The sequence below is a fragment of the Dipodomys spectabilis genome, unplaced genomic scaffold (assembly GCF_019054845.1).
Source record: "Dipodomys spectabilis isolate Male_0828 unplaced genomic scaffold, ASM1905484v1 ptg000388l, whole genome shotgun sequence".
In the NCBI taxonomy this organism is placed as follows: Eukaryota; Metazoa; Chordata; class Mammalia; order Rodentia; family Heteromyidae; genus Dipodomys; species Dipodomys spectabilis.
The window spans coordinates 1,940,821-2,012,909 of NW_024871065.1; the positions used below are offsets into that span (position 1 = coordinate 1,940,821).

Consider the following 72,089-nt stretch of genomic DNA (forward strand, 5'->3'; position numbering starts at 1 on the left):
ACCTTCCCAGCCTCTGGCCCAGCATTTCTATGCTTGTATGCAACAGTAGATAAAGCAGGGAGTACAACAAATACTTGGAGAATCACTTCTCAAAATCTACTCACAATATGGAAAACATTGAACCATGTAAAACAATAAATGTGTTCAAAGGAAGAAAACTTTACTACATTTTATGGCAGGGACGAACTTTAAGTAAAATAAGCTAAATAAAACACACCAGTCATAAAGGAACAGCCATGGTATAATTTCCCTTACTGAGCTTCCAAGGATCAACAAACTTGTAGAGCCCAAATGTAGGATGATTCCAGAGACTGGGATAGAGAGGAACAGGAGCTGCCTATTCAATGATTAAACAGCTTCACGGATGGAAGATGAAAAGTGTTGTAGATGGATGGATGGAATGGCCTCACAACAGTGTGGCCCAGGGTTTTATCAATGAACTGTACACATAAGAATGGCTAATGTAACCACACACAGTCTGAAACACAACTAGTCTCCCTGGACTTGGGAAATTCAAGAAAGATTAGTTGCCAGCCTAGGCTACATAAGAAGATGAAGAGCTTGCTGGAGGTGTGTGGGGGAGTGTAGTGGAGGAGATGGGAGGGCTGGGATGGTAGGGGAAAAGCAAAGGAGGAGGCAACAATGCTTAATAAGAAATGTACTCATTACCTTGCTCATGTAAGTGTAACCCCTCTGTATGGGATTTTCACAATATATAAACTTATTTAACAAAAAAGAGTTTGCTGCACTACATAGCAAGACCTGTCATCAAAAGGAACATGGAAAAATCAAATTTTGGATTCTGTGAAGACATATGGGTAACAAACATAGCTATTTTACCTACTAAAATAACAAACAAACTGAAAGTGTTTGAACACATGCTAAAACAGAAAATAGTTAGAAATACACACTACAAATAGCATTAATAACAAACATACATGGACAAAAAATACAAATTATTATAATCTGTGCATCTTGCTTGTAGTTTTTGCAGATGTTTTCACTGTTGCTCAAATGTGTCACATATTACTGAATCATTTCTCCCACTAGATTCCAAAGGATACATTGCCACACATACTATTTAGTAGTTAATCCTGAGATTAAAGTTTACTACTTAGCAAATGTATGTCAGATTTTGCCATTAGTGATATTTCAAATATGAAAACCATAGTCACTCTATTGTTTATTTTCACAACCAGCTTCTATCTTATACTGTCAGTGAATGCAAACATTCAAACAGAGCGAGAAGAAAAAAGAAAACTGCAGGAACCACATCAAATGAGGCTAAATCAGAGAAAGATAATAGAATCTGGAAACAAATTATTTTTTGTTTAGCAACAATTTTCCTGTATATTGAGTAAGAAAAATGTCAATTCTAAGAGCCATGTCACCAAAAGAAAACTGAGCAGTAAGAAAAACTATTTCCCAGATAAACCATTTCAAGAAAAGAAAAATTAAGAGACAAATGGAGGAAAGAGAAGCTGAGAGAATGAAAGAGAAAAAGAGAGAGAGAAATAGACAATGAGAGAGAAAGAGAGAAATAAAGCTAGTGAAGCCACATGGTGGTGCCTCATGCCTGTAATCCTAGCTACTAAGGAGGCTGAGATCTGAGCATAGAGGTTCAAAGCCAGACCAGGCAGGACCATCTGTGAGACTCTTATATCCAATTAACCACTAGAAAACTGGAAGTGGTGTTGTGGCACCAGCGGTAGAGTACTAGCCTTGAGCTTAAGTATAGTGCCTAGGCCCAGGGTTCCAGACCTACAACTGAAAAGAAAGAAACAAGGAAAGAAGGAAAGAAAAAAGAAAGAAAGGAAGGAAGGAAGGAAGGAAGGAAAGAAGGAAGGAAGGAAGGAAGGAAGGAAGGAAGGAAGGAAGGAAGGAAGGAAGGAAGGAAGGAAGGAAGGAAGGAAGGAAGGAAGGAAGGAAGAAAGGAAGAAAGAAAAAGAAAGAAAGAAAGAAAGAAAGAAAGAAAGAAAGAAAGAAAGAAAGAAAGAAAGAAAGAAAGAAAGAAAGAAAGAAAGAAAGAAAGAAAGAAAGAAAGAAAGAAAGAAAGAAAGAAAGAAAGAAAGAAAGAAAGAAAGAAAGAAAGAAAGAAAGAAAGAAAGAAAGAAAGAAAGAAAGAAAGAAAGAAAGAAAGAAAGGATGGTAAAGGGAGAAACAAAGAAGAAGCAACAATGCTTGATAAGAAATGTACTCACTATCTTGCCCATGTAATTGTAACCTCTCTGTATGGCATTTTCACAATAAAAAAAATGTAATGCAAAAGAAAGTAAGAAAGCTAATGAGCTTGAAAAAGAATGAATTGGGAAAATAGGTAAGAGAAGTCCTATGAGAGCACCATAGAGAAAAACAGAGATTTCTATAAATACCATCAAACTCAGCCTAAGTTTCAAGTAAAAAAAAGACCACAAAGCAGTCCAAGAGTATTTACAGAGATTAATTGAAGTACTTATAGCTCACTCAGTCCTGTAGAATACTTGAAGTTATATTGGACCACACTATTTCAGCAAATCCAGTAAAATTTCATTAGGATAGTTTAATATTACATATGAGGATGTGACGTCTGAGCAGTTGCTAGCCATCCTTCACCTTGTATGAGAAGTCACCTCCTAGGTGTCACTGAATCACATAACAAATGGGAAAACTTTTTCTCACATTAAAAAACTAGCAACAAACTGAAGCATATCTGCCCTATAACTTAGAATGTCAGATTTTATAATCTGCTAAATCTCCAAGCCATCTTTAGCTTTTTTAGAAATATGTTCCGAAGCTGAATTCTTTTTTTCTCTTCTTCAATCTTGGACACCCATAGGTTCATAAAATGGAATGTCAATCAAAGTGAAAAATAAAAAAATCTCACTAGAGATCCTTTCATTCTTTCTTGCTGTTGACAATGAATAAAGATTCTGGAACCATGGCTAGGAGCGAAGGCAAATAAGGGAGTCAGAAAAGAACCTGTTTGATTTTACCCTAGATGTTCCTGCTCAAAACATGACATGTGGGCTGGAAAAGCATAAAGCCTTCATATGGGAGAAGAATCATTCCTGTCTCAAGTAGAGCATTAAAGTCTCCACTACAGAGAAATCCACGGTCCATTAGAACGTAAATCGACAGTATGAAAGCAATTCATATCTAGGTTAATATACATATAGATCACATAAGAACTAACGCTCCTACAAAATATTGTTGAAAAATTGAACCCAAAAAAGGAAAACATGCCACCTGTTCAGTAAAAGTAATTTTCACTGAAATACACTTAGGGATATATAAACTAATTTTCTATTAATGTAAAGATATCTTAGGACTGCATTCAGCATTTGTACTCTACCTCATTAATTTACATATTCAAACACATGTATGTTATGAACAGTATTTTCACACAAATTTATAGAGATAAAATGTATACAACACATATTTTTGTTTTATAATATTTCAATAATGGTTGTCAAATGGCACATTTCCCTTTATCCAAATACTTAGCATACCCTTGTACAATGACTTTCAATTTGAGTTTGAACCTGCTTTGGTCAAAGGGACATCAGTAATGATGATATAAACACAGATTGAGAAGTCCCTCACTTTCCTAAGTAGTCATATTAAGAACTGTGTCCATTCTGCTGGAGATACAGGGCCTCATAAAGATGCAACATAAAATACTGGTCAGGGGAGTGACAAAATCCCAATCAACCACCCCCAGCCAAGGCACCAGAAGATTAAAATCTTATGTGTTACCACACAATATTAACAGAAAATACACCCCAAAATGTAGATCCATCAAAATTAAAACCAACAAATTATATCCCTATGTGCTTTTGCTTGTACTTGTTGGTTGATTACACAGGATATTCTATTATCGAGAGGACTGGTGTAGTTTTTACAATTACCTAGAATGGTAACTGTTAATATAAAATACATAACCTTTACACTGACATATACAAAAAGAGAAAATCTATTCTATATACATCATTGAGGTTGTTTTTGCTCAGAAAGACAATATGAATCCTTTAAAAGCAATACTTGCACATTACTACTGGGTTTTTCTGTAACAAGAATGTTTTCTTACTTTGAAAAATGTAAAAGAATTTATTATAGACTAAGTGTTCACATTCACAATACTTAAGATCAAGAGCGTTACCGATTTCAAGGTGGGGGCATTTTCTGTGTGCTTTGGGATTTGGACTGTCCTCATACACATTAGTGACTGAACATCCTGCCTTAAAAATTTCAAGTTTCTATTTCATATTATTTCATTATAATATAATCTGAATTTAAGAAAGAGCATTGTAACTGGGCTATCATGTCTAATAGCTGTAATCTTAGGTATTCAGAAGGCTGAGATCTGAGGAAAGTTAGTATTATCCTCACCTTTAGTCCTCAGCTCCACCCAGACCTGAGCTCCTCCCAGACCTAGAGTTCCCTCCATATAGCTGGCCACTCCCTCTCTCATCTCAGACTCACCCGAGCTTTTACTTAACTCACTTCCTTATGACTCTTGTCTTTATCACCAAAGAAAGTGGAAGTGCAGCTATGGCTCAAGTGGTAGAGCAATGTTAGCCTTGAGAAGAAATGATTTAGGAAAGTGTTGCTGGGCACTGGTGTCTCAGGCCTCTAATCCTACCTTCTCTGCAGACTGAGATCTGAGGATCATGGTTCAAAGCCAGAGTGGGCAAGAAAAGTTTGGGAGACTCATCTCCAATAAACCACTCAGAAAACCCGAATTGGTGAGGTGGCTCAAGTAGTAGAGCACTACCCTTGAGCTGAAGAGCTCATGGACAGTGTTCAGGCCCAGAGTTCAAGACCAAGCCCAATTAAAAAACGTAAAGTGCCTAGTCTCTGAGTTCAAGCTGTAAGACTTGTTGTATCCTGTTTGGTTTCTCTGATGCAAAATGAGTTATCTTCCAGGTGAGACTTCCCACATTTATTACATTCCTAAGGTTTCTCACGTGTGTGAATCCTCACATGTGAGTGGAGGTGTTAATTCAGAGTGAAGGACTTACCCATTTCTTACATTCATAAGGTTTCTCTACTGTGTGTTTTCTCTGATGCAAAGTAAGCTGTGATTACAATCTGATGGGACTTCCACATTTGTTACATTCATAAGGTTTCTCTCCAGTGTGAATTCTCTTATGTGTGTTGCAATCTGAATTCCAGGAGAAGGACTTTCAACATTTGTTACATTCATAAGGTTTCTCACCTGTGTGAATTCTATTATGGCTGGAAAGCTGTGACCTCTGCTTAAAGGATTTTCCACATTTGTTGCAATCACAAAGTTTCTCTCCTCTATGTGTTCTCTGATGAAAAGAAAGTTCTGCCTTCCAGTTGAAAGACTTTCTACATTCGTGATACTCCTATGTATGTTCTCTGATGAACATGAAGGTTTAACTTAGTGGTTGAAAGACTTTCCACATTTGTTACATTCATGAGGTTTCTCTCCTGTGTGCTATCTGATGCAAAGTAAGTTCTACATTTCTTGCATTCATAACGTTTCTCTTCTGTGTGAATTCTGTTGTGCCTGCTGAGAACTGACTTCTACGTGGAAATTTTCCTACATTCCTCATACATATAGGGTTTCTCTACTGTGGGTGCTTATGGTAGGAATGTCACTTCTGTTTTCTCAGACATAGATTTTGGACAGTGCTTATGCTCATCAAGCTTCTTCTGTGGATACATGCCCTGAGGTATTGTTAGGTGTATTTCCTTACTGAAAGATTTTGCACATTCAGTAAAAGTATAAGGATTCTCTCCTTTGTACATTTTTTGATGTGAACTGACTGTGGACCTTAAGTGGACTGATTTTGCACATACAATACATTCAGGTGTTTTCCTCCCTCCCTCAAGTATTTCTTGGGCAAGGACATCAGAATTACCATACTCTTCTCTATATTCATTATGCTTACTGGAGTGTCCTCCAATACTGTCTAAAAAATATGGTCTCTTATTGTACTACCTTCTCTTCTCTACCATATTCAAATGTTGCAGCTCATTTGGACTTTCATAATTTTGCATAAAAATGCTCAGAATAACTGTGGGGTTCTTCAACTTCAGTAGACACCCCGGGCATGCATCTCATCAGGTTCATTGAAATCCTCAGTTCTCATCCTTCAGGGTTCCCATTAGTCCTCGTCTGCTCTGCCTTACATTTTGAGCTCAAAATTAAATGTGTTCCTAATCACACTCTTCCCTCAACTGTATCATTAGTTGTGACTGCTATTTTACACAGAGATTCATCCTGGAAAGACTTAATCACAACATCTATGTTTTTGGACCTCTAAAATGAGTCATAAGAAAAAATACAAAAACTTAATTGATATCCAAAAACTCTTTATTGTGAAGGTAGCACATTATCTTTTAAAATTTAAGATTTTAAAATATCAAAGTAGGAATGGATTTATGAGAACTGTATGCCTTTCTCCCTAAGATTTTATGAAAGTAATACTGATATTTTACAATTGAAAATAATATTTTTCTGTGTTTAAGTTTTTCTTTCTTAGTCAATTCACACTTTAAAAAATGCAGATTATGGGTATTTTCAGGAAAGGTAATTAATTAATAACACATCTCCATCTGCAGACTGTTACAAGAAATTATCCTGCTTCAAGACAATAAGAAAGATGTCAACGTGAAAATACACCTGAAAATTGCAAATGTTTAGGTAATATAAAGGAATGTATAGAACATATATTTTATGTAAGTTGTCTAAAATGATTTGTGAAGGGAGAACACAGCACCATATTCATGATTCATAAAGCATGAAGATTCAATATATAAATATATAGGTGTAATTAAACCAAAGTATGCAGATTAGTAATATGGATCAATTAATACTGAACTTGCTGACGAATTTGAGGACCTGTGTTCAAAGAATACCAACAAAAAATTAAAAAGTGTAATTGATTCAGATTTTAAATGGAATTATCTCATTGAAAAGTAACTATAGAGGGGGGACCAAGATGGCGACGGGGCAGTAGGGAAACGCCACAGCTCTCTCCAACCAAAAAGAGAGTTCGAGTTCCAACCTTTAATCTCCCCAAGAGACTGACAACAACAAAAAGACGAACACTCAGAGAAAAACCAGAGGTGGAAAATAACAAAAAAAAGAAAGAGAGGAAAAGAAGAATTTCAGAACAGAGAAGAGCGAAGACCCCTCCCCCAACCTTTACTGGCCGCGCGGCAGTGCGCCAAGCCGCCGGCCAGCCGGCCGGGCGGGGGCTGCCGGAGCCACAGAGACACAGGGGGCTGCTTGCAGATCACCAGGTACCGGATTGCAGAACAGCGGATCGCCAGGAACAGAGAAACCTACCAGCCGGAGTCTCCAGGAGGATCCCACCCCACCCATCACTCTCCACCGGAGCGGAGAGGCTCCATCCCGCCAAAGCTGCCCGGCACCAGCAGCGCCACAAAGGGACCTGTCCGCAGACCACCCGCCCAATCGCGATCGCAACGACCCGGCTGGGGGCCGCCCAACCCAGCGCGCAACCACCCCAACTGAACTCGGACTGCAACAACAACTGACGGACTGCAACAACAACTGACGACCTACAGGGTGAGTACCCATCAGGGGACAGGGAATCCATCAAGGGAGACCAGAGCTGGAGGGAATCCCCAGACCCTGACCTAGACTCCCTACCCCAACACCCGGACCACAGGACCCACTAAAACTGGGAACTGTTCGAGAGCTCCACCAGCCGGTGGAGCACACTCTGCTGGCCAGGCCAGAGCAAGAGCGCCCCTGGAAGGGAGCTTAAATGCTCAAGCCAGGAACAGTGCCCCTGGGTCAAGACTACCAACAGTAGAAGAAATTTGAACTGTGTCCTCCAGGCTGCATAACCAAGGTGGATACACATTAGCACAGGCCTAACGAGCGCGCTCCAGGCTGGGGCCGGAACCAGGCCAGGGGACCGGCGCCTGAACAAAGCAAAAAGGGTCAGAAGTGGGGCTGTGGCTCAAATGGTAGGGTGCCAGCCCTGAGCTGAAGAGCTGAGGGACAGCACCCAAACCTAGAGTTCAAGCCCACAACCAGCCCAAAACAAACAAACAAAAACACATCAGGAGCCCATAGCAGACTCCAGTATTTGGGAGAGTGCATCCAGAGCATCTGATCTTCCCAAGAGCACCCGCAGGAGCAAACACAAGCAGTCTAGGCTGCTCAACCCTTCCAAAGGCGGGAATTGCTACAGCAGAGAGCTGAGAATCCTAAGTGAATAGCAGCTGGAAATAGGCTCCCAACAGAATCCAGATCAGGCACAGACTCTCTCTACCAATACAGAATCAGCAACCAAGCAAAGACAGACACACCAAAACAAGATTGAAGAGCAGTCTCCTGAGCCCCCATGCGAAAATCACAGAGAAAAATCACAAGGTTTACCACTACCCAGGACAGCAAGCTCACCTCAAAAGCCAGCAGCCACGCAGGGGAGAGCCCCAGTGGGAGCAAAGCAGGAATGGAAGACAAAAACTACATCCAAGGGTTGCTGGAGGCAATGACTCAAGAAATAAAGCGAGAAATGGATCAGAAATTGAAAGAGCACAAGGATGAACTATCAAAAGATATACAGGATATCAAACAAAAATTGGATGCAAAAATAGAAGCTGCACAAACCTCAGTAAGAAGTGAGATAAACGCCAAATTAGAGGTAATGCATACTGATCTCACCTCATTGAGAGGTGAGATCAGTACTCTGAGAACCAACATTGAATCCATAAAGGGATCCATTTCCTCCATGCAAACCACAATAGAAGCCACGGTCAACAGAGTGAATGAAATGGAAGGTAGAGTGTCAGATACAGAAGACAGAATACACCAACTGGACCAAAAAGTGACAGATATGGAAAAATCACTCAAATTAAACCAAAGGGAAATTCAAGAGCAAGCAGATAATGCTAAAAAATTTAACCTTCGCATAATCGGAGTGGACGAAGGTGAGGAATTCCAGAGCAAGGGAATGCAACACCTATTTAACAAGATAGTCAATGAAAATTTTCCCCACCTCAAAAACGACCATCTTAACTACATCACAAAAGCTTATCGAACACCCAACAAGCAAGATCCCAGGAGAAACACCTCTAGGCACATAATAGTAACAATGATGGATCTGAATAATAAGGAAACAATCCTGCATGCAGCAAAAATGAAGAAGGAGCTATACTACAACGGGAAAAAAATTAGAATCACTGCAGATCTCTCCACACAAACAATGAATGCAAGAAAAGCCTGGGAAAGCACCATACGAGCCCTGAGAGCCAATAACTGCCAACCCAGACTGATGTACCCGGCAAAGCTAGCATTCACATTCGATGGAGAACTGAAAACTTTTAATAGCAAAGAAAAACTAAATGAATACATAAACATTAAGCCAGCATTACAAAGAATTCCAAGAGGGGGGACACAACCTGAAGAAAGCAACCAGGAACTGGGACCTGCCCCAAACAGGCATTACTCAAAGTCTAACTGAGCAAGCACAGGAGGAAAGGAAAGAAGAAAAACTTAGGAAAACGGAATGGCAGGGACCACAATGCATCTCTCTATACTTTCTCTTAATATAAATGGGCTGAATTCGCCAATTAAAAGAAAACGAACTGAGGACTGGATCAGAAAACAAGACCCATCCATCTGTTGCCTTCAGGAGACCCACCTCTCAGCCAAACATACAAACAAACTCAGAGTGAAGGGGTGGAAAAGGATCTACCAATCAAATTCCCCCAATAAGAAAGCAGGTGTAGCTATCCTGATATCTGACAAAATAAACTTTTCATTAAAATCAGTACAGAAAGACAAGGACGGACACTACATATTAATAAAGGGAACAATCCAAGAGGAGGATATAACCATCATCAACTTATATGCCCCAAATATTGGTGCACCCAGATATGTTAAACAAATGCTCTCAAACTTACAGAATAAAATAGATCCCAATACAATAATACTAGGAGACTTTAACACGCCACTCTCACCAAAGGACAGGTCTACCAACCAGAGGATTGGCAAAGAAGCTACCGAATTAAGTGAGGCCATACTTCAAGCGGAATTAACTGACATCTACCGAGTATTTCACCCTAAAACAACACAGTACACATTCTTCTCAGCAGCTCATGGAACTTTCTCCAAAATAGACTATATCATAGTTCATTCAAGGAACTTAAGCAAATACAAAGGGATCGACATAATCCCCTGTATCCTATCTGACCACAATGGAATCAAGCTAGCTCTCAATAACAAAGCATACCGCAGAAATTTCTCTAATACATGGAAATTGAACAGCACACTCCTTAACAAGGCCTGGGTAACAGAAGAGATCAGAGAAGAAATAAAGCATTTCCTAGAACTCAATGAAAATGAAAACACCTCACAAAGAAACTTGTGGGACACAGCAAAAGCAGTCCTGAGGGGCAAATTTATTGCCCTCAGTGCCCACATCAAGAGAATGGAGACAGACCAAGTAAATAATCTCATGTTGCAACTAAAACAGCTAGAAAAACAAGAAAAAATGGGACCTAAAGCTACTAGACGAAGCCAGATAACCAAATTGAGAGCAGAGATTAACCAATTAGAAAATCAGAAAACCATAACCAAAATAAACCAAACAAAAAGCTGGTTCTTTGAAAAAATAAACAAAATTGATGGCCCGTTGGCAAGATTAATTAAAAAAAGAAGAGAGGAAACCCATATTAATAGGATTAGGGATGCCACGGGAAACATCACAACACGTACCCAAGATATCCAAACAATTCTAACAGACTACTTTCAAAAGCTATACTCTCTAAAGGAAGAAAATCTGGCGGAAATGGATGCATTTTTAGAGAAATACAAGTTACCCAAACTGAGCAAAGAAGAAGTTAACCAATTAAATAAGCCAATATCCTATAATGAGATACAGGAAGCTATCAAAAGTCTTCCAACAAAAGAAGCCCAGGACCAGATGGATTCACAGCAGAATTCTATAAGACCTTTAAAGAAGAACTAATACCCATACTCCTCAAGCTCTTCAGAGAAACAGAGAAGGAGGGAGCTATCCCAAACTCATTCTACGAAGCCAATATCACACTCATCCCCAAACCAGGCAAAGACCCAACCAAAAAGGAGAATTACAGGCCAATCTCCTTGATGAACACAGATGCAAAGATCCTTAACAAGATTCTAGCTAACAGAATCCAGAAACACATAAAAAAAATAATACACTATGATCAGGTAGGCTTCATCCCAGAGACACAGGGATGGTTTAACATATGTAAGTCAATAAATGTAATCCAGCATATCAACAGAGCCAAGGTCAAGAATCACATGATTATCGGCACAGATGCAGAAAAGGCCTTTGATAAAATTCAACATTCATTCATGCTAAAAGCTCTGGAGAAAATAGGAATAGAAGGAACATTTCTAAAAACAATAAAAGCCATTTATGACAGACCAATAGCCAATATTATACTTAATGGGGAAAAGCTACAACCAATCCTCCTAAAAACAGGAACAAGGCAAGGATGTCCACTGTCTCCACTCCTCTTCAACATAGTCCTAGAACCCCTAGCCAGGGCAATAAGGCAAGAAAAAGACATTAAAGGGATCCGCATAGGGAAAGAAGAAGTGAAACTATCCCTTTTTGCAGACATGATACTATACCTCCACGATCCCAAAAACTCCATCCCCAAACTTTTAGAAATCATAAGTCACTTCGGCAAAATAGCAGGATACAAAATAAACCCACAAAAATCAGTTGCCTTCCTATACACTGATAAAGCACAGGAAGAGAGGGAAATAAAGGGAGCAACCCCATTCACAATAACCTCCCAAAAAATAAAATATTTAGGAATTAACCTAACCAAAGATGTAAAAGAACTATTTAATGAGAACTATAAAAAGTTAAAGAAAGAAATTGCAGAAGACACTAGGAAATGGAAAGACCTCCCATGCTCCTGGATAGGCCGACTTAATATAGTAAAGATGGTGATACTTCCAAAACTAATATACAAATTCAATGCAATTCCTATTAAAATCCCAATGACGTACATCACTGAAATACAGAAAACAGTCCAAAATTTATATGGAACAACAAAAGACCTAGAATAGCCAAAACAATTCTAGGGGATAAAGACAATATGGGAGGGCTATCCATGCCGAACTTCAAACTCTACTACAGAGCTATAATCACAAAGACAGCATGGTACTGGCACAAAAACAGACCCGAAGACCAATGGAACAGAATAGAAGATCCAGATATAAATCCACAGGCCTACAGCCAGCTGATATTCGACAAAGGACCCAAAGACATACAATGGAAGAAACACAGCCTCTTCAACCGCTGGTGCTGGGAAAACTGGGCAGCCACATGCAGAAAACTAAAAGTGGACCCCAGCCTGTCACCATGCACCAACATCAACTCAAAATGGATTAAAGACCTTAACATTAAACCTGAATCTCTGAAACTACTGCAGGACAGAGTAGGAGAGACACTTGAACTAATAGGCACAGGAAGGAACTTCCTGAACAGAGTCCCAGGGTCACAATAAGTTGGAGAGAGACTCGACAAATGGGACTACCTTAAAATAAAAAGCTTCTGCACAGCTAAATCTATCGCAACTAAGCTAGAAAGACAACCAACTAATTGGGAAAAAATATTTACCAGGAATATATCAGACAAGGGGTTAACATCCTGTATATACAGGGAACTCAAGAAACTAATCCCTCCCAAACCTAACAAACCAATTACTAAATGGGCAAGGGAACTAAAGAGGGACTTCTCAAATGAAGAAATAAAAATGGCAAAGAAACACATGAGGAAATGTTCATCATCCCTGGTGGTGAAGGAAATGCAAATAAAGACAACCCTGAGATACCACCTTACCCCAGTCAGAATGTCCCACATCCACAAATCAGCCAACGACAAATGCTGGAGGGGATGTGGAGAAAGAGGAACCCTATTACACTGCTGGTGGGAATGTACACTTATACAACCACTTTGGAAAGCAGTCTGGAGGGTCCTTAGAAAGCTAAAGATTGACCTCCCTTACGACCCAGTCATACCACTTCTAGGCATCTACCCTGAACAACAGGAACCAATATACAAGGACACATGCACCTCCATGTTTATTGCAGCACTGTTCGCAATAGCTAGGATATGGAAACAACCTAGGTGCCCCACCACAGATGAATGGATCCAAAAATTGTGGTATCTATACACAATGGAATATTATGCAGCCATTAGAAATGACAAAATAATGGCATTTGCAGGGAAATGGATGGAGCTAGAAGGAATCATGTTGAGCGAGGTAAGCCAAGAACGAAGAGACAAACGGTACATGGTCTCCCTCATAAGTGGATGCTAAATCCAAAAGGTTAGGTGATACGACAAAACTAACAGGATTTAAGAAACAAAGAACTCCTGCTCATCTGGTTGAACCACTACTAAATATCCTCATGCTGCTGATCACAAATATGGTATATAACATGTGAACACTGTTATATATTACAGACTGTGGTAGACAATTTGCTCCAGGGAAGTTAGAATGAACTTGTGACTTTGAAATTATGTAATCATTTAATCACAATCAAAAAAAAAAAAAAAAAAGAACCTCGGGGAAGGGAGGGAGGGAGGGGATGGTAGGGGGAAAACAATGGAGGGGGTAACAATGTTCAAGAGGAAGTGTACTCGTAACCTCACTCATGTAACTGTAACCCTCTGTATAGTAGCTTTACAATAAAAAAAAAAAAGAAAAGTAACTATATTATATGATGTCATAGGTGAGTAATGTGAGAATACTGTAAACTACTAGAGTACCTCGTAATAATGAACTGCAGTACCTCCAGCAACTTAATTACCTATGTCTGTCGTAAGAAAAATCAGACTGGGAAATTTACTTTCTTGCAGTTCTATAGTATAGCAACAATTATGATACATGTTTTACGTCTTTAGAAGTTCTGTGCTTCAGCCTAAGGATGGTCTTTATTCTGTACATAAAATTTGTGGTTACTTCTTTATTAAAGAAACAGTCAGACTACCAGATTAGGGTATAGCTACTGCATAACAGCATTTTTTTTTCTTTTCATCAGTCACAGGGCTTGATCTCTGGGCCTGGGCTCTGTCCCTCAGCTCTTCAGCTCAAGGCTAGTACTCTACCACTTGAGCCACAGCACCAATTCCAGCTTGTTCTGTTTATGTGGTGCTGAGGAACCAAACCCAGGGCCTCATGCATGCAAGGCAAGCACTCTACCACTGAGCCACCTTCCCAGCCCCTGTAGTAGCATTTTCATAGGAGTATATTATGCCTTGCATATTTGTTTGTTTCACAGATTCAACAAACCATAGATCCAAAATATTTGAAAAAGTATGACACCTATAGTCTTCATGTAGTCTTTGCAAAAACTGGCATTATCCTATGAACAATGCAGTATAACAACTATTTAGAAGGATTTAAAATGTAATAGGCATCAGAGGTGATTTACAGTGTATAGAAGATTGCCAGGAATTGTATTACAGGTGATTTTCACTGTATAGAAGGCTGTGTGCAGATTACATGAAAGCAAACTAAGAAATAAGTATCAGAGGAGACAAACACAATAAATAGCAAAGTAATTACTAAAATGAAACCATATTTATATTGTAATATAAAAATAGTAAATATATCAGGTACTGTCTGATTTGAACTGAAGAAAATATACTCAAAAAACTCAATAAGCCATCCAAAGAAATATACATTAATTATCAAGAAATCAAAATAACTCAATATAATGATACCTGAAGCAAAAATGAATAATGAAAATACAGATACTGATAATATGAGAAGAAATAAACATCAGCACAAAGTGTGTTAAGTGTGTTACCACAGATACAGAGCACTGATAATAACATGTATCATCAATCTGTATAATAAAAAATTTACTCTGAAAAGTCTACAAAGACATGGTTAAAAGGCCAAAGAATGATAATTTCTTTAATCTCTCATTATGATTGGAGAACGAATACTCCTCTTTTTATTTTTTTGTCGGCCATGGTGCTTGAACTCAGGGATTGGGTGCTATACCTCTGCTCTTGACCTCAAGGCAAATGATCTACCTCTTGAGCCACAGCACCACATCTGGTTCTCTAGTGCTTTATTGGGGATAAGGATCTCATGGACTTTCCTACCAGGGCTGGCTTTGAACCGAGATCCTCATATCTCAGCCTCTTGAGTAGCTAGGATTACAGGTGTGAGCCACCAACGCCTGGTGTCTAATACTCCTCTTAATGACTGAACAACCAGAAAAATGGTCACCACAAACACACATGTGGAAGGCATTATCTTTACCTAAAGGCTGTTTAATAATCACTATGCTGTTATATTTACCAAGACAGACACACTGAGAATAGATCTGAAGACAAATTGTCTAGAAATCAGTATGAGAAAGAAAGCTATGTTATAAACACAATAAAATCCAACAATATGTTTCTAATAATCTATCAGTAAAACAAACAGATGGGAACTAGAATGGATCTGTAACAAATGTATGCTATTAGTATGATTTATAGAATATTAAAGGGAGTCACTGTCTTACTTCAGTTGTGAAATAAAAACAAGTGCTTTCAATTATGTATGGAGTATTCATGTGAAAATCTTCTGGAGGGTGTGGCAGAGCCATAGAATTTGAGGGAAATAGGGTGATGAAAATACAGTATACAACTCAGGAGTAGAGATAGGAGGGAGGGAGTGGCAGAGAGTGAAGGAATGGAAGACACTGTATGAAGAAACAGTATTTATTAATCTCTATGCATCACCTCCATAATAATATTAAATTACATTAATAAAACAATATTTCCAGCATAAATGATTTGCTTGGTGATCAAAATCTACCACAGTAAGAAGAACAGTTACAATTATTAGAGATATAATACAACAACACTTAATTTGAAAGATAAACTATTTCAGTTTAGGTTGAATATTAATTCCACATAAACCAGTAACAATAATCCTTTCATTGTAGTATCCAATTAAGTGTGAATGTTAAATGTTGAGGTAAGTCAAAACAAAACAAGCACTTCTGGCTCAAAACTGTCATTTTAGCCTAGCTACTAAGGAGGAAACTGAGGTCTGTAAGCCAGCCTAGAAAAACAATTCAAATTAAGCAGCTAATAAACAAGTTAGAGGTAAGGCTAAAGTGATTGTGCCAACAGTGAGTGAGGAAGCTGACTGTCTGTGAGACCTGGAGTTCACGCTCCAATAGTAGCTCAAGAAAGCCATGGAGTGTGGCTTTCTTGTGGTGGAGTGTGAGGTATGTGTTTCTAAGTTAGAAGCCTAATTGTAGTGATACTAGCAAGTCTCATCTCAGACATATAGAGAAAACAAAATGAGTGGAGGAGGGAGAGAAGGGAAGCCAAAGGTCAGGGAAAAGAAGGAAGAAGAGGAGACAAGAGAGTAGTGGAGAGAAGGGAACAAAAGGGAAAGGGAAAGGAGAAGAAGACAGGAGATGAAGAAAGCCTTATGGCATTAGATTTAACAGTAAATCCTTAAATAAGACACCAAAAATGACTCATGCAAAAAATAAACAAACAAATGCCAGACTCTGGTGACTGATACCTGTAATCCTAACTACTCAGGAGAGTGAGATCTGAGGATCATGGTTCAAAGCCAGCCTGGCAGAAAAACCTATGAAACTCATCTCTAATGAAGCACCAGAACACCAGAAGTTGTGCAATGGCCCAAGTAGTAGAGTGCTAGTCTTGAACTGAAGAGCTGAGGGACAAGCTCATACCCAGAGTTCAAGCCCCATGACTGATAATAAATCAATAACTGAACAAAAATTAAAAAATAAATACCATACCAAACCAGATTAAGTGCATACAATGAAAACCTTTTATACTGAAAAGAACCATCAACAAAGAAGCAAAAGCATGGTAGGAGAAAATATTTGCATATTCTTCAAATAGATTACTAACAAATATGGATTTGAAAATATAAAGAAAATGCTCCATGTAACCCCCACACCATAAAATCTAATTTTAAAATGGGAAAAAGATTAAAGAGACTTTTCTAAAAAGGACATACACAAATAGCTGATTAAAATATGAAAGTAGCATATACAGCCTTTATTGTATTGAGGAATGTTCCATGGATTCCTAATTTTTCCAAAACCTTCATCATAAAGGGGTGTTGGATCTTGTCGAATGCTTTTTCTGCGTCTATTGAGATAACCATGTTGTTCTTATTCTTGCTCCTGTTGATGTGATGAATAATATTAATTGATTTGAGTATATTGAACCAGCTTTGCATCCCTGAAATGAATCCTGCTTGATCGTGGTGTATGATTTTTTGGATGAATTGTTGAAGTCGGTTGGCCAAAATTTTGTTGAGAAGTTTTGCATCAATATTCATCAAAGAAATGGGTCTATAGTTCTCTTTCTTTGATGAGTCCCTGCCTGGTTTTGGGATGAGGGTTATGATGGCTTCATAGAATGTATTCGGTAGTGAGCTTTCTCTTTCAATTTCATTGAAGAGTTGGAGGAGAATTGCTGTGAGCTCTGCTTTGAAGGCCTTGTAAAAATCCGCTGTAAAACCATCTGGTCCTGGACTTTTCTTAGCTGGGAGGTCTCTTATTGCTCTTTCTATTTCAATGCTTGATATGGGCCTGTTAAGATAGTTTAACTCATCTTGGTTTAGTTTTGGCATGTCAATATTTGCTAGGAAGAGGTCCATTTCTGTCAGGTTCTCAAACTTATTAGCATAATGTTTTGAGAAGTATTCCCTTATAATGTTCTGAATCTTGGTTGTTTCCGTGGTGGTGTTTCCATTCTCATCTCTGAGTTTATTAATTTGGGTGTGTTCTCTTCTTTTTCTGATAAGATTTGCTAAGGGTCTGTCAATTTTGTTAAGTTTTTCGAAGAACCAACTCTTTGTTTTGTTGATTCTTTCTATAGTTTTTTTGGATTCTAATTCATTTAATTCTGATTTAATTTTTATTATTTCTTTCTGTCTACTGGATTGGGGTTTATCTTGCTGCTCTTTTTCAAGGAAGTTTAGATGTGTCCTTAAATTGTTAGTTTCAGATCTCTCCAATTTGTTGATGTAGGAGCTCAGAGCTATAAACTTGCCTCTGAGTACTGCCTTTGCTCTGTCCCAGAGGAGCTGGTAATTTGTGTGTTCATTTTTGTTGAATAGCATGAACATTTGAATTTCCTTTCTAATCTTCCCCATGACCCACTCATGATTAAGTAGTGTGTTCTTCAGTCTCCATGTGATACCAGACTTTCTTTGGTGGCTTTTGGTGTTGAGTTCTAATTTTATTCCCTGTGGTCAGAGAGAATGCAAGGTATAACTTCAATGTTTCTGAATTTAGACAAGTTTGCTTTGTGGCCTAAAATGTGGTCTATTTTAGAAAATGTTCCATGTGCTGCTGAGAAAAACGTGTATTCTGATGCTGCTGGGTGAAATGTTCGGTAGATGTCTGTTAAGTCTAGTTGGTCTATGCAGCTGTTTAGATCTGCGGTTTCTCTGTTGAGTTTTTGCCGAGTTGATCTATCTAGTGGGGAGATTGGTGTGTTAAAATCCCCAACAATTAATGTCTTTGGATCTATATGGGATTTGAGGGAAAGTAGTGTTTCTTTGATAAATTTGGGTGCTCCATTGTTTGGCCGAATAGATATTTAGAATTGTAATATCCTCCTGAAGGAGAGATCCTTTAATTAGTATGTAGCAACCTTCTTTATCTCTTCTCACAAATTTTAATGAAGTCTATTTTATCTGATATTAGGATTGCACCTCCCGCCTGTTTATGGGGGCCGTTTGCTTGGTAGATTTTGTTCTAGCCTTTAACATTGAAAATGTGTTTGTTTTTACGGGCAAGATGTGACTCCTGCAGGCAGCAGATAGAAGGGTCTTGTTTTTTAATCCAACTAGACAGTCTATGTCGCTTAATTGGAGAGTTCAGTCCGTTAACGTTAAGAGACAGGACTGAGAGGTATTTGGGAGTTCCTGCCATGTTATCCACCTTCTTGGGGGCTGCAAAAACTGGGGTTCTTCCTATGGTTCTTGGATTCTCAGTTTGGGTGCAGTTTCTTGCCTTTATTGCGGTCTTGTTGGTTTTCTATGTGTAGGACATCTTTAAGAATCTTTTGTAGGGCTGGTTTGGTGGAGATGTATTGTTTCAATTTTTCTTTGCTATGGAAGGTTTTTATTTGGCCTTCAGTTATGAAGGAGAGTTTAGCTGGGTACAGTTTTCTTGGTTGATAGTTGTTTGTTTTTAGGGCATGGCATACATCATTCCAGGCTCTTCTTGCTTTGATTGTCTCTGCTGAGAAATCTGAGGTGATTCTAATTGGTTTCCCTTTATAGGTGATTAACCTTTTCTCTCTGACAGCTTTAAGGATCTTTCCTTGGTCTGAGTTGATCCTGTGTGGATTATAATGTGATGGTGGGATGTCCTATTCTGGTCTGGTCTATTTGGGGTTCTAAAGGCTTCTTGTATCTGAATAGGCCTATCTTTTTGCATGTTGGGAAGTTCTCTGCTGGGATCCTGTTAAACAACTTTCCTAGACCATTAACTTCTGTTTCTAGGTGCTCTTCTACACCCATTATCCTTAGATTAGGCCTTCTGATGGTGTCTTCCAGGTGTTGAATAGATCTATCATATTCTTGGACTTGTCTTGGATGGTTGTATGTTCTTTCTCTATAATATCTAGGCTGTCTTCAATCCCTGAGATTCGATGTTCTGCATGGTCTAACCTGCTGTCAAGACTCTCTACTTTGTTTTTTATGTCTTTGATGGCTTCAAGTTCTTTGTTGAAGCTCTGTTTTAGGTCTTGTATGAATTTCTTTACTTCCTTAATTTGGTGTTCAGTGTTTGTTCTCAAATCACTTAGTTGATTGGTTATGGTTTCTTTGGACTCCCATTCCTTCTGTTGGGTTCCATCAGCATTCCCTTTGTGGTCTCCCTGACTTCCTTCAGCTCTTTGTTAATGGATTCCATGAATGCCTTTAGTGATCTTTGTGTATTCTCTACCTGGTCTCTCAATTCCTGTATTACTCTTTGATTAGCTTCCTCCCATTTGTGGGATTCCTGTAGTTCTCTTTCCTCCCGTTCCTGGGATTCCTGCAGTTCTCTTTGAGTGTTCTCAGCCTGCTCACGCCATTCCTCCCTTTCTCTTTGAGTATTCTCAAGTTGTTCACGCAAATCCTGTATCAGTTTTTGAGTAGCTTCCTCACGCTTATGATATTCCTGTATAAACTTCTGGGGTGCCTCCTCTCTCTCCCTATCACGCTCATGCAGAGTCCTTTGTAAGTTGTCAAACTTCTCTATTTATCATGTTTGCTAGCAGTGTTTGTAGAGCTATTTGGGAACTCTCCTCTGGATTATTCATTATCTGTTCTGACCCCTGATTATCAAGATTGGGAATTGAGATACCCGAATTTACCATTTTTCTAGTGTTTTTCTGGCTTACTCTGCCCATTTGAGATGAAGATAGCACCAGTTTTGTGCTAGAACACTATCTTAAGGCAACCATCAACCAAAGTTTGCATTTGTACAGTCAATAGTCTACAGATACAATCTAGTTCAACAGATATATCTATTCAACATCAAACAACTATATGTTAATGGACTTCGAACTGCAGAGAATAATTTGGAAAACCAGAAATTATTAGGGTTAGGGAGAGATGTGGGTAAAAAAATAGGAATAGATTGGTGTGGGGAGGCACAGGGAGAGTTAACTATGTCCTAAACCCAATGCAGGAAATAGGTTGGGTAGGATGCAAGTAGAGAGAGAGAGAGAAAAAGAAGAAAGGGAAAGGGGAATGAAAAGATACCAGAAAAAAAATAAAAACGTAAAAATTAATGTTATTATAGAGAATAAAAGGCCATCTATTTAGAGAGGAATGTGAATAAATTGAGAGAAGGGGAGGGACATAGAGGAGATGTGAAAAACTCAAAAAAATGCTTAAAATATTATATAGGTATAAAGAGGTAGTACTGCTATTAAAGAATTTAAGTCTCAGAGGTTTTGAATTGAGTAATAAATTTGTGGATTAAGTGTGTACACAATGGGGGATAGGGTCTACTAGTTAACTACGGGTTTATCTGAGGATGTGCAGGACAAGAGTTAAGTCACATAAAGAAGAACAAAAGAGAGGAAAAGGTGGAAAGGATAGGAAAGGGAGAAGAAAAGATCAGAAGTTCAGTAGAGCTAGACAAAAAACAAAAAGATAATTAAGAAAGAAAAAGAGAAAGAAGACAAGAAAAGAAAGGAAAACGCACATTCACGTATTCCTAAAATAAAAATTATAAGAGGAAAAAAAAGTTACTGGAAAACAATTATTTTTTCAAAAGAGGCAAAAATTAAAGATTAATAAAAGTTTTAGAAAAGGAAAAAAAATTTTTTTATATATATAAGGTACCAAAAAAAAAAAAAAAAGTGGGCTGGGAAGTTGGCTCAATGGTAGAGCGCTTGCCTTGCATGCATGAGGCCCTGGGTTCGATTCCTCAGCACCACATAAGCAAAAAGAAAACAGCCGGAAGTGGTGCTGTGGCTCAAGTGGTAGAGCGCTAGCCTTGACCTGAAGAGCTGAGGGACAGCACCCAGGCCCAGAGTACAGGCCCCACGACCGGACCCAAAAAAAAAAAGAAAAGAAAAGAAGAAGAAGAAGAAGAAGAAGAAGAAGAAGAAGAAGAAGAAGAAGAAGAAGAAGAAGAAGAAGAAGAAGAAGAAGAAGAAGAAGAAGAAGAAGAAGAAGAAGAAGAAGAGGAAGAAGAAGAAGTTCTTTGATTTTTTGGGGGGGGGGGGGGGAGTCGTGGGAAGAATCCTGTATCTCCCTTTTGTCTATAACCAGCCTCTTGTTGGAGTCTCTGGTCAGCTTGAGGTCCTGTGGCTTGATTGGTTTCTTAAGTCAGTTTGTTCGAACAGGCAGCAAAATGCTCTGCTTTACCCAAGATTTTGAGATCCCCCTCCCAGGTTAGTTTAATGGAAGGGTGATCTGCTTTGAGAATCACAAAAGAGGGGGATGCAGTGATTAGGCTAGGTTCTGGGTAGAGTTGAGGCCTTTCAACAAACAGTAGCTTTTCCCTGGGGCTATTTGTGAAAAACTCACCGAGCCCAGCCTGGAGCCATTCTCAGGGTTTCTGTTTTTCAATTGATTGTGGTGGCTGCTAGAGGGAGGGGCAGCCTCTGGCTCCGATTGCCCAGTGAGGAAATCCACTCCAATGGCTGGCGCCTGAGCTGGGTGACTTTTCCCTGGATGGAACTGAGTCTGTGAGGTCACTTCGCCGTTAAGTTCTTGTGACCTGCTAAATGACTCGTTTTATTCCAAGGCCTGAGCTGGAGCTAGCCACTCCTCTGAGCTTTGTCGGTATCCAAGATGGAGATCACCAGTGCTGGGGGGAGAGGGGTGGCCTTCCCTCCTCTGCTCCCTGAGAAGGAGTGAGGAAGTAGGGCTTCTACTCACGCCGAGTCTTGGATCCTGGGTCGTCTCTGGTCTGCAAAGTGCAGGATGAAGTTGTCCGCTCCTTGTCGGTTCTTGCTGGTGTTGAGTAGAATCCGCTCGTCTGCTGGGTCTGGCTCCTTCGTCCCGGACTGTGTCTCAGGTATGCTCCCCGTGGCGGTGGTCGCTACCGCGACCCTGCCGCCGCAGCAGCAGCTGCTGGCAGGCGCTCAGATGTGTCTGCTTGGCTTCCCCTCTCTTGACTAACTCTCTGTCCTGTGATGGCACACTTGGTGTGATACTCTGTCTTAGGACTGTTCACTGGAACTCTAAAACTGCTTTCTATGCGAGAGCTTGTTCAGATTCCAGCTTCTCCTCTGCCATCTTCCCCCCAGATGCCCTTTTGTATCACTGATTTTTCAACTTAGGGTCTTGCTTCTTTGTCTGGGCCTTTCAACACACTAATTTTATAATTACATATCACAAGTAGCAAACAAGATAGGCACATATGACCAGATCCATCCTTTTATTGGCTAAGATACCATATTCATGAAGCTTTTGCATGGGATGGCCTACTAATACTACCTTTCTAATTTCAGCTTCCTGAGTAGCTAAGATTCCACACATGAGGGAGTGTAATTGCTCATTTTTAATTGCTGGTTTTAAATTAAAATAAAGAAAGGGTACTTTTCCAATTCAGTGAGCAGTAAGTCCCTTAACTTTTGAGGTCAAGCAAAAGTGTTGGCCAAATGATAATAACAAAAATAATAAAATCAAAAATAAAATGTTATCCTTTGGGCTACTTTGAATGAATGTGGCATGTTAGTCCATGTCTTTTAATTACAGCTATATGACAGGCCTAGGTAGAAGGGACTCCAGTCCATGAACCATCCTTTATCAGAAAGCATCCAGTTTGTAAAAATGGGAGAATGAGCTATATCCAGTGGCAGGTGTGTGTGTGTGTGTGTGTGTGTGTGTGTGTGTGTGTGTGTGTGTGTGTGTGTGTGTTACAAGTAGGAAGGCCAAGGGCCTCCCAATCCCCCTATTTTTTTTAACTGGACCTCAGTAGATAAGCAGAAGGGTGAACAGTGTGAGGGAAGGGGTTAAGCTAGCAGCCTAGCTAAATCTGGCAATGTGAAGTCCACTGTCCTTATCTTGTAAATGGAACCCTGGCCAGGATTTAAGGATTCTCTTTGAAAAATTAAAATAAATACAGAAATTGTTGAAGGGACGGAAATCATGAGGTGAAGCACTGAATGAAACCTCTTATTCCCAGAGAGAGATTTCTTCAGAACAGCCCACAGGGCTCATGCTTTGATTCCTAGCTTTTATGGAGGCCAAGATGAGAGAATCTCCTTTGAAGCCAGCTCTGGATGGCTTCAACTCAGTTCTTGAGTTGAACACCTCATATTGGCACAAAAACATTTCTTCATGAAAGTGTGAAAGTAGAGCTCTTCATGTAACCAAACAGCTCTAGACATATCTAGAATGACTGGCTTATATAGGATCTGGAGTCTTGGTCTTGGTTTACTAATTAAGCACTTTCTGATGTAACAGATATTTTTCTAAATGCCTCCAGGATATCTTAAATCACATAACTATACTGTGGCATCTATCTTGACTCTACAAATTCTAAATTTAGGTCAACCTTTGTGCTTCTGTAAAAGAAGACAGTATATTTGTTGGAAGCTACCTTTGGGAAGATGGAATACTGGAGTCTTTATTACACAGCTAGCAGTCTGCAAGCAGCCTGATGTAACAAAGACTTGCAGTCCACAAATACACTTAGCTTGGAAACAGGACAGAAGAAAAAAAATTAAAACAACACTAAGAATCCAATCAGCATAATAAGGATACAGGTGGAACCGTTGCAACAATGAGAAGTACCCGTTGTCATGTCAAAAACGAACTTTACAACTTTGGTGGGGGGGGAGTATTGGAGGGGGCAGAGGCTGGGAAGGGATGGGAAGGGAAAACAAAGGAGGAGGCTACAATGCTTGATAAGAAATGTACTCATCTTGCCCATGTAATTTTAACCCCTCTATACAGTATTTTTACAATAAAAAATACATTAAAAAAAGAATACAGTGAAAATCTAAAAAAAGAAAAGAAAAGAAAAGAAACCAATCAGCACCAAGAGAGGGCTGAATTGACACACTATGATGACCAGAGACAAGCCAGGAGACAGGACACAGGACATGATCACAGAGACATGTACCATGGCATCTAGTGCCACTGCTGGTCCAGCCTAAATAGGGCCTAAGCAGAAGGCAGGTCCACAGGAAATTCCAGTCCCAGGCACAGGATTAACAGATTGAGTAACATATCAGCCAAATGCTCACCCCTGCTTCCAGGGAACCAGCCACACCCATCAGTTGGGTGGTAAGTGATGGATGGGGGCATTTCCTTCCCCCTGCATGAAGACAAGATGCCAGACCCCACCATCCACCATGTGGCCAATAGGGCACCAGCCAAACCTGACCTCATTACTTAATATTACTGAATTATTAAATCAATTTATAAAATGTTACATCCTCTTTATCATTTTGTAAACAGTTCAAGAATTTGCTTTTTGTAAAAGCCATTTTTCTTGAGCTCCATCTCTGAAAGAATAATTCTCACATTCACCAAAAATTAAATATTCTTCTTTTGAAAAGTTTATTTCTTCCTTCTTCCTCATTCCTTTCCTTCCTCTTTCCCTCTCTCACTTCCCTCCTTCACTCTCTCCTTCCTTCCTTCCTTCCTTCCTTCCTTCCTTCCTTCTTTCCTTCCTTCTTTCCATCCTTCCTTCATTCCTTCCTCTCAAGGCCTAGAAGTGATTCTGTAGCTCAAGTGGCAGATGGTTTTATTTTTTTGTTAACTTCAATTTTTGTGAGGTTTGACTTTGAGGTGAAAGACTTTCCACACATGTTAATTTCATAAGGTTTCGCTCCTGTGTGTGTTCTCTGAGGGAAAGTAAGGTGTGTCTTCTGGGTGAAAGAGGTGTCACATTGTTCACATTCCTCAACTACAGGAGACACACTGGGACTATATACAGCACACATCTTACTAGAATCACTGTAGACACCCATGTTCTGATACCCAGTGACCATTTCTGTCCTCATCCCAAAGGATTTCCCATTATTCTTAATCAGTTCTGACTTCTGTATGGAGCTCAAATTAAAAGTTTTTATATATCTCACTTTTTCTTCCCCTGGGTTACTTTTCATGATTACTACTTCAGATAGATATTCATTGTGACTTTCCTGACAGGTGATAATTATATCCTCCATTTCTTAGACATCTAAAATGAATTAGAGAAAAATAGACAAAAACATAAATGAGAGCCATAAATTCCTTAATGTAAAGATATTTTCTCCCATTCTGTTTCAATATTCTCAAATGGCAAAACATTGTTTTATGCAGAATATATACTTTTTTCCACAATGTAGTAATTAAGAAAGTAGTACTGATGTTTTACAATGGAAAAAAATGTTTTCCTGTATTTCAGATTTTTCTATTTTTCTCAAGGAAATATTTACTGAAGTTATTCAGCGACACACTCTTAAAGCCACGATTCTGAATTCCACTCCATGGCCAGCAATACTGATAAGAAATTGTCCCTATCAGAGGACAGTAGCCCTAGCATACTCCTATTTTCCTCCTACCTGCATAGTACTAGTTTAAAAGAAAATGATATCTCCTTTTCTACATTTCTCATTGTCATTTTTTCTTTTAGAATGACTTTTCTAAAGACAAAAAGACATTAACAATACTGACACACCAAATTCAGTTTCTGTTCATGAGAATAATGGATTGACAATTCCTTGACACAAAGGATCACCTAGATCTCTGCCATACATGACTCAGGGGCACTAGGAATACTATTGCTTGGTACACCTCAAGATAAACATACCAACTGGCTCTGGATCCAACATCACCATTCAACATGCTTTATCTTACCTGTGAAATACTTGTCTGAGGCTTCACTTATCCATGGTTCTGTACCTTGCTCCAGTTTGACAATCAATTTAGGTTTAGGAACACAATGCCCTGTGATTAAGAAATAGTGGAGAACTATTGCTCTTGCTACGTCATTATTGCTGTAAGGTCTCAGACATCCTGTTCACAAGATTGCTCCTAAATCTGGTTTCTCAATTAACAGCTCCATGGTGGATTTTCCCCCAGCTTTGGGTTTATTTTGCCAATTGTGTGGCTTGAACTCAGCTCTTTTGCTCAAAGCTAGCATTCTACTAGTTTGAGTCTTGGCTACAGTTCTACTTTTGGAATGGTTAATTGGAGATAAGAATCTCATGGTCATTTTTCTGCAGTTGCTGGCTTCAAGCCAAAATCTTCAGTTTCAGACTCCAGAGTATCTAGGATTCCAAGCTTGAAGCACTGCACTTTCAACTACTGATTTCCAGATCATACTGTCAGTAGTAATGTACATTCTATCTAGAATGTAGATCCACCTATAATAATCACTCCAAGTCTGGGAAGTCAGTCTTCTATTAGTGGAACATATTTTAGAACTTTTGTCCAACTACTGATTTGCCTTCTTAAAGAATAAGAATAAAATTAGCTCTTGAGGTACATATAATCAAGTTGAAGTTTCCCTTAGAAAGAAATAACACTTCCCTTGGACTGGAATGTTATCCCTAAATAACATAAATAGTCTAATATCTACTAAAATAACAACACTTGATCTTCCAAGTAAAAATAACCTTTGCTCACCCAAGGACATGAGGTTGCTATAGGTCTCCAGCATTACATCTCTATGAAGGATCCTCTGACCAGGATCCAGATTCTGCCACTCCATCCAGGTGAAGTCCACAGCCACATCATCAAATGACATCAGCTTCTGTAATGGCACATTCCCATGAAGATATTAGAGCTGGGTTATGAGAATTCCAACCTGGAATTTCATTATGCTGCAGGTATGCTTTTGTCTTACATAAAATGTTTGCAGCTTGCTGTATTATCTATTCACTGGAAGAATTAAATAGCAAATTATAAATTCTGGACAATGTATAAACCTAGTCACTAAACAACAAAGATCTGCAGTGCCCTGGTGGCTTATGACTGTAATCCTAGCTACTCAGGAGGCTGAGGTCTGAGGACCATGGGTCAAAGCCAGCCTAGGCAGGAATGTCGGTGAGACTCTTATCTCCAATAAACCAACAGAAAACTAAAAGTAGCACTGTCACTCAAGTGGTTGAGCACGAGTCTTGACCTGAAGAGCTGAGGGACAGCAGCCAAGCCCTGAATTTAAGCCCCAAGACCATTAAAAAATTACAGTTTCCCTAATGCATGCAAACACATTTCTGCTGCTAGCAATAGAGACAAGATCACAATTCTAAGGAGACAATAATCTACCATGGCAACATTAAGTCTAATAAGGTATATGAAAGATGATATTATCATATTTTGATAAACTTTTACTACTTATCAGATTGACAATGAATTAAACAAATAATTTTCTTGCATTTACATATTCTCCATCACTGTAAACCCTATTTAGATCTTCTATTAACAAGTGCTCTCAAAAGCAAGCAGAACACATTCAGGACCTCACATGGTATACATATCATAGCACATTAGTAGGTCTATAAAAAGCACACTGTCCCCATGAATGTTAAAAACAGTGACACTACTCCAGAAAGTAGCTAATTATTTATTTGGTCCTCATAAGATGTGATTTAGTTTCCACATAAAAATATCCTAATTAACCATTTCTTGTTTAAATACCAAATATTGAAATGTGGTCATAAATACCCTAATACCTCCCCTCTCATCTTACAAAGGTACTCACAGACACTAAACTTATACCTGGGTCATTCCTGTTGCTGTAATATATACACTGGCATAAAATAGTGAGATTGTTAGGTTACTTCTGATGATTTGGATTTCACAAAATCTAACAATTAATTTTCCAGAAACTCCCCAATTCTAAAGTTTGCTTTTCATTTAAGGGTTTTATGTTTTTTTTCTTTTTGCTGTTGGTCCCGAGGCATCAACTCAGAGCTTGGGCACTGTCTGTGAGCATTTGTTGTGCTCTCTTGCAAGTCCTTTAATAATCTCTTCTGGTAACTAGTGAAAAGTTTCCTCACTGGGCTTCTTAAGAACACGGCACATTACCTCCATTTTCCTACAAAGAGAGTGGTTTAGGGTAGAAGAGTGAAGTTTAGGGTAGGTCTATGTTGATGTGAAGCTTAATCACTTGCAAACCAGTCTGCTTTTGTCTTTTCATTTTGCACGTGAAAATCTCTTTACAATTCTTACCTCTTTTCTGATCCTAAAAGTTCCTCTCAGTAGCTTTAGGCTACATCCCTAGGGGAGCTCAGACTTGTCTTCTCAGACCTTATCAATTAACCTGTGGAATAAATCTTTTGTCTCCTGCCACATTCCCCTTAGAGCACAAGCTAGACTCTGTAGTCAATGGTAGGATAATTAAGGAGACAGAGAGATGGCTGATGGCACAATTCTGCTATATTTCCAAAAGTGCAAACAGCACATTCTTTCTTCATTCTATGTCAACCTATCTTTTCCACCAAAGCTTCCTTAACTTAAAGCCCCAGGCCAAACAGCTAGAACACAGACTTCCTCAAACCAAGAAAGGACAAGAACTTGTAGTCCTGAGGGTGGGAGTCAATGGCTCTGAAGCCTTTATTCACATATTATATGTTGAGAGCTCTCTTTGGAGGTCTCCTTCCCCACTTTACAGACATTGACCACATTGTCCTACATAGTAACTTGAACCTTTGCAAGGACCTATGAACTAGTCAGAAACATAAAGGTATGTGCATGTGGGTTCACATGACAAAAGATACCAAACTATTCGTGACAATCTATCATTACCCTGGCTTATAAGACATTTCAATATCAACTTCAATTGAGGACAATGACTATACCCTATGGAGGACTTTAGGCTTATACAGGAATGGTAACTTTTCTGCACGAGGGCCAAAGAACCCATTTTACAAAATATCTTCCCTGGCCTTGGAGTGCTTTCTACTCAGAGCCTGGGTACTGTCCCTGAGCTTTGGTAATAAAGGAACAAAAGTGTTGACAGTCTATCCACTTGATTCACAGCACTACTTGTGAGAAATTTGGTGATAATTGGCCATAACACTCTCACAGCATTTCCTACCTAGTTTGCCTTTCAATTGTGATCTTTAAACCTCATACATTTGAGCAACTAAGAATTCAGATGTGAAGCACACCAGTGCCCTGTTAGATTAGGAGATCTAAATTACTTGATCCAAGTAGGAATCATGGTTTCCACAGAACAGGATAAAAAATTCATAACATCATATAGACATATGCAAAGGTCCTTTTGCAACCACTTGGTAAAGGACTGTTTACCTATCATTCTGTAAACGACATCCAAATTCTTCCATAAAAGATTTGGAAGAATGTATTATTTGCACAGATCATATTATTGATCCTCAGGTTGAATTCAGGGGCCAAAATTTGTGAGGCTTCCTTTACCTTCTATACCAGATGCCCTTTTGTATCACTGATTTTTCATCTTAGGGTCTTGTTTCTTTGCCTTGGCCTTTTGACACAATAATTTTATAATTACATATCACAAGTAGCAAACAAGATAGGTACATATGGCCAGATCTATGCTTTTATTGGCTAAGAAACCATATTCATGAAGTTTTGCATGGGATTGCCTACAAATACTGTCTAATTTCAGCTTCCTGAGTAGCTAAGATTTCACACCTGATGGAGTGTAATTGCTCATTTTTAATTGCTAGTTTTAAATTAAAAGAAGGAAAGGGTACTTTACCAATTCAGTGAGCATTAAGTCCCTTAAATTCTGAGTTCAAGCAAAGTGTTGGCCAAATGATAACAAAAATAATCAAAGCATTGGGGGGGGCGGGGGGGGGGAAGAAGAAGGATTGGGATTAGGGGGGGAGGGGGGAGGCTGGGAAGGGATGTGAAGGGTAAACAAAGGAGGAGGCTGCAATGCTTGGTAAGAAATGTACGCATTATCCTGCCCATGTAACTGTAACTCCTCTGTACAGTATGTTCACAAATAAAATTAAATTAAATTAAAAAAAAAATAATCAAAGCATTAACAAAATGTGCTATCATGAGGCATACTTTGAATGAAAGTGGTATGTTGGTTCATAATTTGAGCTATATGACAGGCCTAGGTAAGACTCTAATCTATGAGCTATCCTTCTCAGAAAGCATCCAGTTTGTAATCATGGGAGTAAGAGCTATTTCCAAATGGATGATGATGATGATGATGATGATGTGTGTGTGGTACAAGTAGGAAGGCCAAGGGTACAGGTGCCTCCCAATCCCCCTATTTTTTTTTTACTAGGCCTCTGTAGATAAGCAGAAGGGTGAAGAGTGTGAGGGAAGGGGTTAAGCGAGCAACTAGCTGAATCTTGCAGTGTGAAGTCCACTGTTCTTATCTTGTAAATGGAATCATAGGCAGGATTTAAAGATTCTTTTTTTATTGTGAAAATACCATAAAGAGGACTTATTATTTTTGAACAATTGAAATAAATACTGAAATTCTTGAAGCCATAGGAAGCCTGAGCTGAAGCACTGAAGGAAACTTCCTGTACCCAGAGAGATATTTCTTCAGAACAGCCCACAGGGCTCATGCTTTGATTCCTAGCTTTTATGGAGGCCAAGAGAATCTCCTTTGAAGCCAGCTCTGGATGGCTTCAACTCATTTCCTGAGTTGAACACCTCATATTGGCACAAAAACATTTCTTCATGAAAGTGTGAAAGTAGAGCTCTTCATGTAACCAAACAGCTCTGGACATATCTAGAATGACTGGCTTATATAGGATCTGGAGTCTTGGTCTTGGTTTACTAATTAAGTACTTTCTGATGTAACAGACATTTTTTCTAAATGCCTCCAGGATATCTTTAATTACATAACTATACAGTGGCATCTATCTTGGCTCTAGAAATTCTAAATTTAGGTCAACTTTTGTGTTTCTGTAAAAGAAGACAGTATATTTGTAGAATGCCACATTTTGGAAGATGGAATACTGGAGTCTTTTACACAGATAGCAGTCTGCAAGCAGCCTGTTGTAACAAAGACTTGCAGTCCACAAATACACTTAGACAGCTTGGAAACAGGACAGAAAGGAAAGAAAGAATATAAACAACACTGAGATATCAATCAGCACCAAGAGAGTCCTGAATTGGGACACTATGATGACCAGAGACAAGCCAGGAGACAGGACACAGGACATGATCACAGAGACACGTGGCATGGCATCTGGTGCCACTGCTGTTCCAGCCTAAATAGGGCCTAAGCAGGAGGTAGGTCTACAGGAAATTCCCAGTCCCAGGAAATGAACTAACAGATTGAATAACATATCAGCCAAATGCCCATGCCTGCTTCCAGGGATCCAGCCACACCCATCAGTTGGGAGGCAAGTGATGGTTGGGGCATTTCCTTCCCCCTGCATGAAGACAAGATGCCAGACCCCACCATCCATCATGTGGCCAATAAGGCACCAGCCAAACCTTACCCCCTTACTGAATATTACTCAATTATTAAATCTATTTTAAAAATGTTATAACCTCTTTATCATTTTGTAAACAGTTCAAGAATTATTTTTTGTAAAAGCCATTTTTCTTGAGCTACCTCTGAAAGAATAATTCTCACATTCACGAAAAATTAAACATCCTTCTTTTGAATAGTTTATTTCTTCCTTCTTCCTCATTCCTTCCCTTCCTATTTCCCTTTCTCACTTCCCTCCTTCCTTCTTTCCTTCCTCTGAGGCCTAGAAGGGATGCTGTAGCTCAAGTGGCAGATAGTATTTTCTTTGTTAATTTCATTTTTTGTGAGAGATTAATCAGTATCTTTCTGTGCTTGATTATTTCCCCTAATGTCATATCTACATTGGCCCTCTATGAGATAACACAGGTACGACACATCATTCACACTGGTGTTTTATTATAGCTCACTCAGCAGAACAACTAAATTTGCTAAGAGTTCATCACCAGTGATTAAAGAAAAGAGTAAGCACTGAAGACATTTTGAGGTTCTCCCCCAAGGCAAAATGCTGAGACTCTTGTCTTTATTAATCCACCATATTTTTTAGAATATATATTTTATTGTAAAGATACTGTATAAATTGGTTATACTATTATATGAATTAGGTCATGAATACATTTCCTATCGAGCATTGTTACCCCTCCGAGAAAGACTTTACCAGTATGTATGTACTGCAATAAGGACTAATATCTTCCATTCAAAAACTGAACTGGAATAAGTAAGTCATTTGTACTGTAATGCATGGATCACACATACAGAGGGGGACTTAAGGGAACAATAGAAAAAAAGTTGTTCTCATGTTCTTGCCTCCAATCATAACAGTCTTCACTCAACTATTGTTCCCCTAACCGTGTGGGAGATGATCTAAATCCAGTCCCAAAGGGACTGACCTCATATTTCTAAGAAGAGTTTATCAAATTACCTTGACACACCATTCCTTAGTATAAAAGACACAAGTTAATAACTTCAATTTCTGAATTACTTGTTATAACTGGTTGTTTCTGCATGCTTTGGATAATATTGAATGACACCATCCCCACTCAACACGATGAGAGGATGAGAAATGTTGGCTCAAAGAAAGCTGAAGAGTGAAGAATGGTTTCCCATCACACCTAGCTTAGCTCTGCCATGAAGGATTTCTCTGTATAATTTACACAGGTTTTTGGACAAAGATTTTCCTAGATTGGGCTTCTTTCCTGGGTGAATGTTCTAATACTTGCTGAAGGTTGGCTTCTGGTTGAAAGACTTCCTCTCATGTTTATATTTACAGAGATTCTGTCATGTGTCCAGGTCTCTGATACCTGTACAGATGTGACTCCTGGCAAAATGTTTTCTATATTCATAATTTCTTTCCTGTTTCTGCTCTCACATATGCTGAGGACTCATTTCTGATTGAAAGTCATTTCACATATGTTCTATGCACTACTTTCTTTTCTCCTACGTGAGTCAGTTCTCTGATGAACATGAGGTATTCCTTTCTGATCAAATGATTTCCACATTTGTAATATTTTTCATTTTATTTTATTTTATTTTTTGTGAACATACTGTACAGAGGGGTTACAATTACATGGGCAAGATAATGAGTACATTTCTTATCAAGCATTGCAGCCTCCTCCTTTGTTTACCCTTCACATCCCTTCCCAGCCTCACCCGGCCCCACCACCCTATCCTTCCCCCCCACCAAAGTTGTAAAGTTCATTTTTGACATGACAACTTGTACTTCTCATTGTTGCAACGGGTCCACCTGTATGCTGAAATGACTTGTTTTTCCCCTTCTCCTCCACAAATTATACCGACATCAAATATAGTGAAAGCAGGGATTATACTGTGGGGGAGGGACATACAAAGCAACAAAGAAATAATCTTATAAATGCATTAGAAAGAAATGCATGAAATAAAAAAAAACATTTAAATACACATCTAAGGGTTCATTTTCCTAACATCACATTATCTGACCTTTTCTGCTTGACTCATACATATACTAGATATTGCAAATAATAGGTCCCATGGTTTCCCTTATTCACATTTGTAATATTTTTAAGATTACTCTGCTGTGTGTGTCCTACGAACTTGGATCCATGAATACTTGATAAAGGACTTTCCACAATTGTTACATTTGTATATTCTCGCCTGTGTCTGTTCTCTGATGCAAACTGAGTTAGGACTTTTTCTTGAAAACCTTTCCATTGATTTTTCCTACATAGGATTTCTCTCCTCTTTGTGTGTGAGGGTGTGTGTGTGTGTGTGTGTGTGTGTGTGTGTGTGTTTTGTGTTCTGTAATGAACCCTGAGCTGTGTCTTGTAGTTGGAGGACTCCACATCTGCTGTATCATAAGGTCTCTATCCTGTATTGGTTCTGTATTGTAATTTCAATTTTCTTACAGGTCAAAGACTTTCCCATTTGGTACAATCCTAGGTTATTTCATTTGTGTGAAGCAACTTATGTGTGTTAAGCTGTGACCTCCAGGTCTTTCCACACTGGTTGCATTCATAAGGTTTCTCTCCTTGTGTTCTGTGATGGATGTTAAGTTGTGCCTTCCAGGTGAAAGAATTTCCATGCCTGCTACATACATAATATTTCTCTCTGGTGGGTTTTTTTCTGATGGACAGAAAGGTGGATGTGCTGGGTGAAAGACTTTCCACATAGCTTACAATCACAAAATTTCTCTCCTGTGTGTGCTCTCTGGTTGACAGTAACGTGTAGCTCTTGGCTGAAATACTTTCCACACATATGACATTCATAAGGTTTCTTTCTCGTGTGTTTTCCGATGGACAGTAAGGTATGACTTCTTGGTGAAAGAATTTCCACACATGTTACATTCATAAGGTTTCTCTCCTGTGTGTGGTCTCTGGTGGACAGTAAAGTTTAGCTTCTGGGTGAAAGACTTTCCACACACGTTACATTCATAAGGTTTATTTCCTGTGTGTGTTCTCTGGTGGAGAGTAAGTTGTGACTTCTTGGTAAAAGACTTTCCACACAGGTTACATTCATAAGGTTTCTCTCCTGTGTGTGTTCTCTGGTGGACAGTAAGGTTTGACTTCTTGGTGAAAGACTTTCCACACATGTTACATTCATAAGGTTTCTCGCCTGTGTGTGTTCTCTGGTGGACAGTAAGGTTTGACCTCTTGGTGAAAGACTTTCCACACACATTACATTCATGAGGTTTCTCTCCTGTGTGTGTTCTCTGGTGGACAGTAAAGTGTAGCTTCTGGGTGAAAGACTTTCCACACATGTTACATTCATAAGATTTGTTTCCTGTGTGTGTTCTCTGGTGAACAGTAAGGTGTGACTTCTGTGTGTAAGACTTTCCACACATATTACATTCATAAGGTTTCTCTCCTGTGTGTGTTCTCTGGTGGTCAGTAAGATATGCCTTGCGGGTGAAAGACTTTCCACACAGGTTACATTCATAAGGTTTCTCTCCTGTGTGTGTTCTCTGGTGGACAGTAAGGTTTGACTTCTTGGTGAAAGACTTTTCACACATGTTACATTCAAAAGGTTTCTCGCCTGTGTGTCTTCTCTGGTGGACAGTAAGTTTTGCCTTCGAGGTAAAAGACATTTCACACATGTTACATTCAAAAGGTTTCTCGCCTGTGTGTGTTCTCTGGTGGACAGTGAGAGTTGACTTCTCGGTGAAAGTCTTTCCACAAAAGTTACATTCATTAGGTTTTTTTCCTGTGTGTCGTCTCTGATGGACAGTGAGAGTTGACTTCTGGGTGAAAGACTTTCCACACATATTACATTCATAAGGTTTCTCTCCTGTGTGTGTTCTCTGGTGGTCAGTAAGATATGTCTTGCAGGTGAAAGACTTTTCACACATGTTACATTCAAAAGGTTTCTCGCCTGTGTGTCTTCTCTGGTGGACAGTAAGGTTTGACTTCGAGGTAAAAGACATTTCACACATGTTACATTCATAAGGTTTCTCATTTGTGTGTCTTCTCTGGTGGACAGTAAGGTATGCCTTACTGGTCAAAATCTTTCCACACATTTTACTTTCATATGGTTTCTCTCCTGTGTATGTTCTCTGAGGGACTATAGGGTGTGTCTTCTCAGTGAAAGACCCTTTACATTGTTTATAATCCTCAACTACAGAAGACACCTGAGGGCTATATACAGCACACATCTTACCAGGTTCACTCAAAACACTCATGTTCTGACACCCAGTGATGTTTTCTGTCCTCATTCCTAAGGAGTTCCCATTATTCTTAATCAGTTCTGACTTCTGTTTTGAGCTCAAATTAAAACTTTTTATAAGTCTCAGTTTTTCCTCCCCTGGGTTAATATTTATGACTGCTACTTCAGAGAGATTCTTATTGTGACTTTCCTGACAGGTGCTAATCACATCCTCCATTTGTGGGACATCTAAAATGCATAATAGAAAAATAGACAAAAACATAAATGAGATCCATAAATTCCTTACTGTAAAGGTATTTTCTCACATTTTAACTGTTACAAGATTTTCAAATATCAAAGCATTGTTTTATGCAGAATATAAAATTTTCTCTGCAATGGAATAACTATGAATGTAGTATTGACATTTTAAAATGGAAAATAATGTTTTTCTGTATTTCAGATTTTTCTATTTTTTTCTAGGAAATATTTACTGAAATTATTCATCAACGTACTCTTAATGGTTCCATTCTGAATCTCACTCTATGCCCAGCACAACTCATAAGCTATTGTCCTGATGAGAGAATAGCAGCACTACCATTCTCCTATTTTCCTCCTACCTGCATAATACTAGTTTAAAAGAAAATGAGATCTCCTTTTGTACATTTCTTATGGTCTTTTTCTCTTCAAGAATGACTTCTCTACAGACAAAGAGAATTGCTAACCTTAAGTACACTGGCACACCAAATGCAGTTTGCCTCCATGTGAATTCTGGATTGACAATTCCTTGAGACAAAGGATCACCTAGTTCTCTGCCATACATGACTCAGGGGCACTAGGAATACTATCACTCTGTACAGCTCAAGATAAACAGACCAACTGGGCTCTGGACCCATCATCACCATTCAAGATGCTTTAACTCACCTGTAAAATACTTGTCTGAGGCTTCTCTTATCCATGGATCTGCACCTTGCTCCAGCATCATGATCAATTTAGGTTTAGGAACACAGTGTCCTATGATTAAGAAATAGTGGAGAATTATTGCTCTTGCTGGGTCATCATTAATTTAAGGTCACAGACATCATGTTCACAAGGTTGCTCCTAAATCTGGTTTCTCAATTGTTTTTTGGGGGTTGGGGATTTAGTTCTGGGGTCTGAACTCTGGGCCTGGGCACTGTCCGGCAGATCTTCAGCTCAAGGCTAGCACTGTATCACATGAGCCACATAGCCAATTCCAGCTTTTTTTTTTCTTTCTGCTTATGTGGTGCTGAGGAATCCAACACAGGTCCTCATGCATGGAAGGCAATTCCTCTGCCATTGAGCCATTTTCCCAGTCCATGGTTTCTCAATTCTTTTTTTTTTTTTTTAGTCAGTCGTGGGGCTTGAACTCTGAGCCTGGGTGCTGTCCCTCAGCTCTTCAGCTCAAGGCGAGCGCGCTAACACTTGAGCTACAGCGCCACTTCCGGTTTTCTGGTATTTTATTGGAGATAGGGTCTCACGGTCTTTCCTGCCCGGGCTGGCTTTGAACCGCGATCCTCAGATCTCAGCCTCCTGAGTAGCTAGGATTATAGGCGTGAGCCTCCAGCGCCCGGCTTGGTTTCTGAATTCTTAACAGCTCCATGGTGGAGTAGCATCCAGCTTTGGGTTTATTTTGCCAACTGTGTGGCTTGAACTCAGCTGTTTTGCTAAAAGCTAGCATTCTACTAGTTTGAGTCTTGGCTACATTTCTGGTTTTTGAATGCTTAATTGGAGATAAGAGTCTCATGGTGATTTTTCTACAGCTGCTGGTTTCAAACTGAAACCTTCAGATGTCAGCCTCCGGAGTATCTAGGATTGGTAGCTTGAAGCACTAAACCCTGTATCAGGTTTGGCTTACAAATACACACTTTCACCTATTGATATCCAGAGCATACTCTCAGTAGTAATGTATGTTCTATTAATTACCCAAGTCTGGGAAGTCAGTCTCCTATTAGTGGATCATAGCTTAGAACTTTTGTCCAACTACTGATTTGCCTTCTTAAAGAACGAGAATAAAATTAGCTATTGTGTTACATATAATGAAGTTGAAGTTTTCCTTAGAAAAAAATGACAATTTCCATGGCCTCGAATCTTTTTTTTTTTTTTTTTTTGTAGAAATTGTAATGGTCCAAATGCTTACACCTGTAATCCTACATTTAGGAGGTGAGATCAGAAGAGGAAGGTTTGTAACCAAACTGGGCATGGAAACACAGAATATACCCCAAAACAAAAACGAAAATAGAATTGTGGCTCAAGCACTAGTGTGAAAGACAAACAACACCAGGCTCTCAGACTCAAATTTGACTGGCTTATATACTAGTAGTTTTTTACCTGGAAATGGCCTGGAATCTTCTCCCTAAATAACATAAATAGTCTAATGTCTACTAAAATAAAAGCACTTGACCTTAGAAAGTAAAAATAACCTTTGCTCACCCAAGGACTTGAGGTTGCTATAGGTCTCCAGCATTACATCTCTATGAAGGGTCCTCTGACCAGGATCCAGATCCTGCCACTCCTTCCAGGTGAAGTACACAGCCACATCATCAAATGACATCAGCTTCTGTAATGGCACATTTCCATCAAGAAATTAGACCTGGGTTATGAGAATTCCAATCTGGAATTTCATTATGCTGCAGTTATGCTTTGGTCTTACATAAAATGTTTGCAGCTAGTTTGTTATCTATTCACTAGGAGAATTAAATACCAAACTAGAAATATTTTACAATACATAAACCAGGACCTTAAAATACACAGATTTGCAGCGTGCTGGTGGCTTATGCCTGTAATCCTAGCTATTCAGGAGGCTGAGGTCTGAGGATCAAGGTTCAAGGCCAGCCCAGGCAGGAAAGTCCATGAGACACTTATCTCCAATAAACCACCAGAAAAATGAAAGTAGCACTGTCACTCAAGTGGTAGCACTCACCTTAACCTGAAGAGCGGAAGGAAAAAAATCAGACCCAGAATTCAAGCCCCAAGACCAATAAAAGATTACAGTTTCCATAATGCATGCAAACACATTTCTGCTGCTAGCAATAGAGACAAGATAAAAACTCTAAGGAGACAATATTCTGACATGATAACATTAAGTCTAAGGAGGTGTCTGAAAAATTATATTATCATTTATGATAAAATTTCAGTACATACCAGGGTAAAAATGAATTAAACCAATATTTTTCCTTCATTTACACATACTGCTTCACCATCAATCCTATTTAGACCTTCTATTAACAAGTACTCAAAAAGCAAGCAGCACACATTCAGGATATCATATGGAATACAGAACATAGAACATTGCTAGATCTATGAAAAGCAGTGTCCATATGAATGTTCAAAAAACAGTAACAGTACTCCAGAAAGTAACTAATGATTGATTTGGCCCTTATAAGATTTAATTGAGTTCCCACATAAAAATATCTGTGGTTTACCATGTTTGGTTTAAATACTAAATATTGAAATGTGGTCATAGATACCCTGATATATCCTTCCTATGTAAAAAAGAACTGCTACCATGAAATTTTGTAAACTTTGCCTACATTATACAAAACAAAATATAGGTGGAGGGAAAAAAATGTTCCTTGACAAGGATTTCATTTTAATAGGCCTTCATGGAAGGTGAAAGCAAATATAGAGAGGCTCAAGGAACGAACACTCAAGATGACAAAAATGATAAATATGACCAAATGCTCAAATGGGTCACATATTTCTGAGTCCTTTCTCCAGTAGATCTCTAAGGATATATTTTCACTTGTGTTAGTTAATAGTGAAATACCTCAGAGATCAAAATCAATTAGTGAGCAAATATCTGTGACATTTTGCGACAAGTGATATTTCTAATAGAGAACATCTCGTCACTGTATTAATTTTTTTCAACACTAGTTCCAATCTTATACTGGCAGTGAATTTAAATATTCAACAGTAGTGGGATGGAAAAACAAAACTGAATACCACATCAAATGAAGTTAGACCAACACAAAATCAGGAGAAAACAGATTTTCTTGTAGTGTATCAATTGGTAGAAGGAAGTACTTTTCTGTAGGGAACTCTGAAGTTGAGCTGAAGGGGAAAAGGTTTGAGAGGTTGGAATTCCAGTCTGACAGCACTGAGAGAACTGAGAGCTGGCCGCAGAAATGTTAAAAAAGAATTCTGGAGAGATTTAAGAGACTGGAGTGCAGGCCTTTTCCTTACTATTGGAAAGATAGCATCTGAAATTGAGGTGCTGTTGACCTTGAAGGCTAGGTAAGGTGAACTCCATGTCTGCATTTTCTCTGGGCACCAGTCTTCTGTCTCAGGAGAATAAGGAAACATGTTTTCCTCACAACCTGTTGTGGCTCTGATTGTACTATTAATATAGATACTTCATTTTTGCATGTTATCAATGGTGATCTTCCCTGTGTGCACTCAAGGAACTATGCTAGCTTGCTGGCACCCATGGACAAAGTGCCAGAGAGCCTTCGGAACCCTGGTTTTCCCTAAGTCTATCTGTTTATGTTTTTGTGTTTCTCTAATTTTCTTTGTTTCTGGAATCCTGTAGAACTCTCTAGGCAACCATTTTCCTATACTATAGGTAAGAAAAATGTCAATCCTAAGAGTCATGTCAGCAACGTAAAACTGATCACTAAGAAAATCTTGTTCCAGATAGATCATTTGAAGAAAAGAAACAACTGAGACACATATGGAGGAAAGAGGTAATGAAAAAAGAAAATGATAGAAAGATAGATACAAAGAGAGAGAAAGGGAAAAATAACCAACACTAGCGAGTAGAAAATCAAAAATAGAGAGAGAAAATGGAGGAAAGAAATCTTGTTAGAATGCTTTAGAAAACAAACAGGAATTTGTAGAAAGTCCATACAGCTTAGCAACAAATACAGGCGATGTTTCAAGTAAGACCAAGACTGTGAAACAGTACAAGAACTATATATGGAGAATAATTTAAGTACATATAGGTTAATCATTCCTTAAGAACACACAAAGGTGGGTATGACCACACTATTTCAGCAATTCCAGGAAAATTTCATTGAGATAGTTTAATGTTACTCATGAGGAAGTGATATGGTGGCAATCTATCCTTCACCTTCCATGAGAAGTAACCTGCTTGGTGTCATTACATCACATAACAGGTGTGACTACATTTTATGACAAGTTGAAACCTAGACATTCTGAAGCCAATCTGAATTCAACTTAGAATATAACCATACAATCTGCTAAACCTACAAGCAATCTTTATCTGCTAATTTACAAGCCTTCTTTATCTGACTTATGAATATGTTGCTGAGGCTGAATCTGTGTGGTTGGTATTGTTTTTAATTCTTGGACATCTTTAGGTTCATATAGTGGAATGGAAAACAAACGAAAAATAAAAAAATCAACTCACCAGAGATCCATTCATTCTGTCTTGCTGCTGACAATGAGCAGAAGATTCTGGAAGCATGGCTGGGATATAAGGGAAATGATGCATTCAGAAATGAATCTGTGAGATTTTGGGCCCAGAATTTCCTCTTGCAAACATGATACATAGGTTCAAAAACCATAAAGCCTTCTTTTTTTTAAATTTTTTATTGTGAAAACATAAAGCCTTCTTATAAGCGAAGAATTTTTAATGTCTTAGGCAGAGCATTAAAGTGTCCAATAAACACAAATCCAGCCCATTTCCTGATAGATAGATATTATTAAACCAACTAATTTATATACTTATGTACACACTAAATTGGAAAAAATGAATGTTCCCACAGAAATTATTGAATAATTGAAAGCAAAAACATATCATATTTCTACTAAAAGTAGTTATTACTGAAAATATTTCGGGATGTATGAACTGCTTTTTTTTCCTTTTTTTTTTTCTTTTGCCAGTCCTGGTGCCTGAACTCTGGGTCTGGGCGCTGTCCCTCAGCTCTTCAGCTCAAGGCTAGTGCTCTACCACTTGAGGCACAGCACCACTTCCAGCGTTTTCTGCTTATGTGGTACTGAGGAATCGAACCCAGGGCCTCATGCATGCAAGGCAAGCACTCTGCCACTGAGCCACCTTTCCAGCCCATGAACTGCTTTTTTAATGCAAAAGTATCCTAGGAATCCATTGGATTTTGTGTTCTACCTCATTCATTTACATATTTAAACACCATGGAAAGCATGTATGATGTAACAGTAATTTTCACCCAAAGTTAGAGAGAAAAATGTATATAGAATATATTTCTTATGTTATACTATTTCAATAATGGGTGTCAAATGGCACATTTCACTCTACCCATTGCACACATATGCAATGATTAGCAATTTGCCATTTAAAATGCTTTGGCCAAAGGGACTTGAGTAAAGATGAGGTAACCCAGGTTTGAGAAGTCCCTAACGTTCATTTTCCTAAACAGTCATGCGAAGAACCTTGGCCATCCTAAAGATACAACATAAAATAATCGATATAGGCGTGACACACCTGAAGATAAGTAACACCTACAAAGCAAACAACCTTGAGTAAGACATATTACCTCAAGTTTTCTTCTGTGAATTTTCTTTTTAGGCCACATGTCCCCGACCAACACTTTCTGTACTACCAGGCACAACCAACTGATTAGAGCTAGCATTAGCAAATCCATAGATGGCACACTTAATGTAAGTTTGAATGATGACATACTAAAAATCACAGTGTTAACAGGCTAAATAAATTAGCCAGAAGAGGATTAGGGATTACTACATGAATAGATACTTTCAGTCATAACAATTACTCCAATATCCCAAACCACAGCCTCAGATATCCTTTGATAACTATGCCCTGACTTATTCCTCAATCCAGCTCATCACGACTCCTAGAAATTAGTTTAAATCTTGCAACAACATAAAGTAATTGAGAGTGGTGCAGGAAAGAGTACCACGTGAATCTGGTGCTCAGGGAAGTAGCAACAATTTTTCCATAAGGCAAAGGATGCTAGCAACAGCTTCCCCTTCCTGTGCTTTTCTGTTTCTTCCCTTTAGGGCTTCTCAGAATTGACAAGGTCTGTGCATTTAGGATGGAGATTCCTATTCATAGGGTGCTCTGCTTCAAACATCGCTAGGCTTCATTCCTAAAAATACAGGAACAATATCCAATATCCCATGTACAACTGTCTCTAGAAACAGAGTCGAATACAAACACGTGTGAAATCAAGCCAGGAGACTAAAAACTCAAGCCAAACAAATTAAAATATCTCTAGGAGAAACAACACAGAAGCCCCAAATACAACTTCAATGTAAGAGGACTCAAGGCAGGCACACACCTCACAATTTCACTAGAATTCTTCCTGTACTCCTCTTACACCTAGGCAAAGCGAATAAAGTCATATGGGTTAATAGAAGAATCCCTTGGTCTTGGAGTACAAATGCACAGCTCTTGGGCTCTCCTCATCTGCAGAATCACCAAGCTTGCTCTCAGATATTTGGGAACCAGGTTCTTGCACCTCAGGGTCTAGAGCCTAATGACAGCACAAACTCCTGAACCTCAAGCAAATTACCAACTCCAGACTGGAGAAAAGTGTGGAGGGGGCAGTAGGAGCTTTAACCAAAGTGTAATGTTCTCCCTTTGAGCTGACAAGCTCAGTTATGGTGCTTGCAGGCCCAGAGTTTAAGCCACACCAATGACCAAACAGAAACAGAAAAAGAAAAAGAAATCCGTGGAGGGGAGACTCCCCCAGCAATCGCACAGTTCCTACCTGACATCAGTTCCAAAGCCTGAGATTCCTTCAAGTTACAGCTCCCAAGCTCCACTGCACAGAGCTGTGGGCCGGACTCCTGGCTCCCACGTATGGAAGGCCAAACTTTACTTCAGTGCACTTCCAGCAGCAAGGCAAAGGGAAAGAACCCAGAAGAAGCCCACTTAAAATGCCCGTTGTGGGCGGGGAGTCGCATGCGCAAAAGGATCTTCTGCCCCACCTCCGCCCTCCAAAACAAGAAAAACAACCCAAGACTTTCAAAGAAAATGTCCTTCTTGGAGACTACAATTCCCACAATACCCGGCACCACCCTGGTCACAAGAGTGCTTGAATGCATTGGGACTTTCCTCTCCCTGCTGTAGGAGCTAAGCTGAATTTTACTTGAAAAACACTATTTTCTTCCTGAAACCAGCCACAAAATGTAAATATATGGGGAGAAGTGGATGCATTGACTGTTTGGTTCTTAGTTCTAATAATGAAATCGAGTTTATGTGACTGTGTTGCTCATACATTTCTTTTTGTTCCATTCCTGTGTTCTGCTGAATGTAAATTATATCTCTGTTTTGCCTTAAATTGTTTAATACCTCCCCTCTCATCTTACAAAGGTACTCACAGACACTGAACTTATACCGGGTCATTTTCCATTGCTGTAATGTACACAACGGCATAGAATAGGAAGATTGTTACGTGGATATGCAGCATAATCCTTGTGTTGATTTGCATTTCGAAAAAATCTAACAATTAATTTTCCAGAACATCCCCAATTCTATCTATTAAATCAAAAGGAGTTTTAGGTTGTTTCTGAAGTTTGCTTTTCATCTAAGGGTGTTATGATTGTTGTTTTTGCTCTTGGTCCTGTGGCTTGAACTCAGAGCTTGTGCACTATCTGTGAGCATTTGCTGTGCTCTATTTGCATGTCCTTTAATAATTTCTTCAGGTAAGTAGCAAAAAGTTTCCTCACAGCGATTCTTAAGTACATGGCACATTACCCTGATTTTCCTACAAAGAGAGTGATTTGGGGGTCAGAATGAATGCAGGTGTGTAGAAGAGTGAAGTTTAGGGTAGGTCTATGTTGATGTGAAGCTTAATCAGTGCAAACCAGTCTGATTTTTCATTTTTGCATGTGAAAATCTCTTTAATATTCTTACCTCCTCTCTGAAACTTAAAGTTCCTCTCAGTAGCTTTAGGCAATATATCTCGGGGACCTCAGACTTGTCTTCTCAGACCTTATCCCTTAAGTTGTGGAATAAATCTTTTGTCTCCTGCCGCAGTTTCACCAGAGCACAAGCAAGACTTCTGTGGGCCAATGGGATGATAATTAAGGAGACAGAGAGATGGCTGATGGCACAATTCTCCTATGTCTGTCAAATGCTTGTGTAATATTGGTCTAAGCCCACTCTGCCAAAAAGTGCAAACAGCACACTTCTTTCCTCATTCTATTTCAATCTATGGTTTCCACCAAAGCCTCCCTTCACTTAAAGCCCCAGGCCAAACAGCTAGAACACACACTTCCTCAAATCATAAAGGACTTGCAGTACTGAGGGTGGGAGTCAATGGCCCTGAAGCCTTTGCTCACATTTGGCCTGCTCCTGCAGGCACCCCAGGGTCTGCAACAGTCTCTCTCTCTCATAATCAGAGATCCTATACTTGTCTCCTAAAGTTTATTGTGATTTTTGGTGATCCTTTACATACAACATAATTGGGATGGATTGGATTGGATACTTTCTTACCTGATTTTATTTCTCCAGTGTATGGGTTTTGCATGTCCGTTTTGTGGAGCTGAACTATTCCTCATGAAAATGGGAATCAAAGGGCATATTTGGATTATAGACTTCAACTTAAAAGCACCTCTAATAATATAAAGAAAACCTAATATCATTCTGTAAAAGTAAATTCCTAAGAGGCAAGGAGAAAAGGATCAGGAAAAACTGGAGTGCTTCCAAGACTACCTGTGAAGTGTAGTTTTCATTTTTCAAGCTTATATTTCTGATGCATTTATTTATACTTTTATCCTTTTTTTGTTTGTTGTTCGGACATGGCACTTGTACTCTGAGCCTGGGAACCATCATTGAGCTCAAGTGCTCTACCATGTGAGCCACAACACACTTCCGGATTTTTAGTGGTCACTGGAGATAAGTGTCTCACACATGTTGCTGGCCAGTCTGACTTTGAACCGGGATCCTCAGTTTCAGCCTATTGAAAAGCAAGGATTACAGACATGAGGCACCAGTACCCAGCTTACATTTCTTGTGTTTTATGTCCCAACCCTGGACTTGAACTCTGTGCATGGACACTGTCACTGAACTTCTTTTGTTCAAGACTAGCACCCTACTACATGAGCCACATTTCCACATTCTGTTTTTTCTCTGTATGTGGTACTGAGGAGTTGAACCCAGGACTTCATGCATGCTAGGTAAGCATACTACCACAGCTGGGGGCCAGCCACAACACCAGCAGTGCTCCAGAAGAACAAGGGGATGATAATGGAAGAGACAGAGACAAGGCCAATGATGAATCTCTCTTTATTTCAGCGACAACCTTAGCTATAGACACTTTCTGTATCTGTCCAGTGCTTGCATCACATTGTTCTAGGACTCAACATGGCAACAACTGCAGATCATATGCATCCTTCCTCATTCTAGTTCAACCTTTGTCCACCAAACTCCTACAGGTAAGGCCCCAGGCCCAGAAGCTAAAAAGAACACTCCCAGAATCAATCAGTTAAGTGTCTGTAAATACCTGATCATGTGGTTTGAACTCTGGGCCCGAGCACTATCCCTGAGCTCTTCCCCTCAAAGTGAGCTCTCCACAACTTGAGCCACAAGACCACTTCCATTTTTCTGGTGGTTAATTGGAGATAAAGCTTATGAACTTTCCTGCTGGAGCTGATTTTAGACCAGCCTCCTCAGATCTCAGCTGCCTAAGTACCTAGGATTACAGGCATGAGCCACTGGCACCCAGCTGCAAATACCTGTTTAAAGTGAGTAGAGAGATATTCAAATTTTTAAGCCAAAACAGAGACATAATTTATATTCAGAGGAACATACTTTTTAAACAAAAACAAAATCAATAACCATAGATTGTCATAAAATCAATTACATTAATAAAACTAAGAATTAAAAAGCCAAATTATCTAATGCTCCTAATACAATTCTTTGTTTTGGTTGATCTCACAATGTTTCAGGAGGTAAATGGATTTTTCAAGAGGAAACTCACCTTAGTTTCCCGTAGCTGGGAGAGAAATGTCCCCAAGCATCCATGCACACTTAGGACCAAGTCTCTGGCGCCAGTCCAAACCCTGTAACAAAGCCACTTCCTCTAGTTGAATGCATTGTATTATGGGAATTGCACTTTCTATTGGGGCATAGATACTTTGAAAGTGTGGAGGTGGGCTGTGGTAAGGCATCTGAGCATCCTTGGCCACTGTGGGTTGTTGGGAGCCATTGGGAGCTGACAGTAAAGCTCAAAGGTCATCTTGACCCCTGTGTAGCTTAAAGGCACGTACAAGGAACTGGCTTACTTAAAAGACACCTGGTGCCCAGGAATTAATTGAACTGCTTCAGACATTTCTAACTGTGGTGGGACTGATGTTTATTACTGTGCTAGGTGGGGATGTGAGATAACTGGGACTGGCTCTTGGATCATGCACCAAGGCCCTCCCTATCCTTGTCTGGCGAATCTCGACCCCCAGACTTGCCTGGAACCCCCTGTGTAGCCAATGCTATCCTTACCAATGTAATCCTGTTAAAACAACCTTTACAGAGGAGAGAAAAGGATAACTAACTGGAAGGTGGGTCTGCAATTAAAACAAAAAAAAAGGGGGGGGGAAATATGTAGAGCACATGGGCAGCAAAGATGGTGCTGAGAGGGGGTTGAGTGGGCAGAGCCCAATTTACTGTAGAGCACATGTGCAACCAAGATGGCGCTGGGAGAGAGTAGAGAGAGCAGAGCCCAATTGATCTTCCGATCAGTGCCTAACCAGCCAGTGAAGGCTCAGGTGCATGATAGGGTGTGACCTTGACAGTGATTGGTTTCTCTTCCTTCCTTGCGATGCCATCCGCCCTTTTTGTCTTTAAAAGGTGCTGTTCTCAGTTAATTAATGAATTTTCTACCTGCTGGATTTGGCTCCCCACTGTGTCTGATTGTCTCCCGGTCTGAGGGAGGTTGGGGAACGGGCGAGAGCACTGCACTAACCTTTCCTAGGACCCCGTCAGTCTTTCATGGGACAGACGAAGACCCAACAGTGGGTGTTTTTAGTTTGCAAATTCAGGTTTCTTTCCTTTTGCCTTGCTGCTGGAAGAGCTCTGAAGTACAGCTTAGCACTTCATAGTCAGAGCCAAGAGGTAGAAGACCAGTGCTTCTTCTTCAGGGGAACTTGGGAGCTGTAACTTGAAGCGATCTGAGTCGCCAGCCAGAGTCTGCCCTTAGCATCTTTTTTCCTAGTCTGGGGTTGATATTTTATGGCCTAATGGATTTGTGCTGCCATTAGCACTTGTTCCTCCAGGTGCCGGAAACTGGCTCACAAACCTCTGGTCCTCTAGACAAGGAGAGTCAGGAGTTGTGCGTTTATACTCCTGAACCTAGAGATTCTGGTACTCACTCATGTGACTTCATAAACTTGCTTTTTGTGAATTGAAGCCTATGAATAGTAAACATTCCTTGAAAATGTCTTATATAAACATAGTGATCCTCTTTTCACCCTCTGTACTTCCTATGGCTTTTGAAACTTTCAAAATGCTGCTGGCACAGATATACTCCAATTAATATGTCTGTTCTTAACAAATTACAATTTCTCCACTAATATAATTAGCCTATTTTACATCACTTAAAATGAGAGAGAAAGGCTGGGCAGGTGGTTCAGTAGTAGAATGCTTGCCTTGCATGAATAAATCCCTGGGTTTGATTCCTCAGAACCACATAAGTAGAAAAAACTCACAGTGCACTGTGGCTCAAGTGGTAGAGTGCTAGCTTTGAGTTTAGGAGCTGAGGAACAGTTTCCAGGCTCAGAGTTCAGGCCCCATGTCTGACAAAAAAAAAATGAGAGAGATTTCCTATATATGTATTCCAAATCAATTGTTAAAATATAATTTGAATACAATACAATGACCTTGATATGTGTGTGCTTGTCCTGATTCTTGAACTCAAGGTCTGGAAACTGACTATGAAATTATTTGGTTCAATGATAATCTTGTACCAATTAAACCACATCTCCACATCCAGCTACTTTGGCTACTTTATTGGAGATAAGTCTCTCAGACATTCTTGTACCCATGACTTCAATTTGTGATCCTTGTAGGGATCCTTCATGTCCATCCCAGGGGACCACAAACAAGCACAGGAGAAAGATTATAATAAGGTTTACTAGAAAGACAGTATTTCCCCAAAGAGGGAGCACATGCATCTATCCCTCTTCAGGTAGCAACAGGAGCTGGGGAACAGGAAGTTAGGTAGGTGCATGCTCAGGTAGGTGTGGGTAGAGAGAGGGAGTGGTCACCAGTTTGGAAGGAACTCTAGGTCTGGGAGGAGCTCAGGTCTGGGTGGAGCTGAGGAGCAAAGGTGGGGATAATACTAACTTTCCTCAGATCTCAGCCTTCTGAGTAACTAAGATTACAGCCATTAGACATGAGAGTCCAGTTACAATGTCCCCTTTTAAATTCAGATTACATTTCTAGTAAAATAATATGAAATAGAAAACGTGACAGTTTTAAGGCAGGATGTTCAGTCACTAATGTGGATGAGGACAGTTCAAATCCCAAAACAAACCGAAAATACCCCACCTTGAAGTTTGTAACACTCCTCATCTTAAGTATTGTGAATGTGAACACTTAGCCTATTGAAAGATTAAAAATTGACCATTACCATTACTAACTTGCTAACTGCTGATTCTGCTTCTATAAACTTGTTTACGCTAGCATTGACCCTTCCCTTCCCAGAAAATGAGTTAAGAAGTTTCAGAGACCAGATGCCGGCCCCAGGACAAGGTCAGTGGTCGTAGATAAAAAACAGACAGTAGGTGTTCCTCAGTTCCCATTTAGAAATTCCCCAGACAGGACCTTGAGATAACGACCACCTGGCAAGACCACAAGCTAAGCCAAATGTCAACCAATCATAGGCCTGTAACCATGTATTCCCGCCCCCCCCCCCCGCCTTAAACCAACCATGGGCCAGTCATTTTACAAAGAGTGTTACAAAATTTCCCGCGTGGCAAAGTGATTGTTGGTGTATATGGTGACCTTTAAATGGACCAATCATGGGATGCTTTGTGTTATGCGTTAATCTTGTGGTTTTTGCCTTTAAAAGAAGGCTTGTAACCGCTGCTGCTCGGGGCTCCCTGTCTGTTCCGGGCAGAGAGTCCGTTTGCGCAAATGTCAAATAAACTCCTCTTCCTTATTGCATCTCCCGGCCTGGAGTCTGAGTTTTCTGGGGCACCCTCCCGTTGATGAAAGTATCCCAGGAGTCTGGGGTCTTTCATTATAATAAATTCTTTTTAAGTTTGTCAAAGTAAGAAAACATTCTTGTAAAGTAGAAAAACCCAGTACTGATGTGCAAACACTGTTTTTAAAAGATTCATATTGTCTTTCCTATCAAAAACCTCACTGAAATAATCTGAAAAATGTTCTCTTTTTGTAAATGTCACTGCAAAGTTCATGTATTTTATATTAACACTTACAATTATGCATAAGTGGAAAAAAATAAAACAAGAACGCTGGATAATAGAATTTCCTGTGTCATCAACCAACAAGTATAAGCAAAAGCACATACCTACGTAAGTTGTTTCTTTTACATTTTATGGATCTACATTTTGGGGTGTATTTTCTGTTAATATTGTTTGGTTACAAATAAGACTTTAATCTTCTGTGGATTTGTCTTTAGGGGATACTTTAATGCTCTACTTGATTCAGGAATGTTTCTTCTCCCATAAGAAGGCTTTATGCTTTTCCAGCCCACCTATCATGTTCTGACCAGGAACTGCTAGGGTAAAATCACACAGGTTCTTTTCTGACTCTAATTTGGCTTCTCTCCAAGCCATGGTTCCAGAATCTTTATTCATTGTCAACAGCAAGCAAGCAAGAAAGGATTTCTGATGAGTTTCTTTTATTCCTCACTCTGTTTGACATTCCACTTTATGAACCTCAGGGTTTCCAAGAGTAAAGAACAGAAAAAAAAAGATTCAGCTTGAGAAACATGTTTCTGAAAAAGCTCAAGATGGCTTAGAGATTTAGCAGATTATCAAATCTTGCCTTCTAAGTTAAGTGCAGATTTGCTTTAGTTTGTTTCTAGTTGTTCTAATGTGAAGACAAAGTTGTCCCACTTGTCATGTGATTCAATGACACCTATGAAGTAACTTGTCATGAAAGGTAAAGTTTTGCTAGAAAATGGTCAGACTTCACATCCTCATACAAAATAAAAAACTATCCTAGTAAAGTTATACTGGATTTGCTGAAATAGTGTGGTCAAACATAACTTTGATTGTTGTACAGGACTGAGTGAATTATAAGTACTTCAATTAATCTGTGTAAATACTCTTGGACTGCTTTGTGGTATTTGTCTTTCTTGAAACTTAGGCTGTATTTGATGGTATTTATAGAAATCTCCATTTTTCTGTATTTTACATACTAGTGTAGAAGTGCTGGACCATATTGCTATGTAATTCTATATTAAGTTCTTTTTAGGACTCTTTGTCCCATCTTTGATAGTTTTACATACCTGAGAGAAATGCACCAAGGTTCACAATATTGTCCCATTTTTCCTAGCTTTTGCTAGATTTTGGAAGGATTTTTTTGTTTTGTTTAAAATTATGCCACACTAACATGTGTAAAATAGTTATTTTATTGTAATTTTGATTTGAATTTTTCACATGACTATTGGTGCTACTTTTATATTTTAATTAGCTATTTGTGTATGTCCTTTTTAGAAAGTCTCTTGAGGGGCTGGGAAGGTGGCTCAGTGGTAGAGCGCTTGCCTTGCATGCATGAGGCCCTGGGTTCAATTCCTCAGTACCACATAAGCAAAAAGAAAATAAGCTGGACGTGGCACTGTGGCTCAAGTGGTAGAGTGCTAGCCTTCAGCTGAAGAGCTGACGGACTGTGCCCAGGCCCAGAGTTCAGGCCCCAAGACCGGACCCCTCAAAAAAAAAAAATCTTGAATCCTTTTCCCATTTTAAAAGTAGATTTTGTAGATTTTATATTTTCTAATTCAGATTTGCTAGTAATCTATGTAAAGACATATGCAAATACTTTCTCTTACCATGCTTTTGCTTCTTTGTTGATAGTTCTTTTCAGCATACAAGGTTTTCATTGTATGCACTTAATCTTGTTTGGTTTTGTATTTATTTTTTTAATTTTTATTCATTAATTTATTTATTGTCAGTCATGGGCCTTGAACTCTGGGTCTGAGCTTGTCCTTCTGCCCTTCAGTTCAAGGCTAGCACTCTACCACTTGGGCCACTGCACCACTTCTGGTTTTCTGGTGCTCCATTGGAGATAACAGTTTCACAGGTTTTCCTGCCCAGGCTGACTTTTAACCATGATCCTCAGATCTCACCTTCCTGAGTAGTTAGGATTACAGGTGTAGGCCACAGGTGCCACATTTGTTTGTTTGTTTCAAGTGTCACTTTTGGTGTCCTATTTAAGGATTTACTGTTAAATATAATGCCATAAGGCTTTCTCCATTGCTGTCTTCTTTTCCTCCTTTTCCTTTTTCTCTTTTTCCTTTCTCTCCACTACTCTCTTGTCTCCTCTTCTTCCTTCTTTTCCCTGACCTTTGGCTTCCCTTCTCTCCCTCCTCCACTCATTTTCTTTTCTCTTTATGTGTGAGATGAAGACTTGCTAGTATCACTACAATTAGGTTTCTAAATTAGAAACACATGTAATAAACAAACCTCAGACTCCATCATGGCTTTTTTGAGCTACTATTGGAGCTTGAACTCCAGGTCTCACAGTCAGTCAGCTTCCTCACTCACTGTTGGCACTATCACTTGAGCCTTTCCTTAACCTGTTCATTAGCTGCTTAATTTGAGTTGTCTATCTAGGCTGCCTTCCAGACCCCTATTTCCTCCTTAGTAGCTAGGCTAAAATGACAGTCTTGAGCTAGAAGTGCTTGTCTTGTTTTTTCTTACCTCAACATGTAACATTAACACTTAATTGGATACTACAATGAAACATATGATTGTTACTGGTTTATGTAGAATTAATATTTAACCTAAACTCAAATAGTTTATCTTTCAAAATAAGTGTTGTATTATATATCTAATAATTGTAACTGTTCTTCTAACTGTGGTAGATTTTCATCACCAAGCAAATCATTTATGCTGGAGGTATTGTTTTATTATTAATGTAATTTGATGTTAATATGGTGGTGATGCATACAGAGATTAATAAATACTTTTCTTTTCATACAGTGTCTTCCATTCCTTCACTCTCTCCCAACTCCTCCCTCCTATCTCTACTCCTGAGTTGTATACTGTATTTTCATCACCCTATTTCCCTCAAATTCTATGGCTCTGCCACACCCTCCAGAAGATTTTCTCGTGAATACACCATGCATAATTGAAAGCACTTGTTTTTATTTCACAAACTGAAGTAAGACAGTGGCTCCCTTTAATATTCTATAAATCATACTAATAGCATACATTTGTTACAGATCCATTCTAGTTCCCATGTGTTTTTTTTACTGAGAGATTATTAGAAACATATTGTTGGATTTTATTGTGTTTATAACATAGATTTCTTTCTCATAATGATTTCCAGACAATTTGTCTTCAGATCTATTCTCAGTGTGTCTCTCTTGGTAAATATAACAGCGTAGTGCTTATCAAACAGCATTTAGGTAAAGAAAATGCCTTCCACATGTTTCTTTGTGGTGACCATTTGTTTGGTTGTTCAGTCATTAAGAGGAGTATTAGATGCCGGGCACCAGTAGCTCACGCCTGTAATCCTAGCTACACAGGAGGCTGAGATATGAGGATCACGGTTCAAAGCCAGCCCTGGTAGGAAAGTCTATGAGATCCTTATCCCCAATAAAGCACTAGAGAGCCAGATGTGGCGCTGTGGCTCAAGCGGTAGATCATTTGCCTTGAGCTCAAAAGTGCAGGGATAATGCCCAAGCTCTGAGTTCAAGCACTATGGCCGACAAAAAAAAAAAAAAAAGGAGTATTCGTTCTCCAATCATAATAATAGATTAATGAAATTATCATTCTTTGGCCTTTTAACCATGTCCTTGTAGACTTTACTTTTCAGAATAAAATTTTTATTATACAGATTGATGATATACATATTATTATCAGTGCGCTGTATCTGTGGTAACACAATTTGTGCTGAAGTTTACTTCCTCTCAGATTATCAGTATTTGTATTTTCCATTATTCATTTTTGCTTCAGGTATCTTCATATTGATTATTTTGATTTCTTGATAATAAATGTATATCTCTTTGGATGGCTTATTGAGTTTTTGAGAATATTTTCTTCAGTTCAAATCAGACAGTACCTGATATATTCACTATTTTTCTATTACAATATAAACATGGTTTTATTTTACTAATTACTTTCCTATTTATTATGTTTGTTTCATCTGATACTTCTTTCATAGTGTGCTTTCATCTAACCTGTACACAACCTTCTATACAGTGCAAATCACTTGTAATATAATTTCCTGGCAATCTTCTATACACTGTAAATCACCTCTGATGCCTATTACATTTTAAATCCTACTAAACAGTTGTTACACTGCATTGTTCATAGGATAATGCCAGTTTTTTGAAGGACCACATGTTGACTATAGGTACCATACTTTTTCAAGTATTTTAGATCTAAGGTTGGTTGAATCTGTGAAAAAAACAAATATGTAAGGCATAATATACTCCTATGAAAATGCTACTACAGGGGCTGGGATGGTGGCTCAGTGGTAGAGTGCTTGACTTGCATGCATGAGGCCCTAGGTTAGGTTCCTCAGCACCACATAAACAGAACAAGCTGGAAGTGGTGTTGTGGCTCAAGTGGTAGAGCACTAGCCTTGAGCTGAAGAGCTGAGGGACTGAACCCAGGCCCAGAGATCAAGCCCCATGACTGATGAAAAGAAAAAAGAAAAAAAGTGCCGTTAAGCAGTAGCTATAACCTAATCTTGTAGTCTGACTGTTTCTTTAATAAAGAAGTAACCACAACTTTTATGTACAGAATAAAGACCATCCTTAGGCTGAAACATAGAACTTCAAAAGACATAAAACATGTACCAAAATTGTTGCTATACTCTAGAACTGCAAGAAAGTAAATTTCTCAAATAGTCTGGTCTTTCTTATGGCAGACATAGGTAGTTAAGTTGCTGGAGGTACTGCATTGCATTATTACTAGGTACTCTAAGAGTTTACAATATTCTCACAATTCTAGCCGATGACATCATATAATATAGTTACTTTTCAATGGGTTAATTCCATTTAACATCTGAATCAATTACACTTTTCAATTTTTTTGGTGGTATTCTTGAACACAGGTCCTCATATTTGTCTGGCAAATACAGCATTAATTGATCCATGTTACTAATCCACATACTTTGGTTTGATTACACTTATGTATTTATATATTGCATCTTTATGCTTTAAGAATCATGAACATAGTTCTATATGTTTTCCCTTCACTAATCATTTTAGACAGATTACATAAAATATATGTTCTATACATTCCTATATACTTACCTACACATTTACAATTTTCATGTGTAGTTCCATGTTGACATCTTTCTTATTGTCTTCAAGCAGGATAATTTCTTGTAACACTCTGCAGCTGGAGGTGTGTTATTAATTAATTACCTTTCCTGAAAATACCCATAATCTGCATTTTTAGAAGTGTGAATTGACTAAGAAGGAAAACTTAAACACAGAAAAATATTATTTTCAATTGTAAAATATCAGTATTACTTTCATAATACCTTAGGGGGAAAGGCATACAGATCTGATAAATAAATTCCTACTTTAATATTTTAAAATCTTAAATTTTAAAAGATAATGTGATACCTTCACAATAAAGAGTTTTTAGATATCAATTATGTTTTTGTACTTTTTTCTTATGACTCATTTTAGAGGTCCAAAAACATAGATGTTGTGATTAAGTCTTTCCAAGATGAATATCTGTGAGAAATAGCAGTCATAACTACTGATACAGTTGAGGGAAGAGTGTGATTAGGAACAAATTTTATTTTGAGCTCAAAATATAAGGCAGAGCTGACTAGGACTAATGGGAACCCTGAAGGATGAGAACTGAGGATTTCAGTGAACCTGATGAGATGCATGTCCTGGGTGTCTACTGAAGTTGAAGGACCCCCACAGATATTCTGCGCATTTAATTCAAAATTATGAGAATCCAAATGACCTGTAGTCTTTGAATATGGTAGAGAAGGGAAGGTAGTACTCTCAGGGACCATATTCTTTAGACAGTGTTGGAGAGCACTCCAGAAAGCATAATGAATATAGAGAAGAGTATCATAATTCTGCTGTCCTTGCCCAAGAAATGCTTGAGGGAGGGAGGAAAACACCTGAATGTATTGTATGTGCAAAATCATTCCACTTAAGACCCACAGTCAGTTTACATAAAAAAAATGTACAAAGGAGGGAATCCTTATACTTGTACTGGATGTGCAAAATCTTTCAGTAAGGAAATACACCTAACAAAACCTCAGAGCATGTATCCACAGGAGAAGCTTGATGAGCATAGGCACTGTCCAAAATCTATGTCTGAGAAAACATAAGTGGCATTCCTACCACAACTGCTAGAAGATGGTTACAGAAATCCATAAATTGAGAGACACAAAGAGATAGAAGTAGGATTGTGCTTAGATATTTGATAGGTAATATACAGGTAAAAAGTGATCCTCATCATTTTGTATTCCACAGATAGGTAAACACAGTATTTTGAAGTACAAATGGATGCTGATGCATCATGCCTGCAATCCTAGCTACTCTTGAGGCTGAGATCTGAGGATCACAGTTCAAAGCCAGCCTGGGCAGGGAAGTCTGTGAGACTCCTGTCTCAATTAATCACCAGACAAACAGAAGTGGTGCTGTGGCTTAAGTGGTTGAGTGCTCACCATGTGCTGAAGAGCTCTGGGATTGCTTAGGACCTTTAGTTCAAGCTCAGGACCAGCATAAAAACAAACAAAAAATTCATTACTAAATACCACAAATAACATAGTGCATGTAATAATATTTAAAGGTGCTGGACATAAGTGTCTCATGGTGGTAAACCTGAGATCTGAGGATTGAGCTTTCATCCAGCCCTTTCAGAAAAGTCAATGAAACTCTTCTCTACAATTAATCAACTAAAAATACAGAAGTAGAAAGAGTGAAAGAGCCTTAAGATAAAATGGTAAGGGATAGCACCCAGACAATGAGATCAATACCTAATATTGGTACATTTTAATATTGGTACATTTTTAAGACTGAAAAAACAACAGAAACATAGAATAAGTTCTCTTGTGGATGTAGGTAGCAGTTGGAGCAGAGAGGGTGAGCAGACAGGGTAAAGGAGGTGAATGAGGTTTTTAAAAATTGTGTATGTGTGTGTGTATGTGTGTGTGTGTGTGTGTGTGTGTGTGTGTGTGTGTGTGTGTGTGTGTGTATGCGTGTGGTGTTTATCAATTAAACTTGCTGACACTGTGTTTTTGTTTTCATTTACTCATTTGTTGTTGTTGATATTGCTTGACATTCCTGGGGCTTAAACTCAGGGCTTAAGAACTGTTACTGAATTTTATTATGCTGAAGACCTCCATTCTCCCACTTGACCAACTCTAGGGATGTTTGGTGATTGTTGTTGTTTATTAGGTACTGAGAAATCAAACCCAGTGCTCCATGCATGCTAGGCAAGCACTTTATCACTAAGCCACATTGCCAGCCCCAAACACTGTTTTAAGAAAGGGGTCAGTGCTGGGAGCATGGCTCAGTGGTAGAGTGCTTGCCTTGCATACATGAGGCTCTGGGTTCATTCCTCAGCAGCACATCAGCTGAAAATTCTTTGTGACATATCACCCATTAAATGCCCGAAAACTAGAAGTGACATTGTGGTAGCATGCTAGCCTTTAGTGAAAAGCTTAGGGAATATGTCAGGCCCTCCCTGAGTTTAAAGCCCTCACTTAACAATTGAAAGAAAAAAGAAATGGTCCCAAACAAACAAAAACCTAATTACTTGCTTATTGCCTTTGTTCTTCTATTTTTCTTTGTAGTTGTAACTGAATACTTTCTGTCATTCCATTTTCTACTTTCTTCCTTTCACTTTGGGGGATTGAACCTTGGGACTTGCACATGGAAGGTGGATAGTACATACTAACATATTCTTTCTTCTTTTAACATAAAAAAGTCAGCTTATAGGACAGGGAAGGTGGCTAAGTGGTACAGTGCTTGCATTACATGCATGAGGAGCTGGGTTCTATACCTCAGGTCCACATACCCAGAAAAAGCCAGAAGTGGTGCTGTGGCTCAGGTGGTAGAGTGCTACCCTTGAGCAAAAGCAGCTCAGGGACAGCACCTGGGCCCTGAGATCAAGCCCAAAGACAAGCAAAACAGAAAGTCTGCTCATTGAAATTAGTCAATGCCTCCCCTGCAATAAACTGGCTTTAGTTCACTTTCAATAGTACTGTCCTTTCAGTGATTGCAGGGGACACTCACAGAACAGACCTTATGCCTCTGCTGTCATTTATAAACTAGCTGTTGTACAACATTAAGCATCAACACATACATTTCTATTCTTATCATTTTGAACACAATGGGATTTGTAAGGGTAGGTAAAAATAAGTGAAGGAAACCCTTCCTTTTCACCTATTTGTTGTGATAGTAATGGATCTATTTTGCTGTGCACCTAAGTCCCACACTTATCATTGAAGTTCTCTCTGAACTACTTTTCAATTTCTTTTCTTCTTAGGACACACACGAACACACACGTCCTGAAGAATTTTACCAGTACACCTAACAATTGTTTTACTACCAATTTTTCTTGTCCACAAGCAATTGTATCATCTACATAGGACAAGACTATTACATTAGGCCACTGACTTGTTACAGGTCCCTGTGTCAACAGTGAACCCTGCAAGAAACACATGCACACCGTGGCCCATGCTGTAGGTGCCATGCTGTGCTGGTGGTAGAAAGATGTGTAGTACAGGCCCTGCTCTGGGCTTCTCATTCCTGTCCCAAGGCCTTGCCAGGCTTGCCTGTTGCATGAAGACTTTGGCACACCCCTCCTCTCCTCAGCTGGATTCTTACCAAACTTTTCTTTACCTTCCATTTTGAGTTCCTGCCTGGACCATGAGCCCAACCAACTTGCACCACACCAGATAAAGTCTCCACATCAAACTTTTTGTAAGAAATATTTAAGTTAGAATGCTTTGGTTGGGTTTTGCTCAGACTTCATATACAAGTGAGCCAAAAGATGGTTGGCTGTGGATGTTCCAGGTAGTTATCTACTCAAAGTACTGAGACTTCTATAACAAGAATTTCATAAAAGGGTGTAAGTGATCCAGAAAACTTAAAGAATAAAATTTAAAAGAACTTCAAAATTCATTGATGGAACAGAAAATAATGTACACATAATTTTAAGCTAATTATGGGAGGAAAAATGACCTATAGCTGGACAAACATAAAGATATAAGTGCTCAAGGTAATGCAAGGGGGTCTTGGGTGGTCCCTGAGGGTCTAGTGAAAATCCTATGATGGCCTTGTTCAGTACCCACTGTGCTCAGTATCCCAGCTTCTGTCCCTTCCAGTCACTCTGAGGTGCATCATTCCAGGTTAACCTGAGGAAGAAACAAGGGTTCACCTAACATCCTGCTCTCTCCTTGGGGTCAAGATTGCTTGGCAACTGGAGGTTCTTGGTTAAATACTTAGATCTCTGGAGAGCAGACTCTTCAGGGTCATGACTTTGGGTCTTATTAACTGACCCTGATGTGATAACACAATTTTCTATAACATAAATATGATTTTATTTGTACACTTTATCCAGTAACATTCAATAAATGGCTATTGAAAATAATCTAATTGAGAGCTGAAATCTTCATAAAAAGGCAGAATTCTGCTAAAGCCTAACTTTGGAAATGACTACAGAATGAAACTTATTAACCACCAATAATCATGAGATGTGGTACAAGTGGTAGAGTGTTAGTGTTGGTTTCACAAATGAAACCTTGATCAAGGATGTTATATCAGTTCCTGAGTTGAAGACCTCCTATAGGCACAAAAACATTCTTCATGATAGTGTGAAAGTACAGCTTTTCATGGAAGCAAGCAACTCTGGACTTATCCATAAGGACTGGCTTATATAGCATCTGGAGTCTTGGTCTTGGTTTACTAATTAAGTACTTTCTGATGTAACACAGACATTTTCTCTAAATGCATCCAGGATTCGTTTAAATACATAACTATACAGTGGGAGCTATCTTGGCTCTAGAAATTCTAACTTTAAGTCAACCTTTGTGTTTATGTAAATGAAGACAGTATATTTGTTGTAAGGTAAATTATCCCAAAAGTCACATTTTTTAAAATGTATAAATGATGTAATTAGGCTCTCAGTAAGTTTAGAACACTATTTTGTAAAAATATGGAACGCTTCACGAATTTGCATGTCATCCTTGCACAGGCACAGGGCCCATGCTAATGCTCTCTGTATTGTCTCGATTTTAGTCTATGTGCTGCCGAAGCGAGCACAGAAGCCACATTTTGGAAGATGGAATACTGGAGACTTTATTACAGAGGTAGCAGTCTGCAAGCAGCTCGCCGGAACAAAAGCTTGCTGTCCACAAATACACTTATACAGCTTACAAACAGGTCATAAAGGAAAAAAATAAATAAAAACAAAACCAACAAACCAATTCATAAAAGGGTGTAAGTGATCCAGAAAACTTAAAGAATAAAATTTAAAAGAACTTCAAAATTCATTGATGGAACAGAAAAAAATGTACACATAATTTTAAGCTAATTATGGGAGGAAAAATGACATAGAGCTGGGCAAACATAAAGATATAAGTGCTCAAGGTAATGCAAGGGGGTCTTGGGTGGTCCCTGAGGGTCTAGTGAAAATCCTATGATAGCCTTGTTCAGTATCCACTGAATTGGGACACCATGATTACCAGAGACAAGCCAGGAGACAGGACACAGAACAGGATCACAGAGGCATGTGGCGTAGCATCTGGTGCCACTGCTGGTCCAACCTAAATAGGGCCTGAGCAGTGGCAGGTCCATAGGAAACTCCCAGTCCCAGGCACTGAACTAACAGATTGAGTAACATATCAGCCAAATGCTCACCCCTGCTTCCAGGGATCCAGGCACACCCATCATCTGGTAGGCAGGTGATGGATGTTGTCATTTCCTTCCCCGAGCATGAAGACAAGATGGCAGACTCCACCACCATCCACCCTGTGGTCAATATGGCACCAGCCAGGCCTGACCCTCTTATTTAATATTACTGATTTTATTAAATCACTTTATAAAATGTTACAGCCTCTGCATCATTTTCTAAACAGTTAAAGAGTGTGCTTCTTGTAAAAGTCACTTTTCTTTACTTTATTTGTTGATGTGAAAATACGGAACAGAAGGGTTACAATTACAGGAGCAAAGTAATAAGTACACTTCCTATCAAGATTGTTACCTCCTCCTTTGTTTACCCTTACCATCCCTGCCCTCCCATCTCCCACACCCCCCACCAAACTTCTAAAATTCATTTTTCAACATAATGTCTTGTATATCTCATTGTTGCAATGAGTCCACCAGTATCCTTATTTAAACAATTTTTTTCCTTCCCCGCCACAAATTATACCAACATCAAATACAGAGAAAACAACGATTATACTGTGGATAGGAACATACAGAGCAACAAAGAAATCATCTTATAAACATGTTAGAAACAATAGCAAGCAAGAAAAATCATTGGAGTCTTTATCTTCGGGTTCATTTCCCCTAACATCAACTTATCTAACCGTTTCTGCTTGTCTCACACATATACCAGTTATTACAACTAAGGGAAACTATGGAACCTATGTTTCTTTGGGCCTGGCTTACTTCACTCAATATAATTTTTTCCAAATCTTTCCATTTTCTAACAAATGGGGCAATTTCATTCTTACTGATGGAGGCATAGAATTCAATTGTGTAGCACATTTTCTTGATCCATTCATCTACTGAGGGGCATCAGGATTGTTTCCATATCTTAGCTATGGTAAATAATGCTGCAATAAACATAGTCGTGCTGGTAGCCTTAGGATATTCTTGTTTGTGATCATTCGGGTAAGTGTCCAAAAATTGGGATTGCTGCATCACAGGAGAGCTCTATGTGTAGTTTTTGAGGAACTTCTATAAATCTAAAATATATGTGGAATTCAAAAAATTAAACCCCCCAACAATACATCCTCAGAGAAACAACTGCCCAATAAATAGGTGGGCTAAAGTCTTAAAGAGAAACTTCTCTGAAGAGGAAAGGATGGCCAATAGACACATGAAGAAATGTTCAACCTCCCTAGCCATAAAAGAAATGCAAATCAAAATATTGAGATACCACCTCACCCTAGTTAGAATGGCAATAATCAAGAACTCTAATAACAACAGATGCTAGAGGGGATGTGGACAGAAGGGAACCCTACTGCATTATTGGTGGGATTGTAAACTTGTTCAGCCACTTTGTAAAAGCCATTTTTCTTGAGCCCAAACTCTGAAAGAATAATTCTCTCATTTACCAAAAATTAAACATTCTTCTTTTGAATAGTTTATTACTTCCATCTTCCTTCTTTCCTCTCTCCCTCTCTCACTTCCCTCCCTCCTTCCGTCCTTCCTCTCAGGGCCTAGAAGTGATGCTGTAACTCAAGTGGCAGATGGTTTTATTTTTTTTTTTTTTTGTTAACTTCAATTTTTGTGAGAGATTGCTCAATGTTTTTTTGTGCTTGGTTATTTCCCCTAATGTCATATCTACCTTGGCCCTTTATGAGATAGCAAATGAAAGACTTCTTCTCATCACAAAGAAATATATGTGTTCTGGGTTTTGGATATATACTCATTGCATGGATATACACTGATTGTACAAAGAAAATATGGAACATCACATTGAATTTCAAAATAAGTGCAATATAATTTGTAATTAGCCTCTAGAACATTGAGAAAATGCAGGCTTGTCACATTGTCCACACTGGTGTTTTATTATAGCTCACTCAGCAGAACAACTAAATGGGCTGAGTGAATTAATCACAAGTTGCTCATCACCAGTAATTAATTAAAGAAAAAACCAAGCAGTGAAGACACTTTGGGGTTCTCCCCCAAGGCAAAATGCAAAGACCCTTGTCTCTATGTATCCACCATATTTTTTAAAATATATATTTTATGGTAAAAATACTGCACAGATTGGTCATTTAGTTATATGGGGAAGGTCATGAATACATTTCCTATTGAGCATTGTTACTCGCTCTGAGAAATATTTTTCTACTCTATATGTATTGCAATAAGGACTAATATCTTCCATCAGATCATCCATTTAAAAACTAAACTGGAATAAGTTCTTGCCTCCAATCATAACAGTCTTTATCCATCTATTGTTCCCCTAACCATGTTGGAAATGATCTGAATCCAGTCCCAAAGGGACAGTACTCATGTTTATAAGAAGAGTTTATCAAATTACCCTGACACACAATTCCTTAGTATAAAAGACACAAGTTAATAACTTCAATCTCTGAATTACTTGTCCAGACTGGTTGTTTCTACATGCTTTGGATAATATTGAAGGACACCATCCCCACTCAACACGATGAGAGAATGAGAAATGTTGGCTTAAAGACTGCTGAAGAGTGAAGAATGGTTTCCCATCACACCTAGCTTAACTCTGCCATGAAGGATTTCTCTGTATAATTTACACAGGTTTTCTGACAAAGATTTTCCTAGGTTGGGCTTTTTCTTGGGTGAATGTTCTAATATGTGTTGAAGGTTGACTTCTGGTTCAAATATTTCCTCTCATGTTCATATTTACTGAGATTCTGTCCTGTGTCCAGGTTTCTGATACCTGTACAGATGGGACTTCTGGCAAAATGTTTACTATACTCATAATTTCTCTCCTGTCTATGTTCTTACATATGCTGAGGACTCACTTCTTTTTTTTTTTTTGTCAGTCATTGGGGCCTGAATTCTGGGCCTGGGCACTGTCCTTCAGTTCTTCAGCTCAAGGCTAGCGCTCTACCACTTGAGCCACAGCGCCACTTGCGGCTTTTTCTTCTTATGTGGTGCTGAGGAATCAAACCCAGGGCCTCAAGCATGCAAGGCAAGCACTCTACCACTGAGCCACCTTCCCAGACCGCTGAGGACTCACTTCTGATTGAAAGTCATTTCACATGTTATATTCACTACTTTCTTTTCTCCTATGTGAGTGAGTTCTGTGATGAACACTGAAGTTTTCCTTTCAGATCAAAGGTTTTCCACACTTGTAATATTTTTTTTCCTTGTTCACAAAAGCCTTTATTATCTAGTGATGCATACTGAGAACATACAGAAACCTGCATGGTCCACCACATGCAGAGGAACTTTACAGTGAGTGTCAACTGTTTTATGCAATAGACAACACTTCAAAGTCACATTTTTAAAGAAAATCTTCATTTACAAAAGAAATAAAAGGTAAAGAAGCAATTACCACTTTTAAGAGTGGAAGGTTTATGCCTGTATCGAAAGACAACATGACCACAAGTAATGAAAACAATGAACAAATGAAAAACATTTTTACCATAAAGCAGTACACTTTCAAAAATGACATACAAATAATTTAAAATTTCATTATGTTGTCTATCTAACCTTTAAATATGAGGACTTTCAGAAGCAGGCCTCAACATTTGTAATTAGTAAATGAAAACTTCATTGTTTCTACATTGCTAGGAACTGTATTTAACAAAATGTGTAGAAAGTCTATAGCAAGTTGATTTTAAAAAAGGAAATAAGAAACAGTACACTGAAGGCACTCTACCCATCAAGTGCATACTATTCAAATATTGTTTTGTGTCTTATGTGAAATTTCACTATTGAACTGTTTAATTGGCAAGACTGCACAAAGTTATAGTACTAATGTTTATGGTTGCAGTTCCCATAAAAGACAAAAGCATCTGTTTCGAGTAGTAATATTGGGTGGTTGATTTGTTAGCAGACTTGGCTTCATTTTGGTCTTCGGATACAATGGCCAGCATAAATGCTGTTTATATTCACGTTTTCTTAGGTGTGTGTGTGTGCAGGCCACAGCAGCATGCTCTTGGTGTAGTCAGTGCCAAAGGGGGTCTGTACTTTCTCGAGCCTGCCTGCAGGGATGGTCTCCTCTTTTAAAGCAGGTTGTGTACAATATTCAGTACACTGAAAGTAAGCTAAACCATCAACATCACTGGTGTTTTAAGATGTTATTTTATTGGAATAATAATTGACAAATGAGGGCTATTAGCTTTGTGGCAGAATTCCCTGCATGTTTGATAACTGATCTTGTTTTATTTTTTTGGCATTGAAACTGTGGCATACTTACAATTTCCGTTTTGTTCATCACTTGTAATAGTTTTAAGATTTCTCCCGTGTATGTTCTCTGAATGTGGATCCATGACTACTTTTTGGTTACATATGTGTATTCTTGCCTGTGTCTGTTCTCTGATACAAATTGAGTGATGACATTTTCTTTTTTTATTATTGTGAGGAGTTACAATTACATGAGCAAGTAATGCGTACATTTCTTATCAAGCATTGTTGACTCTTCCTTTGTTTCCCCTTCCCATTCCTTCCCATACCCCCTTCTGAGTTATGACATTTTCTTGAAAACCTTTGAACTTAGTTTTCCTACATATGTTTTTCTCCTCTGTGTGTGTGTGTGTGTGTGCATGTGTTTTGTGTGTTCAATGTTGAACCCTTAGAAGGACTCCACATGTGATATATCTTATGGTTTCTATCCTGTGTGGGTTTTGTATTCCAATCTCAATTTTCTTACAGATGAAAGACTTTCCTAAGTTTTTTCATCTGTGTGAACCAACTTATGTGTGTTGAGCTGTGACCACCAAGTCTTTCCACATTTGTTGCATTCATAAGGTTTCTCTCCTGTGTATGCTGTCGTGTGGATATTAAGCTTTACCTTCTGTATGAAACTCTTTTGACAGTTCTTACTTTTAGAAGGTTTCTCTCCAGTGTGTGTTACCTGATGGACCTTAAGGTGTGCTTCTGGGTGGAAGACTGCCCACATTTCTGACATTCATAAAGTTTCTCTGCTGAGTGTTCTGTGATGGTTTTTAAGGTATGATTTCCAGATGAAAGAATTTCCATGCCTGCTACATAGATGAGATTTCTCTCTGGTGGGTTTTTTTTCTGATGGACAGAAAGGTGTATGTTCTGGGTGAAAGACATTCTCCACAGTTTACATTCATAAACTTTCTCACCTATGTGTGCTCTCTGGTGGACAGTAAGGTTTGCCTTCAAGGTGGAAGACTTTTGACACATGTTAATTTCATAAGGTTTCTTTCCTGTGTGTGTTCTCTGGAAGACATGAAGGTGTGCCTTCTGGGTGAAAGACTTTCCACACCTGATACATTCATGAGGTTTCTCTCAGGTGTGTGTTCTCTGGTGGAGAGAAAGATTTGGCTTGTTAATGAAAGACTTTCCACACATGTTACATTGATAAGTTTTCTCTCCTGTGTGTGTTCTCTGCTGGACAGGAAGGTGTAGTTTCTGAGTGAAAGACTTTCCACATGTTACATTCATAAGGTTTATTTCCTGTGTGAGTTCTTGGATGGACAGTGAGGCTTGACTTCCAGGTGAAAGACTTTCCACACATGTTCCAATCAAAAGGTTTCTCTCTTGTGTGTGTACTCTGATAGCCAGCAAGGTTTGACTTCTGGCTGAAAGACTTTCCACAAATGTTACATTCATAAGGTTTCTCTCCTGTGTGTGTTCTCTGGTGGAGAGTGAGGTTTTCCTTTGAGGTCAAAGACCTTCCACAACTGTTACTTTCCACAATTGTTACATTCATAAAGTATCTCTCCTGTGTGTGTTCTCTGTTGGACAGAAAGGTTTGACTTCTGGGTGAAGGACTTTCCACACATGTTATTCATATGGTTTGTTTCCTGTATGTATTCTCTGGTGGACAGTAAGGCTTGCCTTCTGGGTCAAGGACTTTCCACACACGTTACATTCATAACGTTTCTCTCCTTTGTGTGTTCTCTGGTGGACAGTATGGTGTATCTTCTTGGTGAAAGACTTTCCACACATGTTACATTCATAAGGTTTCTCTTCTGTATGTGTTTCCTTTTAGACAGTAAGATTGCCTTCTTGGCTAAAGACTTTCCACACAAGGTACATTCATAAGGTTTCTCTCCTGTGTGTGTTCTCTGAGGGAAAGCCAGGTGTGTCTTCTGGGTGAAAGAGGTGTCATATTGTTTACATTCCTCAACTGCAGGACACACACTGGGACTATATGCAGCATACATCTTACTAGGATCACTGTAGACACCCATGTTCTGTCACCCAGTGACCTTTTCTGTCCTCATCCCTAAGGAGTTCCCATTGTTCTTAATCAGTTCTGACTTCTGTATGGAGCTCAAATTAAAAGTTTTTATAAATCTCACTTTTTCCTCCCCTGCGTTACTATTCATGATTGCTACTTCAGATAGATATTTATTGTGACTTTCCTGACAAGTGGAAATCATATCCTCCATTTCTTGGACATCTAAAATGAATTATAAAAAAATAGACAAAAACATAAATGAGAGCCATAAATTCCTTAATGTAAAGATATTTTCTCCCATTCTAACTGTTACAAGATTTTCAAATGTCAAAGCATTGTTTTATGCAGAATATATAGTTATCTCCACAATGTAGTAATTAAGAAAGTAGTACTGACGATTTACAGTGGAAAATAATGTTTTTCTGTATTTCAGATTTTTCTATTTTTCTCAAGGAAATATTTACTGAAGTTATTCAGCTACACACTCTTAAAGCTATGATTCTGAATTCCACTCCATGACCAGCAACACTGATAAGAAATTGTCCCTATCAGAGGATAGTAGCCCTAGCATACTATTTTCCTCCTACCTGCACAGTACTAGTTTAAAAGAAAATGATATCTCCTTTTCTACATTTCTCATTGTCATTTTCTCTTTAAGAATGACTTCTCTAAAGACAAAAAGAATTGCTAACATTAACAATACTGACATACCAAATTCAGTTTGTCTCCACAAGAATTCTGGACATGACTCAGGGGCACTAGGAAAACTATTGCTTGGTACACCTCAAGATAAACATACCAACTGGCTGTGGATCCAACATCACCATTCAAGATACTTTAACTCACCTGTGAAATTCTTGTCTGAAGCTTCTCTTATCCATGGTTCTGCACCTTGCTCCAGCTTGACAATCAATTCAGGTTTAGGAACACAGTGCCCTGTGATTAAGAAATAGTGGAGAACTATTGATCTGCTGGGTCATCATTGCTGTAAGGCCTCAGACATCCTGTTCACAAGGTTGTTTCTAAATCTGGTTTCTCAATTAAGAGCTCCATGGTGGAGTTTCCCCGAGTTTGGGTTTATTTTGTCAATTGTGTGGCTTGAACTCAGCTCTTTTGCTCAAAGCTAGCATACTACTCGTTTGAGTCTTGGCTAAATTTCTAGTTTTTGAATGGTTAATTGGAGATAAGAGTCTCATTGTGATTTTCTGCAGTTGCTGGCTTGAAACCGAAATCTTAAATTTCAGACTCCGAGTATCTAGGATTCCAAGCTTGAAGCACTGCATCCTATGTCAGGTTTGGCTTACAAATACACAGTTTCAACTAATGATTTCTAGATCATATTTGCAGTAGTAATGTATGTTCTATTCTAGAATGTAGATCCACCTATAATAATCACTCCAAATTTGGGGAATCAGTCTCTTATTAGTGAAACATAGTTTAGAACTTTTGTCCAACTACTGATTTGCCTTCTTAAAGAATGAGAATAAAATTAGCTCTCGAATTACATATAAAGTTGATGGTTCCCTTAGAAAGAAATGTCACTTCCCGTGGACTGCAATCTTATAACTAAATAACAAAAATAGACAAATGTCTACTAAAATGAAAGCACTTGATCTTCCCAGTAAAAATGACCTTTGCTCACCCAAGGACATGAGCTTGCCATAGGTCTCCAGCATTACATCTCTATGAAGGGTCCTCTGACAAGGATCCAGATCCTGCCACTCCTTCCAGGTGAAGTACACAGCCACATCATCAAATAACATCAGCTTCTCTACAAAATGTCATGTCAAAACCAGCTTTACAATGTCGGTGGGGGGGGGGAGAGGGGGTATGGTTGGGTGGGGGGGAGGGGGGAGGCTGGGAAGGGAGGTGAAGGGTAAACAAAGGAGGAGGCTGCAATGCTTGGTAAGAAATGTATGCATTATCCTGCCCATGTAATTGTAACCCCTCTGTACAGTATGTTCTCAAATAAAATAAAATTAAATTAAAAAAATAAAATAAAATAAACAAATAACATCAGCTTCTCTAATGGCACATTTCATTCAGGAAATTAGACCTGAGTCATGAGAATTCCAATCTGGAATTTCATTACGCTGCAGGTGTGCTTTTGTCTTACATAAAATATTTGCAGCTTGCTGTGTTATCTATTCACTGGGAGAATTAAATAGCAAATTAGAACTACTTGAGAATATATAAAACTAGTCATTATAAAACAAAGATTTGTGGGACACTGGTGGCTTATGCCTGTAATCCTAGCTACTCAGGAGGCTGAGGTCTGAGGATCATGGTTCAAAGCCAGCCCAGGCAGCAATGACGGTGAGACTCTTATCTCCAATAAACCACCAGAAAACTGAAAGTAGCACTGTGACTCAACTGGTAGAGCACTCATATTGATCTGAAGAGTTGAGAGACAGCAGCTAAGCCCAGAATTTAAGCCCCAAGACCATTAAAAAATTACAGTTTCCCTAATGCATGCAAACACATTTCTGCTGCAAGCAATAGAGACAAGATAAAAATTCTAAGGAAAAATAATCTACCATGACAATATTAAGTCTAAGGAGGTGTCTGAAAAATGATATTATCATATTTTGATAAACTTTTAGTACATATCAGTTTGACAATGAATTAAACAAATATTTTTTACTGCATTTATATATTCTGCATCACTGTAAACCCTATTTAGATCTTCTACTAACAAGTGCTCTCATAAGCAAGCAGAACACATTCAGGACCGCACATGGTACAAATTAGCAGGTCTATGAAAAGCACAGTGTCCACATGAATGTTAAAACAGTAACAGTACTCCAGACAGTAGCTAATGGTTTATTTGGTCCTTATAAGATGTGATTTAGTTTCCACATAAAAATATCCTAGGCTAACCATTCCTTGTTTAAATACTAAATATTGAAATGTGGTCATAGATACCCTGATATTACCTTCCTATGTAAAAAAGAACTGCTACTATGAAGTTTTGTAAACTTTGCCTACATCTACAATACAAAATATAGGTGGGAGGGGAATAAAATATTCCTTTACAAGATTTACATTTCAATACGCCTTCATGGAAGGTGGAGGCAAATTGTTAGAGGCTCAAGGAACACTGAACATGACAAAAATGATAAATATGATGAAATGCTCAAATGTGTCCGACATTCCTGAGTCATTTCTCCAGTCGATCCCTAAGGGTATATTTCCACTTGTGTTAGTTAATAGCAAAATTCTTCAGAGATCAAAATCAATTACTGAGAAAACATCTCTGAGATTTTGCAACAAGTGATAATTATAATAGAGAAAACCTTGTCACTGTATCTTTTTTTTTTATCAAAACAAATTCCTATTTTACAATGGCAGTGAATGAAAATATACAAAATATTGGGATGGAAAAACAAACCCATACTACATCAAATGAAGTTAGACCAAAGATATCACAATCAGGAGAAATCGCATTTTCTTATACTGTATCAATTGGGGGAAGGAAGTATTTTTCTGTATGGAATTCTGAAGTTGAGCTGAAGGGGGAAAAGGTTTGAGAGGTTGGAATTCCAGCCTGACAGTACGGAAAGCACTTAGAGCTGGCCATAGAGGGGTTAAAAGATAATTCTTGAGAGGGTTAAGAGACTGGAGTACAGGCCTTTTCCTTAGCTTTGGAAAGATAGCAGCTGAAACTGAGGTGCTGTTGACCTTGAAGTCTATGTAAGGTGAACTTCATGTCTACATTTTCTCTTGGCAGCAGTCTTCTGTCTCAGGAGAATAAGGAAACATGTATCCCTCACAAACTGCTGTGGCTCTGATTGTAATATTAATGTAGATACTTCATTTTTGCATGTTCTCAATGGTAATCTTCCCTGTGTGCACTCAAGCAACTATGGTTGCTTGCTGGAATCCAGGGACCAAGTGTCAGAGAGCTTCCGGACCCCTGGATTCCCCTAAGTCTATCTGTTCATATTTTTGTGTTTCTCTAATTTTGTTTCTGGAATCCTGTAGAACTCTTTAGGCAAAAACTTTCCTATACAATTGATAGGAAAAATGTCAAACATAAGAGTAGGGTGTTCTCACAATTAAAAAAAAAAAAGAGGCACATCAGCAAAGTAAAACTGATCACTAAGAAAAACCAGTTCCCAGATAAATCATTTCAGGAAAAGAAACAACTGAGAGACATATGCAAGAAAGAGGGAATGAGAAAAGTAAGAAAAATAATAGAAAAAGAAATACAAAGAGACAGAAAGAAAAAAATAACCAACCCTAGTGAGTAGAAAATCAAGAATAAAGAGAGAAAATAGAAGAAAAAAATCTTGTGAGGATACTTGAGAAAACAAACAGGAATTTGTAGAAAGACCATAAAGTTCAGCATCAAATATAGCCTAAGTTTCAAGTAAGACCAAGACCATGACGTAGTCCAACAAGTATATATGGAGAGTAATTTAAGTACATATAGGTTAATCATTTAAATACCTATAAGTTAATCATTCCTTAAGAACACACAAAGATGTGTGTGACCATACTATTTCAGTAATTCCAGGAAAATTTCATTGAGATACTTAATGTTATCCATGAGGATGTGATCTCGTTCCAATATATCCTTCATCTTCTTGAGATGTAACCTGCTTGGTGTCATTAAATCACATAACAAGTGTGACTACATTTTATGATAACACAAAACTCAGACATTCTGAAGCAAATCTACATTCAACTTAGAAAGAATATAACCATTCAATCTGCTAAATCTACAAGGAATCTTTATCTGCTAAATCTACAAACCATCTTTATCTAATTTATGAATATGTTCCTGAGGCTGATCTGTGTGATTGCTATTGTTTTTAATTCTTGAACATCTTTAGGTTCATATAGCCTTCTTATAAGAGAAGAATTTTTAATGTCTCAAGCAGGGCATTAAAGTCTCCAATAAACACAAATCCAGTCCATTTCCTGGTAGACAGTT

General features: G+C 38.7%; 1 long non-coding RNA gene and 1 pseudogene across 1 annotated transcript; both read right to left on the reverse strand.

Moving 5' to 3' along the window:
* Positions 1 to 5,098: 5,098 nt before the first annotated feature.
* On the reverse strand, positions 5,099 to 34,015 carry LOC122096775. Its single transcript, XR_006145386.1, has 3 exons — positions 33,981 to 34,015; positions 5,756 to 5,770; positions 5,099 to 5,217 (listed from the first exon to the last, which is right to left on the reverse strand). It is a non-coding gene; the product is annotated as an uncharacterized LOC122096775 (long non-coding RNA).
* Positions 34,016 to 60,259: 26,244 nt separating this feature from the next.
* LOC122096783 lies at positions 60,260 to 60,372 on the reverse strand (annotated as a pseudogene).
* Between the last annotated feature and the right edge of the window lie 11,717 nt (positions 60,373 to 72,089).